This window comes from Benincasa hispida, chromosome 1 (assembly GCF_027475165.1).
Source record: "Benincasa hispida cultivar pf3 chromosome 1, pf3_genome.v1.1, whole genome shotgun sequence".
In the NCBI taxonomy this organism is placed as follows: Eukaryota; Viridiplantae; Streptophyta; class Magnoliopsida; order Cucurbitales; family Cucurbitaceae; genus Benincasa; species Benincasa hispida.
The window spans coordinates 22,411,314-22,483,402 of NC_143478.1; the positions used below are offsets into that span (position 1 = coordinate 22,411,314).

Consider the following 72,089-nt stretch of genomic DNA (forward strand, 5'->3'; position numbering starts at 1 on the left):
AGACAATACCCAAGGCGGAACTATAAGACCCTATTCATTTTACTGAAGCCTAGGTTGTTCCGAATTTTATGTTACAACCCTCCGAAGGGATCGTCGTGGTTAACGACTAGCTAGTGCCACCTAAAAACGACAGTAGGCGCAACATAAGAATCTCACTGTTCAAACTAGTGGAGGAGACCGTAGGACAATGTTGACACATTTCCTTCACCCACTTACTATGAACTACTTCCCTCATTCACCTTGTTATTAACCCATGCAAACACTTTCTGAATGGAACAATCGCGGTAAAAACGACACGAAGTCGAGCATGGATCTCACATTGTGAACACTTGAGAACGTGAGAGATAATAATCATTAATCTCCCAGTAAAGTATTCTAATTTGATTGGGTAAAGTTATACTTAGGTTCTTTTCGGCTAATAAAAACAACCCTAAGTCTAGGTGGTTTATCCAAGTATAACATTTATAAATGGATTTAAATCTACAATATCTAAGTGATAAATAATTTTATTACCTCACATCGCTCACGTATCATCATAAAACCAGTTACCAACGCTCAATTATTCGGCCATAATCCCCAGGTAGGAGGTGTTCTATAGACTGTCAACTTAAGTACCCCTAGTCTTCGTCAAGATTATATACTGGTTGAGTTTGTAACCCGACTTTTACAAATTTAACGACTTATTTTAACTATTAAAATGAGTGGTTAACCTAAGTGAGCATGCAGCTGTTCTTCATTATGGATTTTAAACGTCTAACCCAATTTTATAACAGCTTACAAAATTTTAGACATGTTAAACATCCACAACAAAAAACAAAGGCATTCAATATCTAATATAACTATTATATTAAATAAAAGGAACCCTAACATGCATACTATATATTATAACATTTTATGACATACTTTAAATGCATGTAACATGTTTCCTATGGTGGGGTTTTTAAATCTACATGGCATACTGTATGCACATACAAGATTTATTTATTTATAACATACATCAAATGCATAAATAATTAAACACAGACTGATATGGTTTTAGTTTTGACATAAACAAGCAAATGAAAACCTAATTATTACAAAACAACTTCTGAACCGCTTTTGAACCGCTTGAATCGCTCCAAAACAAACCCAAATAGCTTGAACTGGACCAGCCAAGTCTGAACTGGACCAGCCAAAAACCATTCGAAGCTGAACTGGACTGGACTTCAAAAGAACCGATCGAACTGATAGCTCTCGCTCCATGCTCAATATCTTGCTAAGGCTCATCGTTTAGTATTGACAACCATCATCATGCATTTGCCTGATCGTTAGTGTTTGCGTGATCGCATAGCACCAACGCATGGCGCCTGATCAAGTTACACGATCGTGTAGTGTCTTCCTTCTATTGCATAGTGTCATCGTCTAGTGTCAGACAATGCTACACGATCGCTTAATGTCTAACACTATCGTGCAGCTCCATCGTCTAATGCCAAACAAATACTACTACACGATCGTTGAGCACCATCGTCTAACGCCTAAAGTTGATCGTTTAGTGCGCACACAAAGGTAAGCGATCATGTAGTGCTATCACATAGCACCTCGATGCATCACTTAGCTACCCCACAAAGGTAAACGATCGTGTAGTGTTATCGCATAGTTCTTTAACGCATCTTTAACTCCCACGCGAAGCTACACGATCATGTAGTGCCATCGTATAGCAATACAACACATCATTTAGCTCCCGTAGGTACATGATCGTCTAGTGCACAACACTTCAACACTCAATGCCCGAAGCTACACGATCGTCTAGCTTTTCTTCACATCGTCGTCTAACGCCTGAAGCTAAATGATTGTCTAGCACTGAACCTCAACGACGATATAAACAAAGGCTGATAAACTGGAATCTACAACTCGACCTTCTTCACTTGTTTCTTCAATTACAGCTTAATTTATGACTCCAAATAAATTACAGACTCTAGGGAACACATATAAGCTCATCAAGCAAGAGCCAATTACAAATTTAATTGAGAAATCAAAGAGAAATTAAAAGCCAAAACTCAGAAAACCATATCGGTGCAGCAGTTTCATATAACTCATATAAAACACCCACCACACCAAAATTAAACCGAATTGAATGCTTATATGATGCTCTAATACTAATTGTTGGAATCAACATGCAGCAGAAGAGACAAGGATCGATAAGAACTTTAATTGAGTAATTTTAGCAGAAACGAAAGCATGCTTTAGTAAAAATAAATGGGTTTCAAGTCATACCTTTATAGAACTTATTCAAAGCTTGATTTTAGCTGCAAATTTCTCCGAATCTTGTTGTAGACGACCTCAAGATCTTCCCTACTATCCTCTTGGTGCTCTAGATTGATTGTAGCACTCAAAATAAGTTTGAATTAAGGAAAATTGGAGAGGTACTCACAACAGTAATCTACTTGAAGAACTCCTTCTTCAACCCAAATTTTCAGCAAAATTCTTTCGATTGCATTTCTTCAAATTCACTCCAATCTCTTCAATATATTACAGACCATCATGCAAAGAAAATAGCTGCATGAGATGCAGCTCATGCTTGGAGTAATTGAAGCTCAAGATGGTGGGTTATGGGTGAGCTACTTGAAGAAGACAATGGAAAAAGCCAAATTCCATTTTGTATATTTCTTCTTTTTCAACTTTTGAAAAATTGATTTCATAAATCAATTTATTGTCTAAAATTGAAAATATTATTAATTTTATTAAATTAATTTCGTAAATTAATTTTCTTAATAAAATTAATAAATAATTATTTAAATAATTTAAATAATTCTAATAAATTTCATATCAAACATTAAATTAATTTTACACAATTCCACCTTCATATATTTAAATCATTTTAAATATTAATTCTCCAATTTCATTTAATTCTAATTTGAATGTTTCAAATTAACTTATTACGCTACTCTAAAGCTAATCCATTTACGAGCAAGTAAGGGGACCTCGCAGACCTACAGATCAACAATTCGAGATTAATTAGCTAAACTCATTAGACTGAATTAACCCTCATTCGTTAAATAATGGGTCACTCCACTAAAGACCATAGTTGAATTCCCCTCATTATAGATATATTATATCCACTTGATATAACCATGATTAGTAAGTTAACCCTTCACAGGTTGTTCGTAATAACGACTAGGTCAAATCTCTATTTTACCCCTAAAATTACCTCGTGTTTCTTAAGTCTCACTGATCCTCTAATGAACAATTGAGTTGTGATCCAATCAACAAATCGAGTCCTTCTCGGGCTAGTGAGAGGGTGGAGCCCCTTGTTAAGACCTAGAATCAACACTTAAGAGAACAACCTCTCTACCATCCCTAAAAGCGAGTAGGAGTGAATTCTTTTTTGCACTTTATGTCCCCTGCTATCTATCCGGTCTTATCCTTAAAATGGGAGGATTATTGAGCAGTGTTGTTGGACTACTCTCACCGTTTCAGATCAAAGGATAATCCCAAACAAACAGGAGTTCATAGTTAGCTCAGGACTAAGGTCAAGTTACTTAGGTCATCGCTTTGAAATAGTTAGTCTTAAACAGTAAACAACGTTATAAAGTACGAGTGACTGATTTCGTGATCTAATCTTGTACAAAACTGATTTGCATAGAACGCCCCCACTCCTCATGTCATAATATGTACGAATTAGGATCACTTCGTTTGTAGTACTTTACAACTCTTTGGAACAACTAAAGAGTAGGTCGCATCCAATAGTGTTACCAGAATAAGGCACCCAACCTTATTCATATGCTATAGATCATTTTTTTACTATTTACTTGAACCTAATCCACTTTTATATCTCCACATAAAGTCCAAGTACTCATATTGAAGGAAATCGAACTCGAGATTTCCATGAGCAGTGGACAAAAGATCATTCCAAATTACAATCATGAATGAACTTTACAAATTACAGTTATAAAAAAAACATACAGTTATGCAATCAATACAAAAATTACAGCATGAACAATCGTCTCCACGCTCTTTGTTCACGAATGCTCGAACACAGCAACCTCAAATGCTCGAACAACACGATCGCAACACTGCACGAACACTTCACACTCGTCCTCAATTATCACCTCGATCGCGATCTGCCTAGCAACATGAACGGCCTCCACAAAACCTCGACGGTGTCGAGTTAAGTAAGATACCACCAAGAAGGTTACCTTGGTATTCTCGGTGTGAGAATCCAGAAGGTGGGCTCTGTTTAGACTTGGAATGAGGTAGACGAAAGATGAATGAACAATTGTGTACACGATTGGGCAAGTGAGAGATGGCTAAAACCTATCGCATAGGTCGATGCCCAATTGTTTAGTTAAAGCTAAGCGATCGTCTAACAAAAGCTAAGCGACGTTTAGCTCATCGTTTAGCTTCTGTCTGTTGCCTACAAAACACTACATGATCATTTACTTTGCTCAAGCTGTCACTTAGTAAATCGGTATTTAGTTGACAACTTCTATGAGTTTCTTTTTGCGAGAGAAAAAACTCAAAACGCTGGGCTAGGAATGGGAGCTAGGAATGGGAGGACATTCCTCCTTTAAGACAAATATCAAATCGTCTATTGTGAGTATTATATTCAAATTCGATTTCTAGTTTACATAACTGTCCCCAATCAATTTGTCTGAAGCCAACAATAGTATAATAGAACTCGTCATTCTGAAATTATAAACAAATTTTATAAGTGAATTGCTTTTAAATCCAATCAAGTTTTAGCAAAGTGATAATTACCCATAATCATTATTTTTGCAACGATACTTAAGCGATTTAGAACAAATGCTACCGTGGGGCAGTTAAGAATTCCTTCACAAAAGCAAGACAGTTCTTGACTAAATACTATCTCCAGAATAACTCATATTTCATAGTCATTTAGTTATCGTTTTCGATCAAAATCATTACTAACACTTAGTAAGTCTTGTAAGTGTAGACCTGTCATTTTTAGATCTTACAGAACGGTATGAGTATGCCTCCAAAATAGAAGACAATACCCAAGACGGAACTATAAGACCCTATTCATTTTATTGGAGACTGGGTTGTTTTGAATCCTATGTTACAACCATCCGTAGGGATCGCCATGGTTAATGACTAGCTAGTGCTGCATGAAAAACAATAGTAGACGCAACATAAGAATCTCACGGTTCAAACTAATGGAGGAGACCGTAGGACAATGTTGACACATTTCCTTCACCCACTTACTATGAACGACTAACCCCATTCACCTTGTTATTGACCCATGCAAACACTTTCCGTATGGAGTAGTCGAGGTAAAATCGATAAGAAGCCAAGCATGGATCTAACGGTGTGAACTCTTGAGGACGTGAGAGCTAATAACTTTTATTCTCCTACTGAAGTGTTCTAAATGTTTGGGTATATTTATACTTAGGTTCTTTTTAGCTAATAAAAATAACCCTACGTCTAAGTGGTTTATTCAAGTATAACACTTATAAATGGATTTAACCTACAATGTCTTTGTGATAACCTATTTTTATTACCTCACATCGCTCACGAATGCTCATAAAACCGGTTACCAACGCTCAATTATTCGGCTATAATCCTCAGGTAGGAGGTGTTCCGTACACCTTCAACTTAAATACCCCTAGCCTTCGACAGGATTATATACTGGTTGAGTTTGTAACCATAGTTTTACAAATTTAATGACCTATTTTAACTATTAAAATGAGTGGTTAACCTAAGTGAGCATACAACTGTTCTTTGTTATGGATTTTAAATATCTAACCCAATTTTATAACAGCTTACAAAATTTTAGATATGCTAAACATTCACGAAAAACAGCAAAGGCATTCAATATCTAATATAACTATTATATTAAACAAAAGAAACCCTAACATGCATTCTATATATTATAACAATTATAACATACTGTCAATGCATGTAACATGCTTCCTACGGTGGAGTTTTAAATCTACATGGCATACTGTATACATATACATGAATTTATTTAATTATCACATACATCTCATGCATAAACAATTAAATATTAACTGTTATGATTTTCGTTTTGGCATAAACAAGTAAACAGATAGCTATCTATTACAAACAGCTTTATAACTGTCTTTGAACCGCTCAAACCGCTACAAACTGAACCCAAAACAACATGAACCGGGCTGGACGAGTCTGAACCGGACCAACAAAGCCTGAATCGGACAAATAGAAATTCATTGTTAGCTCAGGATTATAGTTAGCTCAGAATTAAAGTTAAGTTACTTAGGTCATTGCTTTGAAATAGTTAGTCTTAAACAATAAACAACGTTATAAAGTAAGAGTGACAGGTTTTGTGGTCCGATCTTGCATAAAACTCATTTGCATAGGACACCCCCACTCCTCATGTCTCAACATGCACGAATTAGGATCACTTCTTATGTAGAACTTTACAACACTTTGTAACAACTACAGAGTAGGCCGCATCCAATAGTGTTACCAGAATAAGGTACCCAACCTTATTCATATACTATAGATCATTTTGACTATTTACTTGAACCCGATCCACTTGTATGTCTCCACATAAAGTTTAAGTACTCATATAATAGTCAAGGGACTTAGGTTTATTGGATTTCTAAAAAACAATATATTCAACAACAACTTTATTGAATTCTCATAATAAGTTCTAATGTTTACAAACTACGAGTTTTAGGACATAAAACCCAATATCACATACAGTACCAGGAAAGCTATTGAGCTGTTGATGATTTTCTGGTAAACATAAGGCTCTTCAACGTTCTGGTCAAAGCCAAATGACTTGACAACAGTGTCAAATCTGATGTTCCAAGATCTAGATGCTTTTTTATCCCATAAATTGACCTATTAAGCTTGCAAACTCTTTGCTCTTGATCTGGAACTATGAACCCCTCTAGTTGAGTCATATAGATGGTCTCCTCAAGATTACCATTAAGAAAGGCAGTCTTGACGTCCATTTGCCATATTTCATAATCATAAAATGTGGCTATGGATAGAAGAATCCTTATAGACTTGAGCATGACAACAGGTGAGAAAGTTTTCTCATAGTCAACTCCCTCGACCTGGGTATAATCCTTTGCCATGAGTCTAGCCTTAAAGGTTTGCACCTTTCCATCTACACCTTTCATTCCTTATAGATCCACTTACACCCAATAAGTCTTACCTCATCAGGTGGATCAACAAGCTCTTAGACGTTATTGAAGTACATAAACTCCATTTCGTAGTTCATGGCCTTAACCCATTCATCTTTGTCAATATCCTCTGTTGCTTTCTTAAAAGACAACAGATCCTCGACCCCATCATTTTTAATGATGTTTTGGGCTTTAGTCAAACCCATGTAGCAATCTAATGGGTTCATAACCCTCTCACTACGTCGAGGCAGCCTCAACTCTTGAGCTGGTTGACTAGACGTTTCGACCTCAACAACTTTTGTTGATCTGTCAGCCTATTCAACGACTCTTCTTGAACCCTCAACAGTCTCAGACTCACTTGAGATCTCACGTAAAACGAGCTTACTTTGTGGCTTATGATCCCTCATGTGGTCTTCTTCTAAGAAGATAGCAGTTGTAGAAACAAACATTTTATTCTCACTTGGATCATAGAAATATCCACCTTTCATTTCCTTGAGGTAGCCTACAAAGAGGCAAACCTTCGAACACAGTTTCAACTTCTTTGGGTTAGTCGCGAGCTGCTGGCTTGGTTATGCGTTGGACCGTTGGTTTGCAGGAAAACATCCAGGTGGCCATTCTTTTTGCGCCACTGGTTGAAAGCTTTGTTGTTGATTTTTCCATGCGAAATTCGGGTGGTTTCTCCATCCAGGGTTGTACGTATCGAAATAGGGATTATTCTTTATGAAGCATACTGACTGCAGATTTTCTGGGCATTCTTCCATCGGATAGGTGTCTCCACAAATGACACAACTTGCGATCGTTTGAGCAATTGCATTGACCTGCCCCTTTTTCGCTCTCGTGTTATTAATTGCGATGCCTTGTATCAAACTCATCATCGCAATCATTTGATTCTAAGGGGATACGATGGCCCCGTTGTTCATGTCACTATCTTTAATTCTTAATCTTTGATCGCTTTCTCAACAATCCTCGTGATTTTTGGAAATGTGATCGAGTATATTTTTGGCCTCTTCATATGTTTTGTCAAACAGACCACCAGCTACTGCCGCATTGACGGCGGTCTGCGAAGCAGGGGTCAGCCCTTGATAAAAAAATCTCCATCTGCAAGCAGTCTGATAAGGTGTTATGTGGACAGTCTTTTACCAGCCTCTTGAACCTCACCCAAGCATCTCTGAGCGATTCGTCAGTTTCTTGTTCAAAATTAGTTATTAGTTTCCTTCTCCTAGCATTCTCGGTTGATGGGAAATATTTCTTCATGAACTTTTCCATGACTTGTTCCCATAAAGTTATCTCTCCCGATTTGAGAGAATATGCCCACTTTCGTGCCTGATCACATAAAGAAAATGGGAACAAAGTTAGTCAAACTTCTTCGGTAGAGATATTTAGGAACACAAAAGTGTTGCAGATTTCTATGAAGCTCTGGAGGTGAGCATGTGGGTCCTCGCCACATCTTCCTCCAAACTGTCCTGCAGTCTGAATCATCTGCAGCATCACCGGTTTCATTTCGAATCGGAATCCATCAAGGGCAGGCCTCATGATTCTTGGAGAGAAATCATAGAGGTTTGGCGATGCATATTCCCGAATGGGCCTATTACGGTCGTTTGCCAATAGGATTGGATATTCCATAATATTTTTTGTTTGGTGCTCTGTTTCCAGGCTGCTCTGCCATATCGTCTTTATCTGGTTGTTGTTGTTGGCGGTTGTCTCTCAATCATTGTCAGAACGTCCTCTCAATCTCCGGGTCGTAATTCGCCAGAGATTGAGAGCTACAAAGAAATCAGAAAAATTACCGTTAGCACACTGAATTTCCGAAGTCCCCAGCAACGGTGCCAAAAACTTGATGCGTTATTTTATGAGATGAAATAATGGAATGAAATGCGGCGATGGAAATGCATTGAGCAACAAGTTTTCTCATGGAATCCAATTATAAATCCCACTGAGTTTCTTGGTAAGTCCAAGGTCGAACTCAGGGACTAGGGAAAACGATATGCGGTGATAATTTTCAAGAAGACTTTATGGTAACCAAATAATCAAATAGTTGTTTTGGGTTGTTTTTTGCGGTATAAAATAAATGTATACGGCGGAGGAACGAATGTATAAGCTCCAAGGCTTCCTTGGCTCTCTAACCTTTTCTAGTAAAAGGTCGTTTGGTCATCTTGCCTTCGAGGCATGATTTATATACCGGCAAGAAGTTTTCTTTTAAATTCTTTAGAAGTCCACTTTTCACCAAGTTCTCAATCCTATTGAGTTTGATGTGACCTAACCTCAAATGCCAAAGATGGGCATTTTCCTTAGGAGAAACTGTAACACCCTGCACATTTTAATTTCAGTAACATTATTATTTGGAAATTCAATAATTGCTTAGTCAGAGGGCATTTTTGGAATTTTGGATCTCAAGTATAAATGCAGGAATTTAAGTTTTGGCGGAAAATTATTCAATTTTGAATTTCAATGTGAAAGTTATGGCAGGAATTAATTTCCTTTCAAAACAGAAAGAAATTAATTATAATTATACCTCCCTTTTTAGTTATTATATTTATTATTATTATTATTATTATATTTTTTTTTAAAAAAAAAAAAAACCACCAACCTTTCTCCTTCTTCTTCCTCGCACAACAACACCACCCCCACCCCGATTTTCCTTCTTCTTTCCTCCCACGAATGTCGCGTCTCCCCTCACTGCCTCATCAGACCGCCATCGCGCCTCCTTCGTTGCTCAGATCTGAAGTCGCCACAGCTCACCTAGCCGATTTTCTCCTCCATTCGCGGCTGCGTCGCCCAGCTGAGGGCATCGTTTTTCGTTCGTCTGCCGCCTCTCTGCCGGAAACCCATCATTTCAAGGCCTCAGTCTAGCTCGCCGTTCGTCTGATCCATCTAGCTGCCGCTCCCTCATGCCTCGTCGGCCCAGACTCGATCAACTGCCGCCTCTTCACGCTTCGCCAGACCCAGATCCGTCATCAATCGTTTCCCTTGTCGCCATCGGATCTATTCTAGGTAATGTTGAGGTAGTTCGGTTCGATCTCTTAGCCATTAACGTTGGGTTTCATCATTTTGATACACAGTTGTTGGGTTTTATTTGAAGGTGAGTTTTAGCGAACCTTGGACTTAGAGGGAGCATCGTCAAGGGAGAGTGGAAGTGATCTTCATCCTTTGGGTAAGTTTTTGGATATTTTTGACTTGGGTCCGAAGTTTCACTGTTATGGTTGAACTGAAATTATTTGAGTTATTTTCAGAATTGGGACCGCTATTAAGGGTTGTCGCCATAGTTTGGCCGTCTGATTTTTGATATCCATAAAGTTTCGTTTGAGGTAAGTAATCTTACCACTGGAACTGCCCACGGGCCAGGCTTTAGTTGTATGCTAGCATGATGAGCGTATGTTATGGTAAATGTTAGCATGTTGATTGATAGTACGACCTATTCTGGCACGAGTTCAGATTTGTTTAAATATACACCTAGGCACTTGATTGTTAGTATGAGGTGGTATATGTTTCCATATGTTGGTATCTGATCTGCTGATGTTGAGGCATACTTGTATGATGTGGATCTATGATGTTAAGGTTTACATGAATATTGTAGAATATGTTGTTGAGGATTATGTGTACGTGGTAGAGCCATGGTATCGAGGATTACATGTATGTCATAGATTCGTACGGTATTGATTTTTGAATGTTGAGACTGTGTGAATGTCTTCACTGATTAGTTAGATGCTCACCAATTTTGTGTTTCCTTTGGGATTCACCAGTTTGTGTTTCCTTCGGGATTCACCAATTTTATGTTTCCTTGGGGATTCACCAGTTTGTGTCTCCTTCGGGATTCACCAATTTGTGTTTTCTTCGGGATTCACCAGTTTGTGTTTTCTTCAAGATTCACCAGAGATAGTAGGCATACTTAACTACAGTAGGATAGGACTCAGTCTCTTACCTGTTTCATGTGTGTATATGTGCCATAGGTGGGTATCTAGAGGATATAGATGCCTAGCCTGACTCCAGTGGTGGGGTTACTTATTGAGTATTTCATGCTAACTCTTTCTTATGTTGATGTTTCAGGTGGGTAGAGATGCACCCGTGATGGCGCAGCGAAATTCGTGATCGTGCCACTAGGACTAGTTTTTTTTATGCTTCCGCATCATGAATTTTAGAGTCCTTATTTTTCCCTTAATGTTTAGTTTTACTGTTTGAAACTTATTATGAAGGATTGTTTTTTATACTTTTAATAGTCTTTACGAATTATGGGTACCCTATTATTGTTTTAACAATTGCATTTAATAAATGGCTTTTGAACTTCTCTTGTCTATTTAGCATTTATTTCAACATAACTGAGTGTCGTTTCAAATCCTATGCATGTATTTATTTTAGTAACGGCCAAACCTAAGTCCTAGGGGGTCAGGTCGTTATAAAAACCTTTGGTCTTTTAGTTGTTGTTGCCGTACTGAACATTTCAATGTTAAACAAGGCTTTTATGATTAATGGCCTTAGTATATATAAGTTATTTTCCATTGAACCATAACCAATCTCCATTCCATTATTGAAAATAAACACTTTATTCTCAACAAAGAAGAATGCTACGAATGTTTGTCGACTCGTTTCCACGCTCCTTGTTCACAAACGCTCGAACACAACAACCTCGAACGCTCAAACAACACAATTGCAACACTGCACGAACACTTCGCACTCATCCTCAACGATCGCCTCGGTCACGAACTCCTCAGCAACACGAACAGCCTCCACAGAACCTCGACGGTGTCGAGTTGAGTAAGACACCACCAACATGGTTACCTTGGTATTCTCGGTGTGAGAATCCAGAGGGTGGGCTCTTTTTGGACTTGGAATGAGGCAGACGAAGGAAGAATGAACAATCGTGTACACGATTGGACAAGTGGGAGATTTTTTAAACCTATCGCATAGGTCGATGCCCAATCATTTAGCTAAAGCTAAGCGAATGGCTAGCAAAAGCTAAGCGATCGTCTAGCTCATCGTTTAGCTCAGTGTCTGTCGCCTACAAAACACTACACGATCGTTTACTTCGCTCAAGTTGTCGCTTAGTAAATTGGTATTTACTTGACAACATCCGTGAGTTTCTTTTTGCGAGAGAAAAAACTCAAAGCAATTTTTCACCCTTTTTTAAAATCTTACTAAAAATAGGAAACAATTTTTCTTTTATCTCAGGGTTACCATGAACCACCAATAACCTCTCACTCAATTGCTTATTAGAGAAAAAGATTTAATTATCCAATAATTAATATTATTATAAATATAAATGATAACCAACTTATCATACTATATTTATAACCTATAGTTTTAATATTTCATCTCATGAAACATATAAACCATAGTTCTTTTTCTACTCCATGGTACTTAATGTAAATTTCATTTACATCAATCCTCCACTAGATGTATCTCATACATCATACTGATTATATCATATATAATCAAAATACCTCTTGTCAATTTGAACATTTCAAATCAACACTAAGAACTGATCCTCAACTGAATTCATTGAGCTACCAAGAGGACCTTATGGACTTGTAGCTCGAAGCTCCAACGGTATGTGAATAATTGACTAAACTCTTTAGTCGGGATCCACCATCCGTTAATTACTAGGGACTCCATTAGAGACCGATAATTGAACTCTTTTTACCGCAGATATATTATGTGTCCATCTTAACCAATCAGAAGTGCGACAATCTTTCACAGATCGCTCGTAAGTACAACTCAACCAATAATCGTTATGCCCCTGTAGTTACATCTAACTTCTTAAGTACCACTGATCCCTCTAATGAACATAAGGCATAATCCTACTATGACTGAGTCTTCTCTTCCAAAGAGAAATTGTAGCCACTATGTTTAAACCCCGGAATCAGCCTTTAAGGGAGCAATCTCTCTACTTATCCCTACTTCGGGAAAAGAGTGAATTCCTTCTTGTAGATTGAGTTCGCAGCTCCCAAAACAAACAAGCCTCCAAAAGGTAGACATGTTGAGTTGGAAATTTGGCCACTTTCACCCATACTAATCAAAGGACCGCCCTAAAAGGCAGAAGTTCCCAAAACACTCAGGATTGAGGTCGTATCACCTATGGTCGTTTAGGTGAGATGCAAGTCTCTGTATCAACGGCATTATATATAGAGTCTAGTCATCTCATGGTCCAGGTCTTATACAAACTCTTTGTATAGGACACCCTCACATCTCCACATGAATGGTAAGAATCTACCATCTGTAGTAGTTTACAACACTTGCAAACTCTACAAAGCGGGTCATATCCGTAGTGTCACCAGTATCAGGTATCCCACCTTAATCCTTATACTACAGACCTATTTAGGTTATCACTTACGGCATGATCCACTTGTATATCACATATACATGCTTAAGTTCACATAAGATGGTTAAGGAGCTTTGTTTATTGGATATGAATAAATACCAGAATTAAATAAAAATTATTTTATTCATTAAACAATGTGTATCTTTACAAAACAACGAGACTCTGGGAGAATTAGGACACCAATCCCAACACATATAATAGTCAAGGGACTTTTAGGTTTATTGAATTTCTAATAAGCAATGTATCCTATAACAACTTATTGAATTTTCAGAATAAGTTATATTGTTTACAAACCACGAGTTTTAGGACATAAAACCCAACACCGCGATCATTTGGCTATCGTCTAGTTGAGTGAACTATCGTATATTGTCACTCCGCGATCGTTTAGTCTCTCTTCAACTATCATTTAGTGAATTTAATCCATTTTATAGTCTTTCCGTGAGAACTTGCCGAGAATAGAAACTCTCACAACAACTTACTAAAATTAGGAAAACATTTTTCCTTTTATCTCACTGTTACTATGAAACCACCAATAACCTCCCACTCAATTTGCTTATTAGAGAAAAAGATATAATTATCCAATAATTAATATTATTATAAATATATATGATAACTAACTTACCATATTATATTTATAACTTATAGTTTTAATATTTCATCTCATGAAACATATAAACCACAGTTCTTTTTCTATTTCATGGTATTTAATGTAAATCTCATTTATAATAATCCTCCACTTGATGTATCTCATACATCACACCGATCATATCATATCTAATAGAATTTCCTCTTGTCAATTTCAACATTTCAAATCAATACCATGAACTGATTCTCAACTTGAATCTATTGAGCTACCAAGGGCATTTTATGGACCTGTAGCTCGAAGCTCCAACAGTACGTAAATAACTGACTAAACTTTTTATTCATGGGATCCACCATCCATTAATTGTCAAGCACTCTGCTAAAGACTAACAACTAAACTCTCCTTACCACAGATATATTATATGTCCTTATCAACCAATCAACAATGCGATAACCCTTCACATATCGCTCATAAATATAGCTGGGTCAGTAACCGTTATGCCCCTGTAGTTACATCTAACTTCTTAAGTACCACCGATCCCTCTAATAAACATAAGTCATAGTCTTACTATGACTGAGTCCTCTCTTCCAAAGAGAAGTTATGATCACTATGTTCAAGATTTGGAATCAGCCCTTAAAGGAGCAATCTATCTACTTACTCCTGCTTCGGGGAAGGAGTAAATTCCATCTTGTGTAACTGAGTTCCCAGCCCCCAAATTAGACAAATCTCCAAAAAGGTAGGCATGTTGAGTTGGCAATCTGGCCACTCTCACCCATACTAATTAAACGACCGTCCTCAAAGGCAGTTCCTAAAACACTTAGGATTAAGGTCATGTCACCAATCATCATTTAGGTGAGATGTAAGTCTCAAGTATCAACGACGTTATATACAGAGACTAGTCATCTCGTGGTTCAGTCTTATACAAATTCTTTGTATAGAACACCTCCACTCGCATGTCTCCACATGAATGGTCAGAATCTACTATCTGTAGTAGTTCACAACACTTGTAAACTTCTACAAAGCGGGTCATATCCATAGTGTCATAAGGATCAGGTATCCCTCCTTAATCCTTATACTACAGACCTTTTTAGGTTATCACTTAAGGCATGATCCACTTGTATATCTCATATATATGCGTAAGCTTACATACAATAACCATGGAGCTTTGTTTATTGGATATGAGTAAATGTCAAATAAAATAACCCTTATTTTATTCATACATATGCACATATTACAAACTATGAGACTCCAGGAGAATTAGGACACCAATCCCAACAACTTATTTGACCCTAAGGAAAATAAAGTGTTTATATCGACAAACACTACTTTTCTTAAAGAAGACGATATAAGGGAGCATAAACCCATAGTAAGGTTGTGTTGAATGAACTTTCTAAGGAATCTATTGAACCTTCAACAAGAGTTATTGAAGAGTCCAACACCCCAACAAGAGTTGTTAAAGTTGGATCATCTAGTATGTCAAATCCACCTCAAGTGTTGAAGGAACCTTGATGCAATGGGAGGGTTGCGAACCCACTTGTCCGTTATATGGGTTTAACAAAAATCCTAGCTATGGTAGCTGATAGAGATGTTGAGAATCCATTGTCTTACAAGAAGGTAATGGAGGATGTTAACAAAGATGAGTGGATCAAAGCTATGAATCTCGAAATGGAGTCGATGTATTTCAATTCAGTTTGAGATCTTGTAGATCTACTTGATGAGGTTAAACCTATAGGTTGCAAATGGATCTACAAAAGAAAATGGGTTGCTGATGGAAAGGTGTAAACCTTTAAGGCTAAACTAGTGGCAAAGGGTTATACCTAAGTTGAGGGAGTCGACTATGAGGAGACTTTATCACTTGTTACCATGCTCAAGTCTATTCAGATCCTTCTATCCATTGCCTTATATTATGACTATGAGATTTGGAAAATGGACGTCAAAACTGCCTTTCTGAATGGCAATGTTGAGGAGATCATTTATATCGAGCAGTCCAAGGGATTCATCACCTAAGGTCAAGAGTAAAAGATTTGCAAGCTTAATCGGTCCATTTATGGACTGAAGCAAGCTTTTTCATCTTGGAACATAAGGTTTTATACTGCAATCAGTTTGTTCTGGGAATCAGATCTTTAGAGATCGAAAGAACAAAATGCTAGTTCTGTCTCAAGCATCGTACATTGACAAAATGCTTGTCAAGTATTCGATATAGAACTCCAAAAGAGGTTTGCTACCTTTCAGGCATGGAGTAATATTGTCTAAGGAAAAGTGACCTAAGACACCTCAAGAGGTTGAGGAAATAAGACGGATCCCCCTATGCATCGGCTGTTGGAAGCCTGATGTACGCGATGTTATGTACTCGACCTGACATCTGCTATGCAGTTGGGGATAGTCAGTAGATATCAGTCTAATCAAGGATATGATCACTGATCGCTGTTAAGAATATCCTTAAGTATCTATGAAGAACGAGTGACTACATGCTCGTATATGTTTTTAAGGATCTAATCCTTACAGGATATAGGACTCTGATTTTCAGACTGATAAGGACTCTAGGAAATCCACATCAGGATCAGTGTTTACTCTTAATGGAGAAGCAGTAGTCTAGAGGAGCACCAAGCAAGGGTGCATTGCTGACTCCATTATGGAGGCTGAGTACGTAGTGGTTTGTGAAACTGTTAAGAAAATTTTTTGGCTCCGAGTTTCTAACTGATCTGAAAGTTGTTCCAGACATGTCAAAGTCTATCACACTTTATTGTGATAATAGTGGTGTTGTGGTTAATTCCCGAGAGCCTTGGAGTCACAAACGCGGGAAGCATATAGAGCGAAAGTATCATCTCATCCGAGAGATTGTGCATCGAGGAGACATGATCATCATGCAGATAGCTTCGGAGCACAACGTTTCTGATCCATTTACAAAGGCCCTCACGACTAAGGTGTTTGAAGGTTACCTGAAGAGTATGGGTCTAGTCTATGGGACAGGCCACGTTTAGACTAGGGCAAGTGAGAGATTTGTATTGGGCGTGTTATGCCCTAGCTTATTGTTTGTGTACTTTGTATTTTAGTTTGACTTTTACATTGTACACCACACTAGATTTAGGTCAAGTGGGAGATTATTGGGATTGATGCCCTAAATCTTGTAGGGTTCTATAGTTTGTAATTGTATTGTACAAACATGTTATTTATGTAATAAAATATGTGATATTTATTTCAAAATTAGTTGCATTGACCACAACCAATAAACTAACATCCAAGGTTATATTGTAGTTTAAATATGTATGTAGAGACATACAGGTGGATCATATTTAAATGATAAACTAAATGGTATGTAGTAGATGGATAAGGTTGGATGCCTTATCCTGGTGACACTGTGAGTATGACCCACTTTGTAGATGTTACAATTGTTGTAAAGTGCTACAAATGATCTGATCCTGATCATTCATGTGGAGACATGTGAGCGCGGATATTCTATAAAAAGAAGTTTGTATAAGACTGAACCACGAAATGTTAGTCTCATTATATAACGTCGTTCATAATAGAGACTTAGTGTGGTACCACACCCTCCCCAATGTTATGGCAAGTAGATAAATTGCTCTCTTAATGGCTGATTCTAGGGCTTGAACAATGTGGTGTCACACCCTCTCCTAGCTTGAGAGGAGTTTGATCATAGTTGGATTATGATTTATTGTTCATTAGAGGGATCAGTGGTACTTAAGGAGTTAGATGTAACTATAGAAGCAAAACGGTAATTTTGGCCCAACTGTACTTACGAGCAATTTGTGAAGGTCATTGTACTGTTGACTGGTTATATCCAATGGACACAGAAATATATTTGTAGTGCGAAGAGTGCAGCTGTTAGTCTTTAATGGAGTGCCCGACAGTTAACGGATGGTGAATGATTTAATTAAATAAGTTTAATTAATTATTCTCGTACTATTAGAGCTTCAAGCTACAGGTCCATGAGGTCCCCTCGTAGCTCAACGAGAATTAATGAGAATCAATTTTTGGATTAGTTTGAATTATTCAAATTAATTGAGGGAATTAATTATATGTGATATAATTAATTTAATTTAATTATATATGTGATATAAATACTATAATGTATTTGTTACATTATAGTATAAAGTTTATTTGAGAGGAAATAAATATTTGAATATTATTCAAATATTAATTTTATGTATTTGATTCATATAATTAAATTTAATATATTGAAATTTTCTTAAACCCCTTTTTCTTTTCTGTAATTTGTTTTTAAAAGCATACTGCAATTTTCTTATAAATGCATAATCTGTTTGTTTTTTGCTGTAAAATTTATGTTATGTAAATTTTGGGTATTTGGTTTGATCCCATGCTACCGCTCAAGGACCTTCAATGGCTCCTTCAATTGGTATCAGAGGTAGGTTTATGGCCCAAATTTTTTCAAAATTTCATATTAATTTATAGTGTTCTAGTGGGATTTTACATTCTGTAATTCATATGAAGAATGCTCTGTGGAATGTATTATTTTGCAATTACTTGATGTTTTTAGGATATGACTGTTTAGATTTATCGCTTTCAGTTTACAAATTGGTTTGTATGGGCCCATGTTTTTGGGGTGTTTAAATGTGATCGAGTCTGTATTTAAAGTTTTGAGTCGCTTGTGATGTTTTCGATGTGTTTTATGGAGAAAACGAAGTCCAATTGGAAGAAGAAGAAAGATCCTATGTTCATTGCTAATCAATGTCTGCCATGCAATGGCACTTGGTGTGAGTTACCATGTGATAACTTTATGCTATCATTGCTATGTGATACCACTATGTGATCGTGGCTATGCGATAGCTCTGTGCGATCGTTGCTATGCAATAACATTATGCGATCTTTGCTAGGTGTGGCATTGGATGATCATTGCTATGTGATAACACTATATGATCTTTGCTAGTGTGGCGTTGGATGATTGTTGCTATGCGATGAAGCTGGGCAGTTCGGGTCGAGCAGTTCAAGACTCGGTTCACTTGTTTCGAACCGATTAACTTTTAATTTGTATTAGTTTGTTTTTTATTTGTTATAAGTGTCCAATCTCGATCCATTAATTGCCTTTAAATTATGTATGTGATGTATGATTATTTTATTATTATGTCATTTGTATATCATATAGTATAAAATCTCACCATAGGTTATGCATTTAATTTCATGCATCATTTATATTATAATTGTTATAATATATGTTTAGATGCATGTTTTAATATTATAGCATACTCATGCATCATATAGTATAAATGTTATAAAATATGCATATATGCATTAATAACATATACATGCATCATTTATATTATAACAGTTATAATATAGTATGAATGTATGCTTAAAGTATGTTATTGATAATTTCATTACTTTATTATATAATTATTATGTATGTTAGTAATGAAATGAAATTGCATGAAGTATGTCACCACTTTAGGGTAATTTATAATTGTTATAAAATTATCTAAGTTATATTTAAAATTATAGCACCACAAGTCCAGTTACAGACCCCAGGTCATCGTCCATTCAGTGTCAAGTATTATTTCATTTATATATTTATTCTGTTATCACTTTATGTAAGAATATATATTAATTGTATTTTTTTATATAACTTTAGATGGAGTGGTGTATTAGTTGCCTCTGAACAGTCATCAAATATGTTGCTAGTATACTGACAAATATTTGACAGACTGGTGCATAATCAAGTAACAAATCTATATATAAATGAATATTAAAAACTTTTTGGGTGTCTAACTATCCTTTTTTTTTATCAAATTAATTAGACATCATATACGCAAGATATTTGGTCATTACTACCTAATTACTATCGTGATGGTCACGACATTTGGTTGACCATTAGACCTCTTATATGCTTCCATATAGTACAGTGGCATCATCCAGATCGTGTATTGAGACAATTCGGGCTGCACAAACGGTACCTTCTGCTATACATTCTCGGCACTACACCAGATTGATTTGAGAGGTAAGCACGACCAAGAATGGTGCCGAATTCACACAGAAAATATATCATACTAGCGTGCATGTCATGATCGTTGTACACAAAGAGAAATAACAAATGGACCAGCTGTATCGTATTACTATTTTTCCTAGTACGATTCAATCACGAGGCGATTTATTACACCTAATGACGCTTACTATTACTGCATGGTAAGAGATTTATTATCTTACATTTCTCAAATATATGATATGAATATTATTTAGTATTAATTTTTTTCATCGTACAAATAGTTTTGTGGAAGATATACAACAATATTCATTATCACACAATTTACCAGAGTTATGTTCAATGTGTAACCAAACCTTGGTTAACATAGAAAGTATTATTCAACAAACAAGACGTATTCATCGTAGACGACAATGGCAGCAAAGCGAAGCCAATTTGGAGGCACATGAAGACAACCCCTCTGTGGGATAAGCGCCAAGGGGGTCATCTTTTTGCTTCATATAAACTTCTATTTTGAAATTAAAGAACTAATTTCTCTTTTTCTAAAGTAGACTCTACTATATACATAAGTTCTATTTTTTTCATTTGTAGAGGGACGTACTACTTAGTCAAGTCAAAATTTTATTTTTAATATGGCTACAAACTACACAATAAAATATGTAACTAAGTTTAGTAGAAAAAAATTGTTAGTTAGAAATTTTAAAAAAATCAAAATCAGAAAAAAAAAAAAAAAAAAATCAAATTGTGGACCCCATCCACAAGTTTGGCTTTGACCAAGTCCACCGGCGCTGACATGGTGTTAACTAGATTAAAATCTAATTGTGTACCAAATACACAATTATCTTTCCCAAAATCTACCCTATTTTTATCAATACTTTGCGTTCCCACTCTATTTTTAAAAATTTTTGCCCATCTACCTCATTTTTGTCATTAGTTTCAAAAACCACAATACTCTTGAACTTTATCTAATAATAATATGTTAGTATTATTTTATAAAGAGGGAAGTTCTTGAACTTTTTAATAGAAGTAAAAACTTATATAATAATTCATTTTAGTGCACATATCTTAAACATATTTGTCGAAATAAATTAAAATTTATGAGCCTTTGAATATCAAAGATATTTAACACGCACGCACACGCATGCGTGGATATGAATATAAAAGATTAAAAATTGATCCATTTAAAAGATTATAAGTATATTTGGATGAGTTAGATTATTTGAATAAACTAAAATTTTATAAGTTGATTATCTAAAATTCAGTTTGAGGTAGAACCTAATTGATAAGAACTAATGATCGACTCAAAAATGTTTCCTTATACACCTGTGTATATACATTATATATTTCAATTTCATTTTACATTCTTTAAAAAAGAAAAAGAAAAAAAAAAAAAAAAGTTGTCTCCAACAAACATTTCATGGATTTTTTTATTAATATTTTATTTTTAAAAACTTATTAGAAATAGATGGTTTTTTATTGAAAAATTGCAGTGTTATTCAAACTCGTTTTTTAAAGAGACGAGGTATGACTTAATGATTATATAATATATAATTGGACCAGGATGCTATATAAATACCAAAACTGGCATTTGATTATTGTGGTTTGCACGCTTCTTAATTAACACAGGGGCCTGAGTTAGGTTCTATCTATCGAATTTTTATGACTTAACAGCTAAATTAGGTCTAAAAAGTCCCTCACGAACAATATTCATAGTTCTGAAATAACTTTAGATATATGTACCAGATAAGGGGATATGGATTAATGTGAAATAAAGTAGTTTTTGATATCTGGTGAAGCATGGAAATGGGCACCGAGTTCTTCTCTGAACCGACGCCATATTGGGTTAATAATCAACAAAATGTGTCTAAAAACCAATCTGTTTATAGAAGAGTTGGTAGAGAAAAACTAGCCTTCTTCACAAACACAATTTGGTAATCCCCATTTTTAAAGGAATTCCACTCATTTTAGGCCTTTTTTCCCCCCAAATCAATTAACAAAACATCCACTGCCACCAATTTTAATTCTATACACATTCTTGGTGCTTACAGTTCTTTTCCCTCCTTTAAAAAAGCTATAAAATAACCCAAGCACTTAAAACACATTCATCATTTTCCTTTCACTTCTCTGGCCTCCCCTTGGAGGCTTTGCTTGTAATCCTAAAGAATAAACAAACCCAATTACTTGTTTTCTTTTGTTTTTCATCTTTTTGATAAGTTTCAATGAAATCTGCATTCAAACAAGTCGTTCCTCTTACCTTGCTATTAGTAGCATTGGTTGCTGTTGAGGCCAAGCCGCTTGCCGGGCCAATACTGCCGAACCCTCTTCAAAATGTCAATTTAGGGAAGGACATTAGACATAGAAAAGAAGCAGTGTTTAATGTGCTGAGTTTTGGTGCCAAACCTGATGGCAAGACAGACAACACTCAGGTGATTGTTAAGAATGTTATGTTGTATTGTTTTTTAATGTTTTGTTATTGAATTTTTTGTTGTTTTGTTGTGTTGGTTTTGGTTTTTGCAGAGTTTTATGAAGACATGGATTGCAGCCTGTCACTCCAAGGGAGCTGCAAGAGTTGTTATTCCTAGTGGTACTTTTTTGATCAATCAAGTTGCATTTGCCGGGCCATGTACCTCCATAAGTCCTATCATCGTTCAAATCGACGCGATGTTAAAGGGAGGTACCGACGTGAGCAATTACGTCTCCGATGAATGGATATTGTTTGAGAAGATCAATGGCTTGATAGTCACTGGCAGAGGTACTTTAGATGGACAAGGTGGTGCTGTTTGGCAATACAATGACTGTGGTATGAATCCTAATTGCCAGAAGCTCCCTGTTGTAAGTAGTTAACCCTTTGATCACCTTACTGATTTTTCGGGCGGTTTTTCGCCACAATATGGTTGTCTCTTAATAACAGCTGGATGTGAATTGAAAGTTTCTCGTTTACATCCAACGGTGCAGAACTAACCGCCACATTGTGGTGCGGCTTCCTAGAATTCACATTCTTTTTTCCTTCTCCTTTCTTCCTAGAATCTTAAACTCAATGGCATCACACATGGGCTTGTGAAAGGCATCAGTTCCATCAACAGCAAAGGGTTTCATATGTTCATCACAAACTGTGAGAATCTTAGGCTGAGAAAACTGCACATAACAGCCCCAGTAGACAGTCCAAACACTGATGGCATACACACCAGCCGCTCGAACAATGTGAAAATATCGAGATCTGTCATTGCCACCGGTGACGATTGCATCTCCCTTGGTCGAGGATCAATGAATATCGCCATCAACAAAATCACCTGCGGTCCGGGACACGGTATCAGGTAACTCCTACATGTCAAAAACTTGTTCAGCTATGGAAAAAGGCTTCTCTGCTTTCTTCTCTGTTTAACTTGTGGGGTCTACTATGGCAGTATTGGCAGCCTCGGAAAGTACCCAAACGAGGAAGACGTGCGCGGTATCATCGTCAAGAACTGCACATTAACAAACACAGACAATGGACTTAGGATCAAAACATGGCCAGATTCACCCCCAAGTGCTGCATCAGGCATACTATTCCAAGACATCAATATGATCAATGTCAAGAATCCAATCATCATAGACCAAGAGTACAGCTGCTCGAAAACTAATTGCCAAAAGCCGGTTCGTTTTCGTTTTTTCCATCTTTCATTTCTCGATCTCCTAACTTATTATGTACTAACTAACATTGTTTAATCGGTAACACGACGTAGCCATCACGAGTGAAAATCAGTGATGTTCATTACATTAATGTGAAAGGATCATCAATTTCTCCAGTAGCAGTTCGACTCAAGTGCAGTAAGCAGTTCCCTTGTCAAAACATTGAGATGTTTAACATCAATTTGAAATACAGTGGGCCTCCAAATAAAGAATTGCCATTTAGTGCTGCTTGTACCAATGCAAAAGTAGGCTACAGAGGCATTCAATTCCCACCCCCTTGCAAATGATCATCTTCAGACTGCAGTTAAAGTTTGTTTGTTTTTTTTTGTGTTTTTCTTTTTTTGGTCTTTTTTTTTTTTTTTTTTTTTTTTTTTGTATTGATGAAGCTTAATTATTTGTAACATGGCAAGAATTATAATGCATGTTACAATGGCTTGATGCTTCTCAGTCTTAATCTAATGCACAAAATCTTTTAAAATTCAGTTTCTTTTTTGGAGTATTGTTTCTTATATATAGTCAATCTACAAAAACAAATGTTATATTTACATATTTGTAGTTCTCAAATTTGAGTATTTGTATTTTTTAAAAAAGTTAATATCTTTTAGTGTTCCTAAAAGATACTAAATTATGTACAAGTACAACGCTTTAGTCCCTAAATACAAGAAAATAGTTCTTATTGTTACATTGTCATCATTACTTTGATTTTAAATAAAAAATATGATGTAATGAATGTGTTTATTTCTAATTTATACAATTTGTTGATATGCTACTAACTTGAGCCTAATTCAAAATTCTGAGCATAGTTCAATTGTGGAATTAAAAAATTAATTAATTAAGGCGTATAACTGGAAAAAAGAATTGATGCGATATTACTGCAACAAAATTGAATTTCTATGTTACACGAAGAAAGTCAAATCAAGGGTGGAGAGAGAAAAAAGTGTTTAATGCCAAAATTACTCTTTTTTTTTTTCTGAAAAAATGGAAATCTTGGATTAAAAAGTTTTATTATATTTTTTCAATGTCACTCATTTATGGCTACGGTTACATGTGTGCATGTGTTTTTTAACATCGAAATTGAAAGCTACATGTAGAAAAAACTATTCAATCTAAATTTCAATCTCACGCAAACATTAAAAAAACACAATTTACGTTAAATGATAAGATTTTTTTAAAAAAAAGATAATATACCTTAAGCAAAAAAAAATGTGACTTTTTTTTACGTGTTTTCTTTATTTAAGGTGAAGTAGATTTTAAAAATAAGATGTGATTTAAAAAAAAAAAATCCTTTGTTTAACATAAAGTATATATGTTTCTAGAAAAGAACCTGAAGTATATATTAATTTGAGATAAATTGTTATCTAAAAAAAACAACTTTCCCTTTTATTTAATATATTACTTAGAGATAAAATGTGATTTAAAAAATATATATTTATTTAATGTGAAGTAGATATTAGTTAGAGATCAAACGTGATTTTTTTTTTCTATTTTCATTTTGATGATTTGATTTTCTTCCTAATTTCAATTTTTAATTTAAACCAATATTTTTTAAAAAAAATTCATGATAATTCTTTCTTATTTTTTTGAACTTTTTTTATTGGATGATTTGAGAACTCTCCTACTTTAAACTTCAAATTAAACCAAAATAATTGTTTTTATTTTTTTAAGATTTTGTGATAATAATCCGTTAGTTATTATTATTATTTTTTATGATTTGATTATCTTGTTAATTTCAAATTGTTGGGTTAATCACTCTTCATAGGCTCAAATACTCAAGATCAACACTAGAATAATGAATAAAAGGCTAAGAAATATTCTGCCAAATCCTTGATGCGGGATACTCGACGCTCGATGTCTTCCTACTCGATGTTCGATGAGAATTTTCTTTTTTGTCTGACGAGTCTCTATTCAATCCTCGATGGAACTCGATGATAACTGAACTGATACTCGATGAGTCTTGATCAATACTCAATGTGACTCGAATGTGAAAACAATCAACTCGAAGCTACTCAATAGCAAAGATCGATGCACGATTCAACTCGATGCTCTGTATTCAATACAATTTGAAACGAGATTGTATGGCGCACGATTTACAGAGAGATAACAGTCGAATGAACAAGAAAGATAAAAACAAGAAGAAGAAACACAGAGGTTTACGTGGTTCGATAAGATTGCCTACGTCCACGGGAAGATTCAAGTTCTTTTACTATAGAAGATTGCATACAACATTTTGTTGTTTATAGAAAACTAGGAAATGATGATCACTCTCTCTGTTTTTGTTTTACTGATCAGAGGTATTTATAATGCAACTGACCGTTACATCACAAAGTTAGTTATAAACAAATAATAAGCTGAGGTATTTGAGTCACGCCATCTTAAAAATCTCCACCTTGACTCTAATGCCTTGCAATCTTCTGATCTTCTTGATTCTGAACGTTCTATCTACCCTGTTCCTAGAAGCTCGAAACCAACTTATTCTAGACATTTAACCGATTTAAGCTTTGAAACAGGTTTTGCCAACATGTCAGCTGCATTTTCTGAAGTGTGGACCTTTAGAATTTCCATCTCCCCTGTCTCAATTTTATCTCTGATGAAATGATACTTGATATCAATATGCTTTGTTCTAGTGTGATATTGTGAATTTTGGGATAAATGGATAGCACTTTGATTGTCACAGTAGAGTTTCACCACTGTTTTATTTATTCCAAAGTCTTTCAGCAATTCCTTAAGCCATAATACCTCTTTGATTGCTTCTTTAAAGCCATATATTCAGTTTCTGTAGTAGATAAGGCTACTATAGGCTGTAGTGTTGCTTTCCAGTTGATTAGATTAGGATCATAAAGGAATAGGTAACCTGTTAAGGACCTCTTTTTGTCCAAATCACCAGTGTAGTCAGCATCCATATACCCATAAAGTTCTAAGTTTGGTTCAACTGACTTTTGGTAGACTAATCTTGAGTTTTTAGACCAAACTAAGTACCTTAAGATCCATTTAGTAGTCTCCCAGTGTCTCTTACTAGGGTTAGACATATATCTACTAACTAGGCTAGCTGAATATGAGAAATCAAGTTTGGTAGAAATCATTAAATACATTAGGCTTCCGACTACTTGACTATAGGGTATGACAACCATCTGTTTTTAATGTTTTTGGGCAAAATCTTTAGGAGAGTTTGCTGAGGAAAGCTTAAAGTTTTGAGCAATAGGTAAGCTCACAGGTTTAGCATCATTCATATTGAACCTTTTTAGGATCTTCTCACAGTAATTAGAATAATTGATGCTTAGAATAGACTCCTCCTTGTTCCTTTATATTTCAATTCCTAGGACCTTGCTTGCTTCTCCTAAGTCTTTCATATCAAACTCCCTTTTTAAGAGGTTTTTAACATGGGTTAGATCTCCCTTGGACCTATTTGCCAGTAACATATCATCTACATATATGAGTAAGTAAACCTTGTCCTTGTAAGAACCTATATTTACATAAACACATATGTCAAATGAACTTCTTTTGAATCCAATGCTAGAAATATAGTCATTGAATCTTCTATACTAGCACCTAGGTGATTGTTTTAACCCATAGATTGACTTGTTGAGTAAGAAATAGAGATTTTCTTTTCCTTTAACTTCAAATCCTTTAGGCTGCATTATATAGATTATCTCCTCTAGATGTCCATGAAAGAAGACAGTTTTAACATCTAGTTGATACAATTCTAAATTATTTTGAGCAACTAAGGATAAAAGAAGTCTTATGGATGTCTGTTTAACAACCGGAGAGAAAATCTCTGAATAGTCTATTCCTACCCTTTGAGTAAACCCCTTTACAACCAACCTTGCTTTATATATAGGGCTTTGATCATAGGATGCTCCTTCCTTAAGTTTGAAAACTCATTTAGAGGCAACTGGTTTGTAACCCTTTGGCAGAGGAACTAAAAACCAAGTGTCATTCACTTTTCGTGAATGCATCTCCTAATTTATAGTTTCTATCCAATCCCTTGCATCAACAAAACTTGTTGCTTCCTCAAAGGTTGTTGGTTCTTGGTTAGTAAGAGCTACAATAACATTTAAAACCAGATTCATATAGTTCATTTCAGTATATCTAGCTAGAGGGGTAATGTTTTTCCTTTATCTATCCCTAACTAAGACCAGACTACTCACTTATTGTCTCCTCTTGTTCCTCTACATCTTCCCCAACTTCTCCTGTATCACTAGGTTGGTTAGATTCTATTGGTTGCTCAGTGGGTAACTTCACCTCAATTCTTGTGTTGGATGACTTACCTTCATCCTCAAGTTTTTTTCTCCTTTTGCATAAAACATCTCTTCTTCCCTAAAAGCGATGTCTCTGCTTAATATGAACTTCCTCTCAACTGAATGCCACATTTTAAACCCTTTGACACCCTCTGTAAAGCCTACAAACATGCACTTGACTGCTCTAGCTTTTAATTTTCCCTTATTTTGGTGAACAAACCCTACACATCCAAAGACCTTGAGGTTATCTAGGTTAGGAGGATGATTAGTCCACTTTTCCTTAGGGGGTAAGTAACTCTAAAGATGTGTGAGGCACTTATTCAAGGTATACACTATGTAGGCTGCAAGCTTCTGTCCAATAATTTTCATCTAAGATAGCATCAGAAAGCAAACACCTAATCCTTTTCATTATGGTTTTGTCTAACCTCTCAACAACCCCATTTTGTTGAGGTGTACATCTCACAGTTCTATGCCTAGTTAGACCATTTTCACTACAAAATTTGTCAAAGTATTCATTGAAGAACTCAAGCCCATTATCGGTTATAAAGTATTTTAACCTTTTAGATGTTTGATTTTCTATCATGGCTTTCCATTCCTTAAACTTTCCAAAAATTTGGTCTTTAGTTTTAAAAAAGTATATTCAGCTCTTCCTAGAAAAGTCATCTATAAAGGTTAGAAAATACCTTGAACCATTAAGGCTTGGTGTAGGAGATGGTCCCTATAGGTCAAAATGGACATAATCCAATATTCCATTGGTGGTATGCTGAGATTTTATGAAACTTTGTATGGTTGTTTTACCTAGAATGTAGTGTTCACAAAAGGAAAGGTGTTCACTGATACCTTTGGATAGTATACCTTGTTTGGACAGTGTTTTTATCGTTTTTTTCACTCATATGGGATAGTCTTTTATGCCACATGTCAGCCTCTGTTAAGCTTGTTGTTGAAACCGTGTAGGCACTTGTCATCATCTCTACTTCTCTTACAATATAAAGGTCATTGACCTTTTCACCAACCAATACAACCTTGGAATCCTTAATCACCTCAAGGACTTCACCTTTTCCTCTGAACTCACACCCAATGGAGTCAAGCATACCCAAAGATATCAAGTTTCTCTTTACTAAAGGTACATGTCTCACATTTCTGAGAAGCTTGGTTGATCCATCCTTTAGCTTCAAGGATACTGAACCAACTCCTTTGATCTTGCAGGCTTCATTATTCCCCATGTACATAGATTCTCCATCCATATCCTGGTAAGTATTAAACCAAGGTCTGAAGGGTGTCATATGATAGGTACAATCGGAGTCAAGTACCCAGTCATGCTTCCCAAGATGAATGATTTGGTTGGTAGCAGGTTAAGGCATCAGAATAAAAGTAGGAACCTTCAACCACTGAAGCTTATGGTTTTTTTTTCCCTTCTGACCCTTCTCTTTTTCCTAATTTTTCCGTTTCAGGCTGTAGTAATCTCTCATCAAATATCCTTTCTTCTTGCAGTAGTTACATCTCAGATTGGTCTTAGGTTTATGCTCTTCACCAGACTGATTTGTTTTCCCCTTAGACTGATTCTACTTGTTCTTGCCCTTGACAAACAACCCTTCTGTACTAGGTTACTCATTTTTTACTAATTGAAGCTCTAACTCTCTAGTTCTCAATGTTGAAATTATGACATTAGTTGTAACTGACTAACTGCTATATTTCAAGGCATTCTTCACCTCCCTATAGGCTTCGGGTAGAGAGTTTAACAAGACAAAGGCTTTATTCTCATCGTTAATCTTCTCGCCAAGGCTCTTGAACTCAGAAACTATCTTATTGAACTCATCCAAGTTGTCTGATAGTGGCTTGGAAAAATCCATCTTAAAAGTGAAGAACTTCTCCCTTAGATACATCTTGTTGGGGAGATCATTGGTTGCAAAAAGACCTTCTAGCTTGACCCACATCTTGTAGGTCATGTCTTGATCAATCACTTGTCTCAAGATGCTATCATTGAGATTAAAAACCAGAGTTCCATAAGCTGTAAGCTCCATATCTTCCCTTTCTTGAGTTGTTATTGTAGGTGGCAGAGTTGACGGGTCCAAAAGGGCATCGTGAGCTCTCTTTTGTCCCAAAATAGCTTTGATTTTGGCCTTCCATAGGCCAAAATCATCCTTCCCATCGAACTTCTCAATTTCATACCTTGCAACAACCATCTCTGATCTGATCGAGTATCGAGTCTGGATTTCTTGAGTATCTTGATGCTCAAAGAATGCTGATCTTAATGATCTTCAAACACTCTGATACCACAAATTGTTGGGTTAATTAGTCTTCACTATACCTAAATACTCAAGATCAATACTAGAATTATGAAGAAAAGGCTAAGAAATATTCTGCCAAATCCTCGATGCAGGATACTCGATGCTCGATGTCTTCCTACTCAAAAAGAAAAAGAAGAAGAAGAAGAAGAAGGAAGCAACGAAATTAGTGAGAACCTATTAACAAAATTAAAAAGAGAAAAAAAAAATAAAGAGAAGATACCGGATGGAAAGTGGGAGGTTGAAATGAGAAAATTTAAATCTTAAACCACAATTTGATATATATTTTTTTAAATTCTTTTATTTAAAGTGAAGTACGATTATTAGTGATAAAATGTGATTTTTTTTAATAAAAAAAAAAGAAAAACGTGAATAAGAGATTAGAGAATAAAATGTAATTTGTTTTTAATTTTTTTCTCTTTATTTAACTTTAGATATTAGAGATAAAAAGTGATTTAAAAAATTGTGAAGAAAATATTAGAAGATAAAATATGATTTTCTAAATTTATTTTCTTTTTATTTAATGTGAAGTAAATATTAGTAACAAAATGAGTTTTCTTTTATGATTTAAATATGAAATTACACAAGATATCACAATGGATATTAACTTAAAGAGACTAAGGGAGATCAAATCAAATGTCACTTCCCATAGCTCTTTTAGATAGTAGAGATATAGATGATTAACCATCATTTAATACAAATAATTTATTCTCATAAGTATTTTTCTTTGTAAGTATTTTCCAGGGGATTTTCAAAAATAGAAAAAAAGGGAAAGTATTTACACAAAATAGCAAAATTTTAATCTTCACTGATAGAGACGGATAGAAGGCTATCGGTGTCTATCAGTGATTAAATTGATAGAAGTCTATCATTAATACTATGTGATAGAGGCTAATAGAAGTCTATCAGCACCTATCAGTTTTTTTTTTTTTTTTTTTTTGTTATTTCTATATATATTTTGACATTTTTTCCATCTACGAAAATTTTCCTATTTTCTATTTACAAAATAAATTTAAAATTATAAACAAAATAAACAAAAAAAAAAAATTGTCCATGCTTCTTATTCTCTCCCAAAACCTTCCACTATTTCTTTCTCGTCCTAGAAATTCATGTGTGGTGAAAAATAAGAAAGATAAAACTATTAAAAGGGGAAAAAACCCACAGTGATGAAAAACAATCCTTCTGGACATTTTGATCTCTTTAACGAAAAAAAAGTCAACGACATGTAAAAAACATTTGGTATAACTTAACTAATTTAAATTCTTTTTGAACTCTTTTAAGTGTTGTACCGTAGAATTTATAGCCTTGGATTGATATTAGATTCATTCAATTACGTTTTAGGCGACATGTCCTAATTTTTTTCAAATTTTGGATTAATAAAATTGATAATTAAAATTGATTCATGGACGATTTTAAAAAACAACCTTAACAAAGATTCTAATTAATTAATTTTTTTTGTACAAATGGGATAGAGGATTTGAACCACGAATCTCTTGGTATTTATTATATATTCATGCTAATTGAACTAAGTTTTTTTTTTTTTTGTCTAAATTAATTTATTAATAACAATTTAGAAAATTATGTTTGTCAGTGTAAAAGAAACTTAGCTAAACAATTACCTTTAAATTTCAAAGCTGAAATTACAATTCATCTATACTTATTAAAAGAAAATAGAAAGATGTTACTATTTGTTAAAACAATAAATAATCTGAAAAAGTTAGTTTTTAGCTTACCTATTTTGTAACCTATTTACAAACAAATTTCTGCATATAAAACAAATTTAGCATATTTCTGCATATAAAACAAATTTGGAAGGAAAAATAGAGATGTAATACAAAATTTGAAAAGATCTAAAACATCTTAAAAAATCTCTTGAATAAATGAAGAAACTCATACTTTTTACGGTGGATATAGGTCTATTAGACTAAACCACTATAATCCTTCTGCAGATCTTCTTCCTTCTCTCTTCATCTCATAAGTTACATGCTCATTTTTTTTCAAAAAATTTCTTCTTCGATCTACATGAAATGATCAAGACCAAGAGAGAGAAGTTAGAGAGCTTTAGGACTCTAAGTGAGAGAATGAAATTGACAAAATGAGAAGATAAGATTGATTACCTGAAATTTTTACTTAATTTTTTTTTTCGGCTACTTGGCTAAAGGCGAATCACATATGAAAATTTCTTGACTTTGTTTCTGGGCCAAATAAAGTGATACTCTTCTTATTGGGCTTTTGTAAAGAAAGAAAATCCTATTAAAGAAGGTTCATTTATTTTAAGAGTTAGAATTAAATATATTGAAGAATAGAAATTATACATTTACAAAAGTTTAGAGTTTTAATTAATATAATTATGAAAGTTTACTAATATAATGTGATAGTTTTCCTATGCTGTTTCCAATTTAGATGTAAGTTCCTAAAATATGGGATATAAAAATTAACGTAGGTAGTTAAAAATTAAAGTTAAATATCTGGTCTTCTTCACCAAAGAAAACGGCTCAAAACTCAATTAAGAGATGGCAAACAGAAAATTAAATTAAATACGACCAGAAACGATTTTTTTTTAAAAAAAAATTAATTTTGAGTTCAGAAACGAACTAGTTATAACATTGTGGAAGAAACTCCAGATATAAAAATACCTAACTCTAATTAATTAATCATAATTACTTCAGTTAAAAGATTTTTAAAAACTCCAAAATTCATCAAATTATAAATTGTCAATCCAAATCATTTTAATGCATCAGAGAATTTCAAAAAAAGTAAACCATGAAGCTTTCACTACTTGTATTCTCTTTTCTTCTTGCCCTTTCTCTATCTGCCCGCAATTTCTCTGCCGCCGGTAGTTTTGATTTTCTTCTTCCGCCGTCGTACTCGGCGGAGTCCCCCGCCGGAGATCCTTGGATGGGACTACGTGTTTTTGATGTAAATGATTATGGGGCAATTGCTGATGGGAAGACAGAGAACAGCTTGGTAAATCGATTTTAATTTTCTCTGTTTTGGTGATTTATTTATATCAATCTTTATCTTTTATTTCTGTTTACTTTTAGAAAATACTATTGGAATTCAAAAAATATAATTATTTTAACTCCCATAAAGAGTGAACTTTCAACTTGCAGTCTTAAGTTAATTGAACGCTACTCACTCTAAATTTGTTAATAAATTTGACTTTAGAACTAACTTAGTAATTAATTGTGGATTAACGAATAAATTATACCAAACTAATTAATTCATAAGTCAAAATTAACCCTACAAAATTTAAAATCTAGCCTCAAAATCAAACAAGATAAAAGAAAAACTTTTCGCCCATTAATAAATTGGTCAAACCTAGTTAATACGTATCCGGGATGACTAGAAAATTCATTACTTTAAGAAATTTAGATTTTTTTTCCCTTTTAAAATAGATTTTTATGTATGATTATTATTATTATAGCAATTAATAAAAATTAATGTATATTAGTTTCATAAAAGAATTGTTTCTTTTAATTCAAATATTTATACATAAAAATAGATATATATATAAAAAAAAACTATTTTATACTGAATTTAAACAAAAGTAAGAACTCCAATACATATTCAAACGACTATATTAACATACTTACTTGAAGCTGAAGTTATCTTTTTAATATTTTTTTTTGTAAGAAAGTTAGAAATTCACATTAAATTATGTGTTTGATTAGATTGGACCTCAACCTAGTGAAATGTTGTAACTTCTATACATTTATTCAATTTTCACTAGTAGTTTACCCACTAATATAATTCTTTTTTTAAAAAAAAAATGTATTTTTTCTTTTTTTAACTCATTAATTTTAGTAACATCAACAATCTACACAAATTCAAATTTAATTGATGCACGAACTATACCGGGAATAACTTAACCAAAAATAAAAAATTTTAACAAACAATTAGCTCTCATTTTTTTTCTAAAAAAAAAAACCTTTCTAATCAAATTTATACCATACACATGTTTAATTCATTGAAATCATATGAATTTTAAACGAAATTGGGTGGAGTAAAATTTTGATTTTTTTGGGGTTTGTTATGTGATAGGAATGGGTTGAATAAAGACAAATGCAATTTCGGATGTACATAAATATTAATTTTTCTTTTAAAAAAAACACTAATAGATACTAAGTATTTTTCTAATTTAATAAAAAGAAAAAAAAAAAACCAGTTCAATCCATACTTCCAAACTTTATTTAATTTTTTTTCAATTCACCCCATGAAATATAAATTTGAACTTCATATTTTTTTTTTGTCGCAAATATTAATCTAAATTAGTTAAATTATATTTACATTGGAAATTTCATTTCATTAAATTTAAAATTACTATTAAAATTAAAATTGCAACATTTCTCTATTTAGAGTGCAGTTTAATGAAATTGAAACACTTGTCAAATTTAGGTGTAATTATATATATATATATATATATATAAAAGAATTAGAAGTAAAAAGAAAAAGAAAAGCTGAGAATTATGTTGATATAGGCATTCATGTCGGCATGGGAAGACGCATGTGGTTACAACGGAAGCTCCATGGTGTTAATACCAGAGGGCAATTTCTTCGTGGACCAAGTTACATTTTCAGGCCCATGTTTCAATGACATCTCTCCCAAAGTCCTCATTTTAGGCACTTTGATTGCTCCCACCAGCCTCGCCGACGACTTTTGGATCCGCTTCCAGTCCCTCCGCCGCTTCATCCTCACCGGCGGCGAAAGTTCCGCCATTCTCGACGGCCAGGGTGCCCCAACCTGGTCGTCCGGTTCCGCTTGCCGTCATCGCATGACTTGCGATGCGTTCGCCACGGTATGCATGTACATGTTAAATTACAATTTTAATTTAGTCTCTTTTTAATTTTGTATCTAAACTTTAAAAAATGTCTAATAAATACTTACAAAATTAAATTATTTTCTTAAACTTTTTTATTTTTAAACTTCAAAGTACATATATATGGTACAAAATTATATGTTTAAATATCTATTATGTTGTTTTTAAAGTTGAAATTAGATAAGAATAGATTTATAATTTAACTGAAATACTTTATTTTATGGTGCAGTCTTTGAAGCTAAGCAATATATCGAATGGGATAGTGAACAACATAAGACTTGTAGATAGCAAAGGCTTTCATGTTTCTATTTACGGGTGTGACAATATTCATCTTTCTGGATTCAATATTACAGCTCCTTGGGATAGTCAGAACACTGATGGAATCCATATAAGTCAATCCACCAATATCAGCATCACTATCTCCGACATCGGCGTCGGCGACGATTGTGTTTCCCTTGGACCTGGCTGCGTCAACGTGTCGATTTCAGATATTAGATGTGGTCCAGGACATGGAATCAGGTATTGTATATTACGAATGCTTTTATAGTTTTCTTGAGAATTGATACTTACATAATTTTGAAGAAAAAAAATACTTTGTAATTGAAGTGTGGGGAGCTTAGGAAAGTACAAGAATGAGAATGATGTGATGGGAATAAGGGTGGAGAATTGCACCATAAATGGCACCCAAAATGGAGTGAGGGTAAAGACATGGCCAGGAGATCTTGTAAGCAATGCTACCAATTTGACATTTCAAAACATTGTGATGATCAATGTCTCAAACCCCATCATCATAGATCAACATTATTGTCCTAACCATTCTTGTGACCCACAAGAGGTAAATAGTTCTTTATTTGTATCTTCTTTCCATTCTAAACTTACTTCTTATTATATATATTTATTTACCTCCTTTCACGCTTAAATCATAAGTTTAGTTTATTAAATAAATTTAGGTTCTACTTCATAATCCTTTCATAATCTTTTAAATTTAAACTTATAAATACTACTTTCATTTATAAACTTTTTTTGTTATTAATTTTTTATTGATATTTTTAAAAATCATGTCAAAATTTGAAAACTAAAAAAAATAATTTTTAAAATTTTATTTCTTTTTTTATCCAAATAAGAATTCAAATATTTTTTAGAATACGTAAAAACTATAATAAGAAAATTGGGGATATAAAATAAAGTGCAAAAACTGAAAACTAAAAATGAAAATATATATTATCACAGTGGAGTTTAGTGTTTTAAATTTTAAAACATTTCAATAAAATTTTCTAAATGGACATAATGACTCTCTTACGTTGGTATTCCAATAATGTTTTTTATGATTGGGATTAACACTACGTATAGGAAAAGAAACATGACCAAAATTATATTATGCTCCAAATTATCATATATTTTTAGTAATTTCAAAGAAAAAAATATATATTTTTTGATAAAAGTCAAGAGCACCTTCATCTCAAAAGGAAAAAAAAGTGGAAAAAAAACACTTTGAAAAGTTTTTCGAGATTACTAGATTAAGAAAGCTTAGAACACTATCAAGTGTATATTGATATACTACGATGTTCAAAAAATCCAATGACTCGAAAAATTGGATCAATCCAATCTAATCCATACGATTGAGGTTGAGTTATTAATTCATTTGGATTGGTTTAGATTTAAATAAATGAAAACTTTATGGGTTAGATTGGTTCATAAATTCACAAAAAATAACTCGAACCAACTCGAACTCATTATTAACAATAAAAAGTATGTTTTCTTTTACTTTTAATATATATATATATATAATTTTACTTAGTTTCATGATTTTTTTAGATTATTTATTATTCATCAATAATTTAAATAGCCTTTTAACACTATAGCAATAAAAAAATTTCATAATATAATTAAAATTAATTTTCTAATCTTATTTTAATATGGGAAGATAATTAACCAATTTTTTTTACATTTTAACACGTTGTTTATTTTCAAAATAAAATTTTAAATAATAACTCGAGTAGCTCGAACCAAATCAACCCAAAATTTTCAGAGTTGGGCTGAATTTGGTTCATTATTTAAGAAGGGTTTGGGTTGCAGAAAAATTTACAATCCAAACAATTAGATTGAGTCTAAAAAGTATTTCGGTTAAACATTAGATGTTAAGAATTTAAAAAGTTTATGAAGTAAATTTACTTTTGGCGTAACGTGTGTTGTTTTGATTGATCAGTCATCAAGTGTGAAGCTGAGTGATATCAACATAAGAAACATAAGTGGAACTTACAACACTGAGTTTGCAGTTAACATACAATGCAGCACAACCAAGCCTTGTGAAAACTTTCAACTTTCTTACATCAATCTCACTGCCATTCAGCCACCACAAACTCATAAAATTGGCCATTTCAACTGCAAGGGTGCTCTCAATTCTTTCACCATTTTTAACTCAACATTTTAGCTTCATCAGCATTATTTTACAGACCCTCCTAGAGTTGAGTTAATTGTCCACAATTATGGCTCTATTTGTATCATATGATACGTATTATGCCGAGAAATTGAAATGAAAATTTTGTAGCCTGAATCAATATTTTAATGCATCATAGTCACATATATGATACGTATATGTGAAATTATTTTGTTATGTTTTAATTGTGAGCATATCTTTTGTTGTTTATTGTTTCACTTGGTCTTACTCAAATATCTAGAAATCTAAGTTCAATCCCTAAGTTAAAGGGATCGAACTTCAAGATTTGGAAAGAAAACCTAGAGATACTTCTTGGGTGTATGGAATTGGACCATGCACCGATAAACCTACTTCTACTGAGGAATAGCCAAATACGACTAATATAGAGAAGTGGAAACGATCAAATCGCATGTGTCTGATGATCATTAGGCACTCCATTCCGAAGTCTTTTCGAGGCTCTATCACGAAAAGTGAAAATGCCAATAAGTTCTTTGCTCAAATTGAGAAATATTTTGCTAAAAATGAGAAAGGAGAAGCAAGTAGTCTTTTGACTTCTTTAACTTTTATGAGGTATAAGGGCAATGGAAACATAAGGGAGTACATTATGGAAATGTCCAATCTCGCAGGTAAATTAAAGGCACTTGATATCGAGATAAATGAAAATTTACTCGTGCATCTGGTACTTATCTCTCTTCTTGCACAATTCACTCAGTTTAAGATAAGCTATAATACTCAGAAGGATAAATGGAGTATTAATGAGCTTATCTCACAATGTGTGCAAAAAGAAGATAGGATTAAGAGAGAAATGACAGAAAGTGCTCATTTGGCAATAGGCTCTCGTGATAAGAAGAAAAAGAGAATTGTGGATGTTGCAGAAGGGACATCTCAGCAGAATAAAAACAAGAAACAAGCTACTGAAAATCCTTGTTTTTTTTGCAAAAAAAAAAGGTCACTTCAAGAAAGATTGTCCCAAGTAGGCCTAATGAAAGAAAATTGGACTCAAGAACTATTAGCTGTTATTTTATTGGGTATTCTAGCACTCTTGAGGCTTCAATTTTTATGATCCCACTTCTAGATCATTGTTTGAGACAGGAAATGCTAAATTCCTTGAGGATGTTGAGTTTGGGGGGAAGATAACATAAGGAAAGTTGTCTTTGAAGAGGAATTGGTTTCTTTTCCTCATGTAATTATAAATGATGTTCAGGCTCCAATTCCTGACTTCATTATTGAACCAATTATAGAACAAGACAATATTGAAGTCCCCGTTGTTGAATCTGAAGTTCAAACTCAACAACCTCAAGAAGTGTCACTAAGAGATCTACTAGAGAGAGAAGAAGTGCAATTCCAGATGATTATATTGTGTTTCTTCAAGAACATCCAGATGATGTGGGCGTAATGGAGGATGATCCAATCAACTTCCAACAAGCTTTACAAAGTTCTAACTCTTAAAAGTGGATAAGTGCTATGGAAGAGGAAATAAAATACATGAAAGACAATGACATTTGGGAACTTTTTGAACTATCATCAGGAGTGAAACCCATAGGTTGTAAATGGATATTTAAAACCAAAAGGAATTCACATGGCAATATCGAAAGATATAAGGCTCGTCTTGTTGCAAAGGATTTTACTCAAAAGGAAGGCATTGATTACAAATAGACTTTCTCTCCCGTTTCATCGAAAGACTTTTTTAGGGTAATCATGGCACTGGTAGCTCACTTTGATTTAGAGCTACACCAGATGGATGTAAAAATTGTGTTTCTCAATGGGAACATTGATGAGACGATTTATATGGTGCAACCAAAAAACTGTGTCTGATAATTCAAAGTCTATGGTGTGCAAATTAAAGAAATTCATCTACGGTCTCAAGCAAGCCTATCGCCAATGGTATCACAAATTCCATGATGTGATAACCTCATTTGGTTTTGAGGTGAACATTGTGGAAGATTGTGTATATCATAAGTTCAATGGGAGTAAATCAATCTTTCTGGTATTATATGTTGATGACATACTCATAGCTAGTAATGATGTAGGTTTATTGCATGACACTAAGAGATTTCTCAAAAGAAATTTTGAGATGAAGGATCTTGGTGATGCTTCTTTTGTATTAGGAATTGAAATACTGCAAGATTGTTCTCAAGGTATTTTGAGATTGTCACAAAAGAACTATATTGAAAAGATCTTGAGTAGATTTGGCATGAAAGCTTGTATGCTGGGAGATACCCCGATTGCTAAAGGTGATAAATTTCATTTAGGTCAATGCCCCAAGACCACACTCGAGACTAAGGAGATGTAGAAGGTTCCCTATGCATCGGCCATTGGAAGTCTAATGTATGCTCAAGTATGTACGAGTCCAGATATTGCGTTCATAGTTGAAGTGTTAGGCAGATATTTGAGTAACCCAAGGATGAATCATTGGAAAGCAGCCAAACGGGTTATGAGGTATTTACAGAGAACAAAAGATTATATGTTCACTTATCGGAGATCAGAAGTTTTGGAGATCATTGGGCATTCTGATTCTGATTATGCTGGATGTCAAGACACTTTGCGATCCACTCCAGGCTATATCTTCATGTTGGATGGAGGAGCTGTATCCTGGAAAAGTGTTAAACAAACACTTATGGCTTCTTCTACCATGGCTGCGGAGTTTATAGCATATTATGAGGCATCCAATCATGGAATATGGTTGCGAAATTTTGTCACTGGGCTGCAGATAGTGGTTGGCATAGAAAGACCACTAAAATTATTTTGTGACAATAAGTCGGTTGTGATGTATTCCAACAACAACAGAAGTAATACGAAATCAAAACATGTTGACATGAAGTTTCTGGTTGTTAAAGAAAGAGTTCAGAATGGTCAAATTTCGATAAAACACATAGGAACAAACTCTATGGTGGCAGATCCATTGACTAAAGGTTTACCACCTAAAGTTTTTCATGAGCATGTTGTTCACATGGGTGTTAGTCACTTTTTTGATTCCATGGTTTAGTGAGAGTTTGTTATTGAGGATGTTCTTTGACTTTATTTTGTTTATTTTTTATATAGAATAAAGTTGATGGTTTATGTTTTATTATTTGAACTTGTTTATCATGCATGTAGTTTAGCATAAAGTTGTTTTAGAATGATCTCATTAAGAAATTTGGACCAGTTGGAAACAGGCATGATCTAGATCACTTTGCATGTAGTTTCCATGCTATCCATCCATACTTGATCTATGTCATTGAATGTATTAGAATTGGTGATCAAGAAAGGTTTAGTTACAAGGGTAGTGACGAAAGCCGCCTTGATTCCGTGCTAATACAGGAGATGGACCAGATTGAACTAAAGGGAAATTCTATTATTGAAATAACCTGTTTATGCACGCTTAAGGTCTATGTGATTTAATTATATTAGGTACATAGACATAGTCCAAGTGTGAGATTGTTAGACATATTTAAATAATAATATATTTAATTAAAGTATGAGCAATGTATGTGGATTAATAATTTACTACATTGAGTTATTTTATTAGATTGGGCTGATCTAATTAATTAAGGCCCTAGATTCCTAATTGAGTATGGACTTAATGGGTAGAAGCTCATTCCTAGTTAATTAGGGTTTAGTGGGAACCCTAATGGAACTAGTATATAAAGAGACCTTAGGCTATGGTCCCCGATATACCAAAACAATAAGCACTCAGTCTTTCTTGAATCTCATCTAGAGAGAGATCCCAATAAAGTTTTGGTTGAGGAAGACCATAGTCATCCATCATCATCTTGAAGCTATCATCAATTTTGCAATGGAATCCGATATGTTATTCTTGACAATTTGACATGAATAATCCTAAGGTTTATCTATTTAATATAGATATAAAGAATTTATGTTAACAAGTAGCCAATATATTGAGGAAACTATTAATAAAGCGCATACTAAATACTTCAAGACAGCCACTATGACAAAGACAAGTGATATATATGGATGCAACCACTAGCTATTTTAAGAACCCCTTAATGCTAGTATGTATATTATATCTAAGATCCTTGTGATAAATTTGACAACAATAATAAACCATTGTTTTGAGGTTGAGATGACCACCACTATACCAAATCTCAATTTATTATATTTTGAAGCATATCTATTATATGTAATGTCAAAGCAACTATGAATTGTGTCCTAATTGTCTGATATATCAAGAAAACCATCTATTAACAGAACTAATATTATTCAGATAACTATTATATCAAAACTCTTACTTTGAAGATTACAAACAAACCACCAAAACAAGAACATAAATAATTAAATCATAGTATGTATTTCATGCTGACGGTCATAATTATTTTTAATTAAGTCTATAAAATATAAATATTCATTCCACCTCTAAATCTTACTTTGTTATCCATTATTACAAATATTTTTAATAATCAAGTCAAATTTTGAAAACAAGAAATATTAAATTCTAAAAACTTGTTTTTGTTTTTGAAATTTGACTAAAAATTTAACTCTTGTACATAATAAAGATGCAAATTGTATAAGAGTTGAAGGGAAATATGCTTAATTTTCAAAAATGGAAAACAAAAAATGAAGGTCCCGTTTGTTAACCATTTTGTTTTTGAAAATTAAACATATTTCATCCATATATCTTACAATAATTTGCATCTTTTTTAAGTACAATTGTTGAATTCTTAGCCAAGTTCCAAAAATAAAAATAAATTTTTTGAATGCTATTTTTTTTAGTTATAAAAAATTGGCTTTGTTTTTTAAACTATTCGTGAAAAGTAGATAACAAATGAAGAAATTTGGAAATGGAAGTAGTGTCTATTAAACTTAATTTTTTTAAAAAATAAAAAAACTAAATAATTATGAAATGAGACTGAAATAATTATCGAATGAAGCCTAAAGCATTTAGAAACAACACACTGGAAGAATTGATCTATTCCAACCAAGTTCCCAAAATAAGAGCTTTGGTGGAATTGATGCTCAATCAATTTGGTTTCTTTTTCAGCTACTTCAGTTCTCCCATGTATGCTTATTGTTCCACAATCAAGCAGCTCATTTGAATAACTTCATCCATTTGAAGTGGCCTTAGAAATAAAGTTTTTCCTTGGTTGAGCTTTAAACATTTATAACTTGATTATAAATGGTTTTCTTTCTAAATTCATATTTTTTTTCTCATTTAGTCCATTTTTACTAGCAAGCATTTCTAATTTAGTCCATTAATTACAATTTATAAATATTATTATTATTTCTGTCGTTTTGAAAAACATAGAAGTAATATTTCATACCAATTGATTGATTAAAGTTAGAAAAAATATCAATTTATAATCATAAATTTTAGGGATTGTATCAATTTAAACTCTGAATTTTTTTAATTATATCAATTGTCACTTTCCATATGTTTCGTTTCGAAAAAGACTTATATGAAATTTATATATTGTATCAATTAAACCTTCAAATTTTAAAGAATGAATCAATTTAGACTCTTAAACAAAAATTTCTTTAAATACGTCCATGCATTTACTCTAATCATCTATTTTGTAAACCGGAATTTGAAGAAATATAAATATATTTCAGAATTAATAAATAAATAATTTTTAGAGGTAATCAAGAATTTAAATGGATTGGTTTATGAAAATTTAAGAGTTTAATTAACTTTTATTATAAATTTCACACTATATTTGTAGAATAACATTTAAAAGTAGGTATAAATTGAAAGTTACCCAAAAAATTAAAATCTTAGAATTAATAAATAAATAAATAAAAACTGATAAACTAAATATTGACCGGCAGGGAGTCACGGTCGGTGAAACTTGAAAGCACCAGAGAGCTCAGATTCAGGAGAGACTCTTTGGAACCCTGCCGTCCCACTCATTTCCGCCGGACCTTCCGCTGCCGCCGTCTCCTTCCACCGTCGTCGGATCTAGAATCTGCTTTCCATTCGATTCCTGATCCCTTGATCTCTTCCGCTTAGGTACGCTTCTGAAAAGGGTAGATCCATTTTGAATTCCTATTTTGATTTCTTATCTGGGGATTTGAATTCAACAAGCCATGAATTCTAATTTTGGGAAGAATTTCGAGTTTGATTTGGGACTCGGATCCTCTCGCTCCAAATCACTCAATGATCAGAAAAACAAAACCCCATCATCATATTCTTCCTACGCTTCCTCTGGTTCGTCGTATTCTTCGACACAGACGAGGCCGGCCTGGCAGCCTAACAAGCCCTCATGGACGCATCAGCCGGCGCCGAATCAGGCGGCGTGCCCTAACTTGTCCAATTCCCCGGCTTCCATGGTTGGTGATATATTTGGGAAGACCTGGGGTTCCACAGCGACTTCCGGTTCCACTGCTGGTATTGGAATTGTTGAAAAGAATCCGAATCTGTTCGGCGATTTGGTAGGTTCTGCCTTGGGATCGAGTAAGAGCAATTCGAATGTTCCATTGAAGAATGCGGCTCCGGCTTCGGTGTCATCTACTGCCGCATTGAATAAAAATTCGTTTTCGATGGGAAATATGAACGATTCGTTGCCTAAATCCAGTAGTAATCCGGGTAAAAATAGTGGAAATTGGAGTTTTGAGAATCTTAGCAGTTATAACAGTTTGAATAGTAATCAGAGTAATACCACCAATATCAAGACTCCCAATCTGGGAGGTCCAAGCATGAGTTCAACCATCGGCAGTGGTAAGACGAGCTCTAGCAAGGATCCCTTTGGTTCTTTAGTTGACTTTGGATCTAAATCATCTGGGAAGCTGAATTCAAAAAGTAAGAGTCAAAATATCAATTCAAGCGAGGACTCATTTGGGGATTTCCAGAATGCTTCAAATCCAAGCAAGAGTCAAAATATCAATTCAAGCGAGGACTCATTTGGGGATTTCGAAAATGCTTCAAATCCAAGCACTACCGCATTTCCTTCAAGCAGATCGAGTGGGAATGGTGGTGATTTCAAGGGATCAAGTTTTAATTCTGGCATAAACATGGGTGATTTTGGAATGCCCTCAATGGATTTTGGTTCCAAGGTTCAAGATACTGTTCAAACCACTGCCAGTGATCCACTTGATATGTTGTTTAGCTCATCCAAAGCCCCAACTGGAGGTGCTCCGTTGGCATCTGACACAGCTGGAGCTTCGCAATCCTTGGATGCCGATGATTGGGGATTGGATTTGGAGTTTGGGGGAGGTGGTCATGATGTGGGTGGTTCAACAACTGAGATTGAAGGACTTCCACCTCCTCCAGCAGGGGTGACAGCTTCTTTGGCAAAGAACAAGGGAGTCGATGTCTACAAGCAGGGACAATACGCCGATGCTATTAAGTGGCTTTCTTGGGCTGTGATTCTTTTTGAGAAAGCTGGTAACAATGCTGCCATGGTTGAAGTTTTGTCAACAAGAGCTTCATGCTACAAAGAAGTTGGGGAATATAAGAAAGCTGTGGTTGATTGTACAAAGGTAAAGAATCCAAATTCTCGTATAATGAAATATTTGCTAATGCACCCCTTTCACCCACTCCCCTAAGCTGCAGGTACCATATTAGTCTTATGAACACATTAACTTGGAAACTATGTTTGTATCAACTAGGCACCCTGAATTCTTGGTCTAAGTAATAGTGACATTAGTTGGAGGAAGTTTGGACTGGTTCTCGTATAATTAAATATTTGCTAATGCACCCCTTTCACCCACTCCCCTCAGCTGCAGGTACCATATTAGTCTTATGAACCTATTAACTTGGAAACTATGTTTGTATCAACTAGGCACTCTGAATTCTTGGTCTAAGTAATAGTGACATTAGTTGGAGGAAGTTTGGACTGGTTCTTTTTTTGCAGCAATCATAACTTGGTCTTGTAAAGGGGGGAAACAACTAACAACTTTATCTGTTGTGGGTCTCGGTATTAGTTGGAGTTAGCACCATATTGTGAGTCAAGTTTTCACTTTTGTAGACATTGTTTGATGGAGGGGGGAAAACTGAGTGATATAACATGGTTAGCTGACTGGAGGAGTTAGAGTTAGCAGACAAATCTTAGATTATTGGTGTCCATTGTTTAGTTTTTGCTTTAGATAAAATTACTTTACAAAATCTCATGTCTTCTGCCAATCCACCCACAATTTTTGTAACTGTAGAGCACTTATAAAAAGCCATATCCTGCTGTGCTGTGCAGGTATTGGATCAGGATGTCGCAAATGTGACTGTTCTCGTTCAACGAGCACTTTTATATGAAAGTATGGAGAAGTACAGACTTGGAGCCGAAGACCTGAGGGCTGTCCTGAAAATCGATCCGGGTAACAGAGTTGCAAGAAGCACAATTCACCGGTTGACTAAGCTGGCAGACTAAAGGTTCTTATCACAATTTTGGCTGATGTAGTTTCTTGAATATAGGATTACACTGGTTCCCCTCATGCTATCTAAATTTGGTGGTGGAATGACTCCATATTTCGATTACATGGTTTGGTTTTGTATGCGTGCCCCTTATGATCTTTCAAAATGTATTACGTACTTGTATTGTTTATGACAAAATAGAAAAAGACTGTCCTAATCGATTGTTCTTGTACGATGGCCATGAAAATTCAATATATTCAATTGCCTTACATATCCTTTTTGCTGTTGTCTTGAATTGGGCCACTTAGATGGCTGTTAACATCAGCCAAAAAGTGAGTTATGTTAGTAATGAAAACATGTTTAGATTTTTTCACAAAATGTTGGGATGCTTTGGCTGACTGAACTTTAGCAGGAGTTGGCTGCTATTTGGTTAAAACATTTTATGAAGTTATTTGGGAGATTTGATCTTGGTAGTTGGTAGCTTTGTCATTGGAGGTCTTCAATCAACAGTAACTCTTGAGGAACATCTATCCAATGCTTATACACTTTGACTAGATCTAAAATCTGAAACAAAGGCTTCTACCAACTGTAAGATCAAATGTCCCTAACAACTTTGTAAAGTACATTCACCTATCAATATTGAGCTCTTGCAGATTAAACAGTCGAGTTTTCTTTTCTGTATTGGGGATACATAAGATATGGAAAAAGAAGATTCTCCTTTGATGGATTGCTCAATTGAAGGATATTTCACTTGAACTTATACACCAAATTGGAAAAGTTGAAAAAATAAGAGCCATTCTTTGAGATAGAGGTAGAAACTAAGGACTTGGTAGGATTGTAACATCAAATTTTGTTTCATATTTCTTTTATGTCGAAAAAATTGAGAGGCATTTTTTCTCCAATCTTTTGAAATAGGAATTTTTTTCGTCAGCTCCATTTGAAATAGAAATTTTTCTGTCATTTTCTAGAGTGTAAGGACTAAAATGATATTGTTCATTGTCTTAAAGAGTGTAAGAACCAAAATGATATTTTAACTTTATTTTATTATTTTAGGGGTTTTCAGTTTGTAATATTGTTGAGGACTAGCATTATTATATAATGGTTTAAATAGGTCTAAAATTTAAAACAAGTTCTTCAACAACTATAAGAACAAATATCTAAACACTTGAAATTTCAAATTTTCTTTGTCAAATAGATCTTTAACTTATTTTACGTTTTTTAAAGTCCACAGATTTACTGGACATTGAATTGAAAGTTTAAAATTTCAATCAAATATAAAATTTAATTTTGTATTGAATATATAAGTTAGCTTTTTAAATATTTGACTATATTAGGGACCTATTAAATACAAAATCAAAAGTTTAAGAATAATTTTAGGTCCTTTTTACTAATATATCATTTTAATTATAATTTGTTAATTGAAAAATAAAATATGACAATATTAAATAAGTAATTATCTTAAAATCTTATGACATCCTTGCAATATCCAACTATTTAAGTCATATTTTTTTTAAAAAAATTTACGTAAAAGTAGGATTTGAAATCACACTCTTTTATGTGGTAACAAACAACAAATCCTTTATGAAATCACGAGGTTTCAAAGAGGACATTAGTTTGGAAGTAAAAACACCTTAGTTATATTTTAAATTTCTTTTATCAATTTTTTTATCCACGAAAATGTTCATTGATATAAATATATCTCAATTAGTATGTCCATAAATTGCCAAAGTGAGTATAGCTCAATCGACATTAGTATGTATTAATGATTAACAAGTTTGTGGTTCCAATGTCCTCATCCCCTATTGTACTAAAAAGGTATATTCATATAATTAAAAACTTTCAATATTAATATCGACATCAATATTTTAGTCTTATTTGCAGGATGGAACTTTTCTGTTGGCCTAACTTTCAAGTGAGCGAACCTACTCGAAGGAAGGAAATGATGGAATTTTTGCTCGCACTATATCATTAGGTCTACAAATTGAAACGTATAACATTTGAGATAATGCAGGATTAAACACAAAAGATCCTTTTTTAGTTCTCTCTTTAGCCCTATGTCTCTTATCCTTAGGAGGTATTCCTTCACTAGCAGGTTTTTTTGGAAACCAGCATTTATTCTGGTGTAGATGGCATGCATATATTTCTTGGTTTAAATAGGACTCCTTACTCGTGTTGTTTCAAGATACTATTAGATAAAAATAATCAAGTTATTAATGACTGGACAAAACCAAGATTTAATTTTTTCAAGATGACCAACAAGAGCATAGCTCAACTGACATAGTGCTCGTACTAGAGACCTTAAGGTTTGAGGTTCAATTCTCTCACCCCACACTTTAATTACAATACATTTGCACAAAAAAAAAAAAAAAAAAAAATCCAAGATGAAAAATAGAGTAAATGAGATACTATTCAAGCAAAAGATTAATTCCTTTCGTGGAAGACATATATATCTCCTGTCAAACCCCCGTCCAAATTACCTCTTTAACCTAGAAGGTGATGTGAAGTCTGTAATACTTACTATCCACCTTAACTTGTTTCACCCAATAACTTCTATAACCATTTAAACAACATAGTTTAAATCATCATTTACTCACAACCAAATTTAATATTCATTAAAATTACTTTACATGTCCCAAAACCCACTAGATACAAACAGAATCCTAAGATACTGAAACCAAGCAAGAAGACCAATCCTAATCCGAAGGAAAATGAATTAGTCCTAGTGTGTACACCTGCCCAAATATGAAAACTAATATGAACCCTATAACTTAGCATGCATTAGTTTCCATATAACTCATGTGTTATATTTTGCAGTCATTCATATTAAGGGTAAAATTTTATTTCTACACTCAGTCAACGGTACAATCATCACAGACAAAAATAGTCTAATCCATTCAGTCAATGCCATTAAGTCATGTAGTTCAGTCAGTCATAAATTATCAGTCCCAACAATCTAGAATAATCATTCAAATCCGTTGCTCAAGAAATAAGTCCATGTAATCTCAAGTAACCAATCCATGTATTATTAAGTAAATAGTTAAGTAATCTTAAATAAGCAGTCCAAGAGGTAAGGACGACTAGTTTGAAGGGGAACTAGTAGAAGGACACTTATCTCAAAGTTTTAGTCAATACAAGCTCAAACAACCTTAACTTTTATTTGCCCAAAATGTCACAAACCAAGTCTTAAGTGATAAACCAAAAATTAAGATTTCCAAAATAAGGCCAAAATTCCCAAACACCCAAATTACATCATCCTGCCAAATATTTATAGTTCAATGTCCAATTACTTACCCAAATTGTCTCAAAATTGATCTCAAATTTGGTGAACAATACTTCAAAATCCTTCAATTCTTGAATCAAATCCTATACCAAAAATTAAAAGTAATTCCATCATTTAGGACTTAATTCCAATCACAATTTAACCCAAATGTCTCCAAACAACTTACCCAACACATGGTTTGATCCCAAAACCACTTCGAAGCTTCAAAATCAACAAAATCCAACAACTATATCACCAAAATCAACCTTTAACTTTAATGGACAGCAGCTTTAGACCTTTTAATCCAACCTCCAAAAATCACAATTAAAACAAAAGTTAAGTCGACACTTAGGGTATAAAAAAAATTCTCAATAAAGACCCCAAACCTTACCAAAAAAAGGACGCCTAACAATTTTAATCTTATCGAAAAGCACCTTAAGTGTCTGTAAAATCCAAATTCAACATCAAAACAATATGGGTGAGCCAAAACTTAAACCAAAATTTGATGGGTATTCAAGATCTTCCAAGAAAACACATAAAATACTAAATAACTTACCCAAGATATCAATTCCAGTGATAATGGCACCAGTGGCGGTGGCAACCACAGACAGGCGGCGGGTGTTGCATTCGGACGACACAAATAGTTTAGGCTAGCATCTGGTAGTGAGGGTCTTGCATGAGGAGGGTTTGCGAGAGTGAGAGAGAAGTGGAATTTCCAGTTTTACAAATTATATTCAGCAGCGATTACGTATAAACCAGAGCTTCAAACAACGATCTAACCATTCAAAATGAAACTCTATATGTCCCAAACAGACTGATCAAATTTCAGCACGATCCAACGGTTTAAACACTGAAAATCAACAATTTTGTGGAAGCTATCGCTGAAAAACCGAATTACTTTCTCTCCGATTACCTGCTTTTTTTCACTCTCCTTAAATTTCAAAAAATCCCAATTCTTTCTTCTTTTTTTTTTTTTTTTCAAATTTTAAAAATATAAATAAATATTTTATCACAATATCTCCAAAATTTTCAAATATTGTATTACATTAATAAATCAATTTACTTCTCAATAATTAGTTTGAATATCTAATCAATTAAATTCAATTTAATTAATAAATATTTTTCGATTATTTCAATTTAATCTTAAATTTTCAAAAATGAAAGGAAAATTAAAACTCAATAATTTTAGATAACTTTAACTTTGAATTTTTTTGAAATTCGAATGTTATATCAACTATTAAGAAAATCAACCTCGAAATGAAAGAGTTTGTGATAAAGTTGTCATTACGGCCCAAAATTGGGGATATTTGGCGGTTCTCCTTGCATCACAGCATTTAAATTTACGTTACAAACTAATAGTATATATAAATAATTATTCAAGATCAATTAAAGCATTACCCTTCTTCAAAATAAATTAATTAATTTAAATTTTCCTCAAATTAATTCAATAAAGCGTTACCCTTATTACGGGGTAAAACAGTTAACAGTACAATTATTCGGCCCATGGGCTCCGGCCCAATACATTCCAATGAAGGGAAAGAAAACCGGTTTTAAATTGTTTCGCCAATATTTCATTTGTTGAAAAGTTGTATCAATTTAGGCTTTAAATTTTTAATTTTATCAAATTCGACATTAAATTTATATAAAAGTATTATAGTTTTAATCTTAAACAAGTTTAAATTTTTAAATTTTTAATTTTGGTTCTAATTTATATACGTGTCGCAAGTTTAACTTTAAACTTTATAAAATGTTGTAATTTTAATACACTAGTAGGTTTTTTTCCATGTTGTTAAAAAAGGTTTGTTGTTCGATGAATTATAAAACATGTGAGAATGATGTATTGATGATTTTTTTAAATAGAAAAACAATGTTACAACTATTTTTGTAATTTATGGATTTTGTAAAGTTATCGCATGGTTAATTTGTGCAATCGTCAAACTAAAAAGTTTATTAAATAAAGTTAATGAGTTTATGAAGGTTTTTGCATTGTATGTTTGTTTTTTTTTTCTAAAAAAAAAAATTAGTACATGAATTAATAAAAATTGAGCTTAAAGGTTAAAATTGCAAAATTCATATGAGCTTACGGTCAAAATTGAAGGAATTGAAAATTTAGGGTTCAAATTGATACAACCGAACAAGTTCAAAATCAAATTTGATCTTTTCCCTTATATTAATCTCTAAATTTTGAAATATTTCGTTTAAATTACTCAATTTTTTATTAAAAAAATTGAAAAGTCATTTTTAGTTTGTATCGAGAATTTCGTTACAAATTGGATAATATTTAGGTGTAGGTCAGTTGCATCAATCTTCATGCACCCTATTTGATCACAAAAGGATTTTTTTTTTAAAAAAAGATTAAACTATTTTGCAAAAAAAAAAAAAAAGAAAAAAAAAAGAAAAATTCTTCGGGTGGCAATTTATGATTCGGCACTTTGATGGACCACACAAAGATAGATATAGCCTAGATGCATCAAAGTTATTTTCTTACCATTTTCTTTAACAAATATTTAGATAAAAAATATGAAAACTATGAATAAGAAATTATATATAAAAAAAACAAATATAATTTTCTAAAAAAAAAAACTAAATAATTACCCAGACCATAACCATGAGTGTTTGTTTCTTTATATTAAAAGAAGTAGTATATGGACAAGGATTCGAAACTTCATAGAGCAAATCAGGTATTAAATTTCAAATTAGATTCTAATATTAAATGCTTAATGAAAATAAATCAACCCTAAGGATTAAAACGACTTGTTACGGAAAGTAGAAGATAAAAAATAACACTTGAAGTTGATTGACTAATAAATAAATTTTACAAACTCATATTATTGAATGGTAAAGTTTTATGAGCTTTTTAGTTCAAATATGTAAGATGAAGGATCCAAATATTAGTCTCTTGGTAGAGACTTGAGAGTACATCTTGGAGTCATGCTCATGTTCGCATAAATTTAGAGTGTTTGAGGCATTAAGTCGCATTATGAAGTTCGAAGTTAATATTATTGGAGATAGAAAGTCTGTGTGTGGAGTGTAAAATTAATATATTGGAGTTAGAAAGTCTGTATATGGAATGTAGAGTTAATATGTTGAAGTTAGAAAGACTATGTGTGGAGTGTAGAGTTATAAGATGGAGTTCATCGAAAAATATGCAAACTTCAATAGATGACTTTATTGATACCAATTTATGAAGTTGGTGTTTCAAACACCCATTATAAATTGTCTGTTGAAGAGATGACTTCATTAAAAATGTTACGAAGAGAAAGAATGAGATGAAGAGGAAAGTTAGGCAGGAATTACGGAAAAAGAATGATGGAGAGGGAGGGCGGATGGTTATTAGGGAAAGGAATGATGGTCATGAATAAAGGATTAATTGAAACGGCAATTACAGAGAGTAATTAAGGAGATAAAGGTAGGGAGTATATCGAGACATGAGAAGCATATGAGAGAGAACAGAAATTACGGAGAAAATGAAAAAGGTGATAATTTCCATGTAGAGAGAAGATTTTGATGACATTACCAATTTAAATATATGTATGTGATTAATAGATTAGATATTCAAATCCCCACCTTTATATCAACTATCAAATAATATTTAAAATCTTAGCCAACACGAAATGAAGAAGGAAAATATTGAATTTCTTAAAACTATAACATTCATATACTCTTAAAACTCAATCAATTTTGCTTTCTTGAAAGAAGGTTATATCATGAATATTTTTGAATTCGTAAAGATGTCTTAATTGCTAAATTATATATGCTCAAGCTATTAAAAAAAAATTCTAATTAATTATTTATTTAATTTTTCTATTTTGATTGGATTGGGTTTGGTTATGGGTTGACTAATAAAAATTTGGGTTGACCCAGAATTTTATATATATAAATAAAATATACTATATATATTTCTCTTTATTTAAAATTTGATTAATTTGTGAATTTTAAATATTTTTATTTTAAAATTGTTATAATATTTGTTTTGAAGTTTGCAATAAATATCTTAGATATAATTGGTATTTAGCATTTGAATTTTATGAGATTTTAGTTATTAATTATGTGTTATATATAAATTTACATATTTTTAGTTAAAAAGAAAAAAAAAAACAAATTATAACCCAACAACCCAATCCAACCCGAATTTGAAGGGTTGAGTTGGGGACTTTATTTGGGTTATTTGGTTGCTAATCCAACCAACTAGAATTTTTGGGTTGGTCCAAAAAAATCCAATACAACTCAACCCATGTAGATCCTTTAAAAAACGGAGAAGAGTAATAAATAAATAATATATATATATATATATATATATATATATTTTAAAAGAGTAGATTAGAATATATGGTAAAAAAATATGATGCTGATTTGTCAGATCCTTGGTAACTTCCTTTTACGTTATAACCGTCGCCATCTCCTTCTTCCATTATAAATATCCCTTTCATTTCATTTTCATTCTCCACTTCTCATACTCTTCTCGCCACACGCCCCCTTTCTCAAATTCTCTCCCTCACTTCAACCACCATGTGTGGCGGCGCTATCATCTCCGATTACGTCGAGCCAAATCCCGTCGTTGTCGACAACCTCCTCTGGCCTAACCTCGACACCACCTTCTCCGACCTCCTCGGTCTCGACCTCTCCGGCCAAAACTACCCCTTCAACAACACTCCCTCCAATGTCGTTGCAGAGACCCCCAAACAACTCTCTCAAGGTATACTACTCCCTCTCTATACTTTCTAAAATTTATATGTTCCTTTATATTTCAACTTCTTATCTGAAGGGATAGCTTATTTTGACGTGTTTCTTCACTTTAAACTATTATAGATAACTCAAAAGCTTAAACAAATTTTAGTTTTATTAACGCATCCTGAGATTATAGAAATTTTAAACTTAAAAAAAGAAAAAAAAATTCTCTTATTTGTTGAGATATGTTATGTTACTGTTTTGTACTTATGAGCTTAGAAGATCTAACATGTTAAATCAACGAAGAATCTAAAACTAAAAGCAAATGAATAACAATAAAGTTAATTATATTAATACTTTATTACAATAAAAAGTGATTCTTCTTATTAATTGAGGGGGAAAAGTGGTAGATAAAAATTAAAGTTATAACAATTTTGTTTTGGGTTTTTTATTTTTTAAAATTAAGTTTATTTTATCTCAATTTTTTACAATAATTTGTATTTTAAGTACAATAGTTGAAAATCCTAGCCAAATTCTGAAAATAAAAACAAGTTTTCAAAAATTATTTATTTTTGTTTTCAAATTTTGGCTTGGTCGTCTTTTGAAAACAATAGTAAAAGATAAGAAATTTAGAAGTAGAAATAATATTTAGTGGCTTAATTTTTAAATATTAAAAATAAAAAAAATCAAATAGTTACAAAACAAGACCGATAACTACAAAATTGGTATTATTATTGTTAATGTTTAGTGAAAAGTGAGAAAGTAGAAGGGAACGAAGCAGTAGGTGGAAAGAAGAAGCCTCAAAAGATTCGGAAAAGCAAATACAGAGGGATCAGGCAGCGACCATGGGGAAAATGGGCCGCCGAGATTCGAGACCCACAAAAGGGCCTACGTGTTTGGCTCGGCACCTTCAACACTGCTGAAGAAGCAGCCAGAGCCTATGACCAAGCCGCCATAAGAATCAGAGGCAAAAAGGCCAAAACCAACTTCACTCACCCCCCGTCGCCAACCTCGCTACCATTGCTACCACCATCACTGCCACAACAACAACTCCCAACCACTTCCAGCCCTAGCTTCGACATCGAACTCAAAGACCAAATCTCGACCTTGGAATCATTCCTCGGCCTCGACCCTTCGCCACTGGTGGAACCGATGGCGGACCTCTGGTGGGTCGATGACCTTTTCACATATCAACAACAAAACTTCCCATTCTAATCTCAAACCTAAAATAAAATAGTAATACTTACTGCGCTTTACTAGTAAGAGTCTTCTACTCACCATCGTTAAAAATTTGACCGTAAAAAAAAAAAAAGAGTAAACCGACGTCAAATTTTTTATGGATGCGATTATTACGAAGATTTTTACTCACAAATCAATAGGTAAGTATTATTTATTAAAAAAAAAAGAACCCAACTTTTGTTAATATAAGAAAGGGGTTTATGTCGTTCCCTTTAGTTGGGTTTTGTTCTACACATTTTAGTTATAATATGGTGTGTGTTTATGAGCTTTGTGTTGTGGATGATCAGACAAAAGTTTATAAATGTTAAGGTATTTTGGGTGTGTTTTTGTGAAGTTTAAAGTTGTGTTGTCGTTATTAGCGTTAGATTTTGAAAAGGATTTGATAATCGATAATGGTCCAAAAGGAAAAAAATATATATATATCCTAATTAAGTTTATAAAATAAGCCAACAATGATTGGGATTTTTATATATATTTATAATAATGATTAATGTTAATGCAAATGGGGGATCGATTATATTTGGTTCATGAACCTGAACAACAAAACATCACACCAGCTCCATGCGGATTAATTAATTAACCTAATTAATCTTTTGTCTGCCTTAAACAGGAGATGGCAATTAGAAAATTCATGAAAAGGACAAATTCTCTTAGCTGTATTCCTTATTAATGTCAAACTATAAATAGTGATTTATTGAAATTTTTAGAATATTTTCAAGTTAGGTTTATTTTCATTCAATATCATAGGACAATATTTTGGAGCTAGAAAATTAGATGCTTTGATGATTTTAGGGATCGAAAAAATATTTTTCTTGATTCAATTTTATTATTGAATTCAACCTTATATCAATTCAATACATTACGACATAATATATTTTACGCTTGATTTATGGGTTTGGTTATTGCAGTTTCTTTTTTAAAAAAATTATGGTGCTTTAATAGTTGTTTATTAAGATTTTATAAATCGTTGAACCAAAATCTAGTTTGATAAAATTTATTGTTTTTTATATAAAAAAATTAAATATTCTGAAGAAATATTTGAAGTTAAGTATGGTATTAAATTTTTGCGAATATATCAATATTTTCACATTTTAATGAAATATAAATACTAACATTTAAATTTGTTTAAAAAATTTAAAATATTATCAAAATAAGTATAATTCAATAATATATTGTTTGTGGTTGAAATGATTTTGTACTTTTTGTTTTTATAATTTTTTCAAATGTATCAATCACATCAATATTTTGATTGAGGGTAGGTAAAACAAATATTGTAAGGGTCCAAAAATTTAGAGCTAAAGTATAATAAATGTTCTTTTTAAAAAATATAATAAATATATACGAACATTTCAAAACTAAAATAACAAACTTTGATTTGGTATTTTTCAGTTTCAGAAAGAAATGATAGATTTGATATCTAAATTTTTTAAAATCAATAAAAAAAAAAATTGTTATTTAAAGGGTTTGTTTTTCAAATATATATATATATATATATACATTTAATTGGAAATTGTAGTCCAATATGTAAATGGTAATTTGCTTGATTTCAACAAATACAAATACTTTGAACTATAGGAAGAATTTTAGAAAATAAGGTTCTAGAAATTGTTGGAGAGTGAAAAGAATTTTAGTAAAGGTTTGTCAAGTGAATCGAACTATAAAAAAGATATATTCCTCAAAAAAAAAAAAAAAAAAAAAATCTTAATAAAAATAGATTTTCTTAACGAATAAATTCGAATTGATTTTTTTGGAATAAAATTTGCAAATCTAATTAACATTAAAAATGCGAAATATTTTTTTAAGTGAAAATAAATAAACTTGAAATATCAATATTTACTTTGCATTTTTTAGCATGGAATAGAGAATTGAATTTTCAATCTCGATGAAGTACATGTCAATTATTGCTATTTACGTAAAAAATTCTAAACTTGGTGAAAAACCACAATCCTTTAAAAAGAAATTCAATATATGAAAATTGTTATATTTACTCAAATTTTTTATTATTTTTTTCTTACTCTCAAACTAGATAATACAAAACAAAATTTAGCTAGAATTTAGCACACAAAGGTCTTAAAGTATTTCTGATTAATTTGAAATCAAAGACATATTCTTCTTATAATATTTGGAGTCTATCATTTTTTGAATTCTTATGATGTGTGAGACTACCAATCTTCTAATATTTTACTAAAATTCAATCCAAGTTCACTTTAGGGATATCGTAGAATTGATCCTTCATTAAAATAAAAATACACTTGAAATAAATTATTAAAACAATATCAATCATTAAAGTTATAAAAAGATGAAATAAGAGAGATTAAGAAATAATTGTAAATAATGTGAGAACTTAGTGATAGAAAGTGTGTATAATGAAAAGTTAGTGAGAAAAAATGTGAGGGAAAGTAATGGTGTACATGGATTGAAGATATTTTATCGAGTTGGTTGGGTTGGCAACTCAAACAACCCAAATAAAGCTTTCAACCCAACTCAATTCTTAAAGTTCGGGTTGGATTGAGTTAAGTTATCGGGTTATAATTTTTTTTATTATTAATTTAAAATATGTAAACTTATCTACAATGACTAATAACTAAAATCTCATAAAATTTAAATGTTAAATACCAAATATCTATGATATTTATTACAAACTTTAAACAAAGACAAACATATAATAATTTTTTTAAAAAAATAGTAAAACTTTAAACAAATATATGTGTGTGTTTTATTGATATATAAGAAACTTGGATTGGGTTGGATCACCCTGAATTTTTCTTTAGCCAACCCGAGATCCAACCCCAACCCAAAAACAAAATTGATCAAACCCAATCTTTATGGTTTGTGTTGGATAGTTCGAGTTATTCAGTTTGTTGAGTTTTTTTGGACACCCCTAACAAAAAAAGGTTAGTAGTTGAGAACAAATATGTGAGAAAGTTTGGGAGAAAATTATGCAGAATGGGAAAAAGTGTGAAAATTAATTATGTAAAGAAAATACTTTTAATGAAACAATAGAAGTGAGAAAATCAAACCTTTAACTTCAAAATCAATAGTAGAAATTTTTATATCACTTGAGTTTGTACGTTCATTTTCACATCTCAATAAAATGTAATATTATATTTTATTGTTTTTCTCGAAAGGAATAACGCTTTGTTCATGATAATATTTAATCTTAAAAGCCTTGCTAAAACTTTTATAAATCTCACTTCCAATGAGTTTGAAACATTTTTTGAAAATATTTTTCAAACTCAAGCAAGACAGGAATGAAATGTGATTTCTCTTTTAATTCAAAAATATTGAGTGTAGATTTCAACTTCTATTTGTTTTTTTATTGGAGATATAATGCATTAACCAGTTAAATATATTCTAATGAGAAAAAAAAATTCAAAAAAATTGGAGAGAATGAGTAATGAAATGTTTCTATTAAAAATATTTTAAATATTTTTTCAATAGTTCTAGAATTTTTAAAAATCACATTTTATTATTCAATGAAACAGTAGAAAAATATTTATATAAAAGTACTTTTATTAGACTCTAATACATGTTTTGGTCTTTTAAAATCATTTTATAATTTAAGCTAACAATCATAAAAATAAAAGTTTCACTTTTCAAAGTAAAAAAAAAAAATTCTTTATCATCAACATGAACCTAACCTAATTGCTATAAACTTGTATTGTCAACTTCGAAATATAAGATTTAATTTTCTACTAAATAATATTGTAAGAAAAACGATCACGAAGGCTAAAAGTATGTTTCTAAGACATGTGGAAAGCCCAAATGTTGAAAAAGCTTTAGGAGTCCAATAGAAAGCTTGAATTTGTAGAGCAATATTAAAATGTGTTGGATGAGATCTTAAATCTTTTATGCATTTGAAACCAAACCAAACCAACCTTTGACCTCTTTTGTCTTCAACCCAATTAATCTATGGGTGCAACCTGCAACACTCTTACCAACACTCTCACCAAACTCCAAACTAAATATAAATGGTTTTGAACTTTAACATAATTTAGGAGACATCAATTACCATTTTAAGTATAAATGGTTTTTATTTCACTCTATGAAACTTATACATTTTGTCATTTTACTTACGTCATCATCAAATTATATTACAAAAATACCTTTGATTTTTTTCCCTCTTCCTTTTCCTAGTTTTTTCCTCTACTTTTTTTTTTTCAGTTATAGTTGGAGAGTGGTCGTCAGTCCTTGTGTTTATTAGAGAGGTCGTGGACTCGCCAAAAAGGACTCTGAAAGATCGTCAGAGCGTTGGATGTGTGGATTTTTTACCAAAATATGGGTTTGTTGGGACGCTTTCATAAGCTAGATTTGTGGTTTTTTGTCCAAAAATGGAGTTGACGAGAGAACAAGAGACATGAGTTTGCAACATCAAATTTGTGGATTTTCACGACAAAAGGGCAAGAGAGCAAGAGAGAGATGAGATTGAGAGTGAAAGAGGAGCTAGAGAGCGAGAGGACCGACTCGTGTGCGTGAATTCTATTTTGGTAATTTCACTCAGATATGACGTAAGTAAAAGAATAGAAAAAAAAAATTTAAATTTAGAAAGTGTGTCAAATCTTATTTTAACTTAGTATTTTAAATTATCCATAAGATTATCCCTGGAGCATGAGAACTCTAACGATATTGGAGTTGAACAAGGCTTGGCATAAAGCACACCAAAATGACTCAAAACATCACGACCATACTTAATTTTGCATCTAGGTTCTGGCATTTCCGGGGTTGAATTTGGACATTTCTACATAACTGGATATATATGAAATTATTTGTTTCTGGAGAACTTTGATTGAATTGAATAGTCATAGTTCACGAGTAATTTTCTTATTTAATTTTAACTAGGCATTAACTATTTTATTTCTTTACTTAAATTTATGATCTTATTTGATAAAGAAAAAGAAGCTTGATATTAAGTTCACTAGCCTAGACTAAGCCAAATAGTTAAAACTACTTTTTTTTTCTTTAAGATTGTCTAAGATTTTGAAGGGAATTGAAGTAGCTAGTTAGAAACTACAATTTAATTGATCAAACCTATAATTTTCTTTTAGGAAAAAGAAAATAATAGTATCATAGATTCATATCATATCATATCTATGTTGATATAAGATCTTTAAAGAAAAATATTTAAAAAGTCTGTTTTGAAAAACTTTTGACCGTGTTAAAAAGGAAAAGAGAAAAGAGAAGCAAATTTAAGTGTGCAAAAGAGTTAGGCATTTACCCATGATTTTCTGTTTTGCCTACCTTGGTTTGAAACAAAATTTCAAGGTGTTGGACTTTGCAGACACATGTTACAGTCTATGTAGAAGAAAAACCATAGACCTTTCGCCATCTTTAGTGTCCAATTTTGAGACGAAAACAACACCAAAAAAAAAAAAAAAAATTAAGTCTTACAACTTATATTCACTAATCAATTACTTTTCTATGTACTGTCAAACATTTTCCCACCTCATACCTTCTAATTTGCTCAATTTTCTAAGTTATATATATATATATATATTTTATTTTTTATTTTTGTAGAGGATCCTATACTTTAGAAAGATGAGAAAACCTCACAATTTTTAAAAGATACATATGTTACTTTTCCTTCATATAGTCAATTAGTACCTAGTATACAATTTAGTTTTGTTATTTTTGAATTTCTTTTATTATGTTGCAATTCGAACCTTGACTTGAACATAGTACTTTATGAATATTTACTAATGGGCTTAATTTTGTTTTGCAGAGAAGCCCAATATTGGAAATGATCCAAAAGATAAAAAAAAAAAAAAAAAAAAAGACGTTTAATGTGTGATTTTCCTAGGGCCATGTAGCAGAGATCAGAAACACATGTTAATGGTAAACAAAATAATTATTTTCTTCATTTTTAGATCATTTCAACCAGGTAAAAAAAACTCTCTCTTTCTCTCTGGTATTCGAAGTCTTCAATGGTGATTTTCTCAGTGTTTATGATCTTGCATGCAGATGAAGGATGATACAGGGAAAAGACTAAAACGCCTTTAGGACTAAAACACTATTTCAACACTCCCCTCAAGTTAGGGCATAAATATCAATGAGGCCCAACTTGCTGATACAAGTGTCAAACATCTGTCTAGGTAAGCCCTTAGTCAGAACATCTGCAATCTGTTTATTGGATGGAACATTGGGAACACAAATACTCCCATTGTCAAGTTTCTCTTTTATGAAATGTTGGTCAATCTCAACATGTTTGGTTTTGTCACGCTGAACAGGGTTATTGGCAATATTAATAGCAGCTTTGTTGTCACAGTAGAGTCTCATCGGGTCATGACTCTCTTGATGAAGATCTACTAATACCTTCTTCAACCAAATTTCCTCATAGATACCCAAGCACATAGCTCTATATTCAACTTCAGCACTACTTCTAGCTACAACACCCTGTTTCTTACTCCTCCATGTAATGAGATTTCTCCATACTAAAGTACAATACCCCAAGGTTGACTTCCGGTCTATAGCAGAACCGGCCCAGTCCGAGTCAGTGTAGGTTTCTATACATCTTCTATCATTTTTCCTGAACATCAAGCCTTTCCCAGGTGTTGACTTTAGATATCTCAGAATTCGGTTAACAGCTTCCATGTGTCTCTCATACGGGGCTTGCATAAATTGGATTACCAAACTCACTGCATATAAAATATTAGGTCTGGTATGCGAGAGATATATCAGCTTCCCTACAAGACGTTGATATCTCTCCTTGTTTACTGGTACGTCGTCTACTGAGTTTACCAGACTTTTGTTGACCTCAACTAGAGTATCTGCAAGTTTACATCCAGTCATCCCAGTCTCTTGTAAAAGGTCTAACGTATATTTTCTCTGAGACACTGAGATCCCTTCCTTTGACCTTGCTACCTCCATGCCTAGGAAGTACCTCAAGGAACCAAGATCTTTAATTTCAAACTCCTCTGCCATTTTCTGTTTCAGCTTGTCAATTTCTACAGAATCATTCCCTGACAGAATAATATTGTCAACTTATACGATTAACACTGCTACTTTTCCTGATGCTGACCTCTTAGTGAACATGGTGTGATCTGTGACCTTGAATGTACCCTTGGGTTTTGACAAAGGTAGTAAACCTATCAAACCAGGCTCTAAGAGACTATTTCAGACCATACAAAGACTTCTTTAGCTTGCACACCTGACTCCCAAACTGTGCTTCAAAACCTGGATGAGGGGTCATATAAACCTCTTCTTCCAACTCACCATTTAGAAACGCATTCTTTACATCCAACTGATATAGAGGCCAGTCTAGGTTTACAGCAACAGAAAAAAGAACCTGAATAGTGTTGAGTGTTGCCACTGGCGAGAAAGTTTCTAAGTAGTCCACCCCATATGTTTGAGTGAACCCTTTCGCGACTAATCTGGCCTTATATCTGTTGAGAGTCCATCAGATTTGTACTTGACTATGAACACCCATTTGCATCCGACGGTTTTGTGACCTCTAGAAAGAACAACTGGATCCTATGTTTTGTTGGTTTTGAGTGCCCGCATTTCTTCCATAACTGCAGCTCACCATTCAGGAATTTCCAGAGCCTTGTACACATTTCTCGGGATAGACACAGTGTCCAGGCTAGTGGTAAAAGCCTTGAATCTTGTTGACAAGATACTGTAAGATAAAAAGCTTTTCATAGAGTACTTGGTGCAGGACCTTATTCACTTTCGCAGGGCAATTGGTAAGTCTAGGGTGTCATCAATTTCACTGGTCTTGTTACCTTTTTCCTCTGTATTCATCTGCTGCACATTTTTAGTCTCTTGAACATCATCTGGAGGAAGTTCATTGTTCTCATCCTCCCTAATTTTGTCAAGAGTCGTTGTATCGTTAGTGTTCACTGTACTACTTTCAATAGAGTTAATATTATCAAGAATATGGTTACCTTGAAATGTCTCTAATTCTAACTCTTGAACACTTTTTAATGGAGCAGCAGGGGAAACTATTTTCTTTCGTAGATTCTTCAGATAGTAGGTTATCCAAGGAACTTGTTTTGTAGGAAGGATAGGATTGTTCGGAATGGGAGGGCCAGGATTAGTGTCAGGAGGGCCAGAAGGATTAGTGTCAGAAACTGGTTCAAGAAACAAGTCTACAGGAATGGAATATATGGATGACGTGTTAGTCTCTTCATTCGAAGTCTCCCCCTGAAGAGGACTAACAGGAAAAAAAGTTTGTTTTCTTGAAAGGTAGCATCCATGGTGACAAAGTACTTTCGAGAAGATGGCTGATAACATTTGTAGCCCCGTTGATGGAGAGGATACCCAACAAAGACACATTGTTTAGCCCTAGGAGTGAATTTACTGTGGAAACCATGATTATGAACAAACACCGTACATCCAAACACCCGAAAAGGAACATCTGGGAAAAGCAGGGTAAAAGAGAAGAATTCTTTGAAATGGGCTAAGGAAGTCTGAAACTTGAGGACACGGGAAGGCACTCGATTAATGAGATGGGCTGCAGTGAGGACAACATCGCCCCATAGGTACGATGGTATGGATGCAGGAATCATGAGAGCCCGAGCAACCTCAATAAGGTGACGGTTTTTTCGTTCGGCCACCCCATTTTGTTGCGAGGTATAGGCACATGAGTTCTGGTGGATGATACCTTTAGAATTTAAAAACTCATAGAGGGACTGATTAACAAACTCACGGCCATTGTCACTCTGAAGGATAACAATTTTGGTATTAAACTGGGTTTCGACCGTGGTGTAGAATTGCTGAAAGACTGTAGTCACTTCAGATTTATCCATAAGAAGGAACACCCATGTAAGACGAGTGTGATCATCTATGAAGGTGACAAACCACCGTTTACCTGACACGGTTGTGATATTTGATGGGCCCCACACATCACTATGTATCAGGTGGAAATGTTGGGACGGTTTATAAGGCTGGGAAGTAAAAGACACCCAGGTTGTTTTGCACGAATACAAACATCGCAAGATAAAGATGAAATATTAACATTACGAAATAAATAGGGAAATAAATACTTCATATAATGAAAATTTGGATGTCCAAGACAAAAATGCCATAACAGGAAATCAGTTTCAGAAATAGTAAGGGAAGAGAGTAAACAAGTGCTAGATAAACTCCTAGATGAAGCATCCTCCGAGAGGAAGTAGAGACCTCTACTGTGCCGGGCAGTGCCAATAGTCTTCCCCAAGCTCAGGTCCTGAAACAAAACATTATCCGGTGAGAAAACGACATTACAAATCAGGTCTGGTTATTTTACTGACAGATAGCAGATTATAAGATATCTTCGACACATGCAGGACATTCTGTAAAATCAACCCTTGAATAGGAGATAGGTGACCTTTCCTAGCAATGAAAGCAAAGAACCCATCTGCAATTCGTATTCTCTCGTTTCCCGCACTTGGATCATACGAGATGAATTGATTAGATGATCTAGTTAGGTGGTCTGTTGCTTCTGAGTCAAGGATCCACGATTCATCCCCTTCGACCAAGAAACTAAAGGACTGAGAAGTACCTGATTGAGCAACATTGCTGGTTCCAACCATGTTGGACTCTACCTGGTTGGTGGCTGATGATGTACTATCCTCTGTTTCACTGACAAGGGCCCGATCGGTAATTTATTTATCATTCACAAACCGTCACTTGCCATTCGGTGGGCTACCGTGTAACTTCTAGCATTGATCTTTAGTGTGCCATGGTTTCTTACAGTGCTCACAGATGGGTGGGGATTTTTCGTTCTGTTTGTCGCTCTCTGGTCCCGAAGATTTGGCTCCAAATGCAGCAAAATCTAAGTGGTTGTTGATAGAGTCATTCATAGCTCTAGTTCTGTCCTCTTCTAATCTGACCTCTGAGCATACTTCCATTAGAGACGGTATTGGTCTCTATCCTAAAATCTGACTTCGGACACCATCAAATTTAATGTTTAAGCTAGCCAAAAAAGCATACACCCGGTCCGCCTCCTCAATCTCTGAGTACTGAAATTTGTCAACAGAACAATTACACACGACCTCACGACACAAGTCCATTTCTTGCCATAACAGGGACAATCTATTGAAATAAGACGTTACGTCAAGAGTCCCTTGTTTGCACTCATGAATATATTTCCTCAAGGTATAAATATGGGAGGCATTTTGCCTCTGTGAATAGAGTTTCTGGAAGAATTCCCAAATATCCCGAGCGGGGGCGGAGTATAGAAGTGGATTTCCGATATGGGGTTCCATGTTGTTTATCAGAATTGAGCGAAGGAGAGAGTCCTCTCTTTTCCATATACGTTCCTGAGGATCACCGGGATTTGGTTTTGGTATTTCGCCAATTAGATACCCAAACTTGTGACGTCCCTCAAGGACCATTCTCACCGATTGGGACCAAGAAAAGTAATTCTCACCATTAAGTTTCTCATCAATAGACATTCCTGCAGAGTTCCCCACAGAACCAGACATAATATTTGCAATAGGTAAGTTAAAGTAAGTATTTACCGGTGTTTCTGAGCATAAAGAGAAGTCTGAATGTGGATGAAAACCAGTTGTAGGATTTTTTGTGGATCTGACGCCGAAATTTGCTGCTGTAAGTTGGCCAACTGCTGTTCAAAACCAACGGTTCCACTAGAATATGCCATAGGTTGGTTTTGCCCATAAATCCCTGGAACAGTAGCTTCATTTTGGTTCGAGGACGGATCAAAAGAAGGGCTGAAACTGACTGACCATATTGGTTCGACTGGACCCAGTTTGGTTGAACCGGGTTTGGTTAAACCGATTGGTTTGGCTAGACCGACTGGACAGACTGAGTAACTTGGGTCATCCATGGGCGATCTAGAACATACGCTAGGGTTGGTTGCTGACCTGAAAACGGAGGCTGGAGATCGCCTGTATACCCCCAGTCACGGGTGGTGGTGTCGACCTGAGCAAAATATCCAAGGGGTGAAGGGTTTCCGTGCATCGAGGGGTTCTGAGGCAGGATCTGGTGGGTGCCGATCGGGTCTGAAGAGTTTTGTTAGAGGCTAGATTGGGTCTGAGGTAGATGAGTGCCGATCGGATCTGAGGCAGATAGGTTTGAAGCAGAAAATCCATAAGGTTGTCGAATTCCAGATGGGTCACTCGGATCTGAGGCAGAAAATCCAAATGAGCTCGGATCTGTGCGCCGATTTGGTCTGAGAATTTTGGTGGTCGGGTCTACAACGATAGTCCACTAGTTATAAATTAGAGGATTAGGTCGGGTCTGGCTAGAGGTGGATCAGACATAGATTTTAGGAGTTGAGGCATAGCGGCGTGAAAATAATGCTCAACGGCTTCTCTTATGGCTGCAACAACTTCAGCGTTCATAGATCCCTTTGTTCTAATGGAAGTTTCTATTGGAGTCTCTAATTTGTTCTCATCAATGACGACCAGGGTTTCGTCGCCATGCTCTGATACCATATTGAAAAAGAAGAGAAGAAAAGAAACACAGAATTACGTGGAAACTCTAGATCAGGGAGAAAAACCACGATAGGAGAATTTTTATTCTTTTAATTTTTATGATACACAGTACTCAATACAGGACAGGTATAAATAACCAAACAGAGAGAAACCCTAGACAGTAGATACCGAAGAAAAGACTAAAACACCCTTAGGGCACACCATTTCAACATTATTGACAATTTGAAGTGATGAGCTATTGGAGTGGTGACTAGTTTTGCCCCTTCCTTACAAAATTTCTTTTGGACTTTCTCACAGTAGCTGTGTTGGTTGATAGATAGCTCATTCTTATTTCTATTTCTAACAATTTCTACTCCAGGAATCTTCTTTGATTCTCCTAAATCTTTCATTTCAAATTCCCTTTTCAACCTAGTTTTGAATTTATTCAAGTCACTTTCTGAACTCCCTGCAAAGAGCATGTCATCTATGTATAAGAGCAAGTAGACCTTGTCTTTAAAAGAATTTGGGTTGATGTAAACATAACTATCATAGTTGCTTCTCAGGAATCCAATCTTTAGAATGAACTCATCAAACCTCTGATACCAGCACCTGGGAGCTTGCTTCAATCCATATATGGATTTATTTAGTTGATAAACTAGGTCCTCTTCACCTTGTTTGATGTAGCCTAGGGGTTGTTTCATATAGATCTTCTATGTTAAGTGGCCATGTAGAAAAGTTGTTTTCACATCCAACTGGTCAAGTTTTAAGTTATTTTGAACCCTCAAGGATAGATGCATTCTTATAGAGGTTTTCTTGACAACAGGAGAGAAGATCTATGTTTAATCTATTCCCTCTTTTTGAGAAAACCCCTTGGCTACTAGCCTTGCTTTAAATCTTGGTTGTACAACACTTGGTATTCCTTCTTTATATTTGTATATCCACTTAGAAGGAATTGGTTTGAAGCCATTAGGGATAGATGTGAGAGTCAATGTTTCATTCACATTTAGTGAATTCAATTCATCATTCATTACTTCAATCCAAATGTGAGCATCATATCCACTAATAGCTTCCTCAAAGATGTTTGGTTCTATATCATTAATATCATCAGTTATGCAAGCAAAATCTATCTCTCCATAAGAAAAGACAACCTGATTATACCTCATAGGAAGTGTTATTGTTCTTCTTTGTCTAACTCTGGCCAACTGGTAATTTTGTAGGTTATTAGTATCAGAGATGCCCTTGATTCATTATCCTCAATAGTATGAGTAGGTGACTCTTCATCGGGATTTTCTTGAGTCACTAAACCCTTTTTTTCTAATGGTAACTCCACCTCAAAATTAGTATTATGACCTTGAGAGATCTAGTTCTATACTATCATTTTTTAGCATGAGCCTTTCATCTTCTTTAAAGATTACATCTCTACTGTAAACACATCTCTTCTCAATAGGATGCCATAACTTATAGCCTTTGATATCTTCTGTGAAGCCAACAAACATACATTTTACTGCCCTTGCCTTCAAATTTCCTTTGGATTGATGTACATAACCCACACTGTTAAAGACCTTGAGCATATTTAGGTTTGAATGGTGATTAAACCACTTTTGTTCTGTGGTTAGGAAATTTAGAGAAGAGTGTGAGCATTTATTTAGGGTGAAGACAATATAGGTAGCTGTTTCTGTCCATAATATTTCAGACAATAAGGCATCTGACACGTTCCATAATAGTCTTGTTGAGCCTTTCAACAACACCATTTTATTGTGGGGTATATCTCACAGTTCGGTGTCTAGTAATGTCATTTTCTCTGCAAAATTTATTAAACTCTTCTCCATAAAGCTCCAAACCATTGTCAGTTTAAGAAATTTAATTTCTCTTGAAGATTGCTTTTCAATCATGAGTTTCCACTCTTTAAATTTCTCTATAACTAAATTTTTAGTCTTTAAAAAGAACATCCTACTTTTTCTAGAAAAGTCGTCAGTAAATGTTAAGAAATACCTTGATCCACCCAAAGATGGAGTTGGAGATGGTCCCCATAGTTCAGATTGTATATAATTAAGTATTCCCTTGGTTGTATGTTGGGCTTTAATGAAGCTTTGAATTACTGCCTTATCAAGTATGCAATGTTCACAAAACTTAAGTTCTTCACAAACATTTTTAGGCAGCACACCTTGCTTAGACAGTATTTGCAAACCCTTTTGACTAATATGACATAGTCTTTTGTGCCATAATTCTCCTTTTGTAGGATTTGCATATGTAGCCACAAGGGCAGTGTGAGACAACTCCACATCACTAATGATGTAAACACCATTCCTTTTCTTTCTAGTTAGCACAACTTTGGAGTCTTTTATGATTTGAAGAGTGCCCCATATTCCTTTTATTCACAGCCTATAGCATCTAGCATACCTAATGAGAGTATATTTCTTTTTAGTGGAGGGACATGCCTTACATTTCTTATGAGCTTTCCAGTTCCATCTTTCATTCTAAGATAGATTGAACTAATGCCTATGATTTTACAAGAATTTTTATTGCCCATGTAGACAGATCCTCCTTCATAGGGCTTGTAGGTTGTAAACCAGCCCTTAGAGGGTGTCATGTGAAATCAACACCCTGAGTCTGAGACCCAATCTTGTCTTTAGTGTTCTGAGTTCCTTTCTCATTTGAGGTTTCAAGAGCATCTCTAAAGGTCAAACCATTTTCCCCTATTGCTACTTCTCCTTGTTGATGGTTTTTATTTTTCTGGTTTTGTTTCTTTGTCAGAAACCAGTAATCTATCTTGCTATGTCCATCTTTCTTGCAGTAGCCACACTTTAATTTCTGTTTTCCTTTACCATTAGGTTGTGATTTGTTGTCCTTCACCATTAATATTTTCTTTTTTCTAAACACTTAATTCAAGTTCCCTGGTTCTTAAGGCAGAAATGATAAAGTCTGTAGTTATTGTTTTCTTGCCATATTTAATAGCAACTTTCACATCTTGTAACTCTCAAGTAATGAGTTCAAAAGTATGAATGCCTCATTTTTCTCTCCAATTTTATCTCCAATGATCTTGAGTTTTGAGGAATATCTTCTGAATTCATCTAGATTTTGAGAAAGAGTTCTGGAGGCATCCATCATATATGTGAAGAAATGTTCTCTTAGAAAGGCTTTATTAGGTACATCTTTAAACTGAAACAAAGAGTCTAATTTTCCCAAATGGCATATTACATCTAGGACCTATCCCATGACAATATTACTGAGATTTAGAATGATTGTACCATAGGCAACCTCATTCATTATCTCCCTCTAAATTGCCGTAATTTCTAGTGGAAGTTTTTCTGGATCAAGAATTGCCTTGGATGCCTTTTTTTGTCCAAGAAGATATCAAACCTTGCTAATGTCATCTTCAGTCAGGAACCTGAATCTTGATCTTTCAAGAACTAATTTCTTGAATTTCTTTACTTTGATACCAATTTAATGGGCTTAATTTTGTTTTATAGAGAAGCCCAATATCGAAAATGACCCAAAAGATTTTAAAAAAAAATTGGTTTAATGTGTGATTTTCTGAGGCCACATAATAGAGATTAGAAACACATGACCCAAAAGATTAAAAAAAAAAATTGGTTTAATGTGTGATTTTCTGAGGCCACATAATAGAGATTAGAAACACGTGTTAATAGTAAAGAAAATAATTCTTTTCTTCATTTTTTTAGATCATTTCAGTAAGGTAAAGAAAATTCTCTCTTTCTCAAAGTTTTTAATGGCGATTTTCTTAGTCTTTATGATCCTCTTGCATGAGGATGAAGGATGAAGAGAATGAAGAAGAAGAAGAAGATTATAGTGGTTCGGTAACTATGGCCTACATTCACTGTGAACTCGAGAGCAAGTTTACTTAGGAGATACAAAAAGCTAAGTGTTCTTTTTACTTTTTAAATCATTCTCATAGCTCATTAGTTTCAATATGGAGCTTTTTATAGGTAGAATGATTTAGTTACATATTTAGTCACAAATTTGTTTCTTACAGATTGCTTTCACTTATTGTCTTAGTCTTCTGTCTTCAACATTTACATTATGGTACTAAAAAAAACTCATATCCTCTTTATTAATAAAAAAAAAGATATTAAAATGACATGTGTATACTTAACTAAAATAGTATGTCTAAAATGTGAAATTACCTTACTTTTGTGATGACTAGATTGGTGTGTTGTAGAAAATAACATATGAGATGAACATCTATTCTACTAAAAGTTTTAACTTCTTTTTTGTTTGGAAAAAAACTCCTACTTCTACCATAGAAATAAGTAGAAAAACAACAAAAAAAATTTAAAATGAGCAATAAAATTATAAAACACAAAAATTTATGTGAAAAACTATAACTCAGAGAAAAACCACAGAAAAAAAAATCACATAGAGATCTCTCCCTAGCCCCAATTACAAAATCACTCTCTTTAAAGCTTTTGTCTACTCACACCTTTTTTTTTCCACTCTCAAACTAGAGAATGCAACGAGGGAATCTTATAAGTTTTTCTAATTGGGACATTTAAAAATTAAGGGAATGGGCTCCTTTTATAGGTTTTGAGCCTATCCCCTCATTTTAAATTATCGTTGTGGGATTCATACATCTTGCCAAAAACCCAACAAATTCCACCTTGCTAAGATATTTGAAGAATTCACATCTTCTAAAACATCCATTGTCTTCATCGTCAATCATAATTCACAACTCAGAGAATTATAAATCACTCCACCATAAAGAGTAAACCACTTGGAATACCATCTTCCAAGAATTTTTTTTCATCACGTGCCATTAAACCTAGCTGATATTTATGGTGCAACTTTTACGTACTAGAATCACCTGGAATTTCTTTAGCCATCGACATAACTACCACCACATATCTTGCATAATTGCCAAGTCAATGCCTCGTGTACAAACCTGTGGAACTACTAACATCACATCCTCTATCATGGTAAAGCAGACGTACGACGGGGTTGAATTTCCTCTCTCTTCAGTAGAGTAGATTTCCATCATTCGTGATGACGGAGACAAAGCTAGCATCTGACTCAGAGCCCTTTGACGAACCTGCTCTGTTAGGACTATCCTTTTTCATGTGTTTAGATTGTACACATTCCCATCAAACTTTTTTCTGCATAAATTTTTTCTCCTTCCACTTACTAGCTACCAGTAATGAACCCTCTTGTAAAGTATGTCATTCACTCTTCAGTCTTTTTTCCTTTGACAAAAGTTTACTAATAATCTTAACAGAATCTAAAGTTTCTTCCCTGAAGGGAACTGAATTCCAACGGCAGCGTATGCTCGCAATTTTTGATTTCTTGAAAGAATTAAAATACAAAAACTAGAAGAATGTTAAGTATCATACCTTTGCTGATCCTGAAAAACAAAAAAAATCTTCTCCTCGAATCAGTAGTCTCCTCTTTGAAATCTTCCTTTTCCACGAGGTCTTCATTGTTATGACTCTAATAAGGATCCAGCTTGTGAGAACCGCTTCTTGAAGTAATTGAGAAAATGGGAAGAAGAAATTTCTTAGAACTTTTCTAAGAAAATTAGGAGAAATATTAGAGAGAGAGTTTTAGAGTAATTGTAGAGATTAAGTTCTATGAAGGCTCCCAAGTGTTGAGTTGTGTGTCCTAAAACTCACAGTTTGTAAAGTTAAACACATTTTATTATCAATAAAGATGTTATTCAACATTTCTCTAATAAAGTTGTTATTGAATCTTTAAATTGCATTCATAAAGTTTAAATCCAATAAACTAAGATCCATGGCTATTACATGAATACTTGAACTTTATGTATAAACATAAAGATGGATCAAGTTCGAGTAAATAGTCAAAATGGTCTATAGTATACGAATAAGGTTGGGTGTCTTATTATAGTATCACTATTAATGCGGCCTACTCT

At 33.6% G+C, this 72,089-nt stretch overlaps 4 protein-coding genes and 1 non-coding gene across 5 annotated transcripts; all 5 read left to right on the forward strand.

Moving 5' to 3' along the window:
• The first annotated feature begins 8,226 nt into the window (after positions 1-8,226).
• Positions 8,227-8,333, forward strand: LOC120070459 (small nucleolar RNA R71). Its single transcript, XR_005479954.1, has one exon. It is a non-coding gene; the product is annotated as a small nucleolar RNA R71 (small nucleolar RNA).
• A 13,784-nt stretch (positions 8,334-22,117) lies between these two features.
• Positions 22,118-24,009, forward strand: LOC120069997 (exopolygalacturonase-like). The gene is made up of 5 exons (XM_039021850.2): positions 22,118-22,387; positions 22,479-22,793; positions 22,986-23,275; positions 23,366-23,594; positions 23,684-24,009. The coding sequence occupies exons 1-5, from the start codon at positions 22,181-22,183 to the stop codon at positions 23,915-23,917; spliced, it is 1,275 nt and encodes a 424-aa protein (XP_038877778.1). The 5' UTR covers positions 22,118-22,180; the 3' UTR covers positions 23,918-24,009.
• Positions 24,010-32,913: 8,904 nt separating this feature from the next.
• LOC120076220 (exopolygalacturonase-like) lies at positions 32,914-43,351 on the forward strand. Its single transcript, XM_090312716.1, has 4 exons — positions 32,914-33,117; positions 34,632-34,949; positions 35,200-35,489; positions 43,171-43,351. Exons 1-4 carry the CDS (start codon positions 32,914-32,916, stop codon positions 43,349-43,351), a joined length of 993 nt encoding a protein of 330 aa, XP_090168842.1.
• Positions 43,125-45,960, forward strand: LOC120088121 (Tetratricopeptide repeat (TPR)-like superfamily protein). The gene is made up of 2 exons (XM_039045199.2): positions 43,125-44,820; positions 45,528-45,960. Exons 1-2 carry the CDS (start codon positions 43,429-43,431, stop codon positions 45,699-45,701), a joined length of 1,566 nt encoding a protein of 521 aa, XP_038901127.1. The 5' UTR covers positions 43,125-43,428; the 3' UTR covers positions 45,702-45,960.
• Positions 45,961-53,341: 7,381 nt separating this feature from the next.
• Positions 53,342-55,184, forward strand: LOC120092581 (ethylene-responsive transcription factor RAP2-3). Its single transcript, XM_039050710.2, has 2 exons — positions 53,342-53,640; positions 54,361-55,184. The coding sequence occupies exons 1-2, from the start codon at positions 53,454-53,456 to the stop codon at positions 54,825-54,827; spliced, it is 654 nt and encodes a 217-aa protein (XP_038906638.1). The 5' UTR covers positions 53,342-53,453; the 3' UTR covers positions 54,828-55,184.
• The last annotated feature ends 16,905 nt before the right edge of the window (positions 55,185-72,089 follow it).

Bases quoted from the DNA above. Each gene is read 5' to 3' on its own strand.
- LOC120069997 (XM_039021850.2), top strand. From the start codon at position 22,181: ATGAAATCTGCATTCAAACAAGTCGTTCCTCTTACCTTGCTATTAGTA. The intron at 22,794-22,985 runs GTAAGTAGTTAA...CTTTCTTCCTAG, and splicing joins ATTGCCAGAAGCTCCCTGTT to AATCTTAAACTCAATGGCAT. The intron at 23,276-23,365 runs GTAACTCCTACA...CTACTATGGCAG, and splicing joins GGTCCGGGACACGGTATCAG to TATTGGCAGCCTCGGAAAGT.
- LOC120076220 (XM_090312716.1), top strand. From the start codon at position 32,914: ATGAAGCTTTCACTACTTGTATTCTCTTTTCTTCTTGCCCTTTCTCTA. The intron at 33,118-34,631 runs GTAAATCGATTT...ATGTTGATATAG, and splicing joins GGAAGACAGAGAACAGCTTG to GCATTCATGTCGGCATGGGA. The intron at 34,950-35,199 runs GTATGCATGTAC...TTTATGGTGCAG, and splicing joins CTTGCGATGCGTTCGCCACG to TCTTTGAAGCTAAGCAATAT.
- LOC120088121 (XM_039045199.2), top strand. From the start codon at position 43,429: ATGAATTCTAATTTTGGGAAGAATTTCGAGTTTGATTTGGGACTCGGA. The intron at 44,821-45,527 runs GTAAAGAATCCA...TGTGCTGTGCAG, and splicing joins CTGTGGTTGATTGTACAAAG to GTATTGGATCAGGATGTCGC.
- LOC120092581 (XM_039050710.2), top strand. From the start codon at position 53,454: ATGTGTGGCGGCGCTATCATCTCCGATTACGTCGAGCCAAATCCCGTC. The intron at 53,641-54,360 runs GTATACTACTCC...GTTAATGTTTAG, and splicing joins CCCCAAACAACTCTCTCAAG to TGAAAAGTGAGAAAGTAGAA.